The sequence below is a fragment of the Nicotiana attenuata genome, unplaced genomic scaffold (genome assembly GCF_001879085.1).
Source record: "Nicotiana attenuata strain UT unplaced genomic scaffold, NIATTr2, whole genome shotgun sequence".
Taxonomy (NCBI): domain Eukaryota; kingdom Viridiplantae; phylum Streptophyta; class Magnoliopsida; order Solanales; family Solanaceae; genus Nicotiana; species Nicotiana attenuata.
In genome coordinates this window covers 74,811-140,569 of record NW_017673130.1, presented here as the reverse complement: position 1 = coordinate 140,569, position 65,759 = coordinate 74,811, and the positions used below count along the sequence as shown (strand labels likewise).

Here is a 65,759-nt window from a genome sequence, read left to right as displayed (position 1 = left end):
ATAGCTTCATCGGTATACTCCGCCGATGGATCCAGAACTACATACGGCCTGATTCCTGTGAAACCAGGGATATGTAGGCAACTCAGAAGCCAGGGTGTGGCCTAAATCTTCCTAAATGTTTCACTCGCTCAAAATTGGCCATCATTTCTTTACCCGAAAACTCTTTCATCCTTCCCGGGTAAAGGGGCAAGTATTGATACCTAATTTTTCCTCAAACTATTTTTAAATTTGCATATATGCCTTCAAAATCACTTTTATAATAATTGGTATTTTTCCTTAATTTTCCATATTATTATCAATTTATTTTCTAATTTATTCAATATTTTATATCGAATAATTATTCATAAATTGCATTACAAGTAATTTCAAAGTATTTCTTAGCTCAATATATCATTTTTAATCCTATTAGGATTTAATTATTTTACAAATTAGCCAATTCGGCAGTGTTTGGCTATAATTACAACAATTTTGCAATTATAGCCTAATTGTACACTGTACGCTATTTTAATTCAATAATCAATTATTTTATATTTTAAATATGAGTTAATTACCTTAATTTCACCTATTTAGATTTAATTTTATTTTATCTAATTATTAGCTATTTTTATTAATTATTTATCTAATTTAGTTGGGTATTTAACAAGTAGCCACTCTTATTTAAATTATAACCTAAATCAAACCAACCCCAAACCCAATTAAATAACCCATCAGGACCAAGCCCAAACCCAAACCATACCCGACCCAATCCCTGTTCCAATCTTGATCATTGATCAATTCTAATCAACGGTCCAGATCCCCCTTACCATATTAAACCCTAACGACTACCCCCCCCCATCTCTCATTTCCCCCTCTTATTTCTCTCTCAACCAACCTCTGTAACTCCCTCTCTCTATCTCTGGTTCTCTCTAGAACCTTCTCTACTCTCCTCCTCTCCGATGGACCCTGTCCACCTTCTCCGGTCACCTCCCTCGCCGGAAACCATGGCCTCTCATCATCTCCTGGCCTCTGCTTCACCCCATGCCGGTTTAACACTACCCTGAGGTCCTCAGGTGATCCTGGAGCGGTTCAACTCCTATCCATGGTCTTTCACGCTATTCTCCGGCCATCCATGGCTGTTTGAGTAAGATCTATGGCTTTTTCGGCTAAAACCGGTAACCCTTTAAGGTTTTCTCATCTTCTTTGAGTTCTCTGAAAACCCTAACCCTTAAGATTTTCCGATTTCTTTTAGATCTGTGTATATTATGAGCTTTTGTTGTTTTCCTCAAAGGTTTTTTTTCTAAAATATCTCCTCACCTTCGAATTAGGGTTCTTAAACACCTTTTCGAAAACGCTTCTTTCTTTTGATTTTGTATTAATCGGCAAATGTTTTTTTAAGCTTTCTCCTCTATTTGAGTTATTCTGATAAAACCCTAATTTTTTCTCTTAAACTTCTTAGATCTGTACAGATTTGAGAAGGATCAAACTTATTTTACTTGTTTTATGAAAAATCTCCTGATTTTCGAGTGGTTTGTCATCTTCCTAAACTAGGGTTTTTGAAAATCCTTTTCTTCGAAACACTTTCTGGTTTTAAGTTTATCTATGTGTTTTGACTAATTTTGTTGAGTTCTTCCTTGACCCTAACTAGCCTACGTCAAAAGCCCTAATTTTTAGGGTTCTTCGTTTGGTTGTATTAGCGTGACTTACTGATTCTCATATTTCTTTTGAGTGCTTGTGATTTCTTGTGAATACCTTGCCTTGATATGCTTCTACTGAGTTTCTCAGCCTAGACTTACACCAATTCTATGTGATTGTGTTCATCTTGACTGTTCGCATCAAGACTTGCATCTTTCTCATTGATTCAGTATCGTTTTATCTTCATGTTTTGCTAGAGTTGTGTGTCAATTCTTGACTACCCATGTCTTACTCTATTTATATGTTAAACATGCTGACTCTTTTCCATGATTTTCTCTTTGATTGATTCTGAATTCCTTATTACTTGGTGTGATTTGAACATTTCCCTTTAGACCCCCCGACCACTACCTTTCCACTTAATTTGATTAGTTGCTTACCTTAATTATTTTCCTTGCCTTGTCTGCATTGCTACTGGTTGTCTCCTTAGTTTGAAAATTTTTTGAACCTAGCCTTAATTACATGTTCTATACTGGTACTATTTTGAAATCTTTCCTTATTTGTCATACTCCAGTCGTGTATGATTTCTTTCCTTACTTGCCACCTGCTCTTTACCATTCACACTTACTCCCTTAATCAATGGGAGATTCGAACCAATTTTTTTATACTGAGTTCTATAATTACTGAAGAATTGATTCTTGTCTTATTTTAACCAGTTTCCAAACTACTATATAAATGACTCTCTTCTACAGTCTTAGGACACGAACACAGTTCAGAATATACACACACACACTTAAACTCTCTCTTCTTTCTCTACCACTTGTGCTAACTGCTTGTCTAGCCGGCTGAAAGCCAAGGCTAGACTGAGAAACTCTACTTGCTTTACTTTCTGCACTTTACTTCTTCAACTGGTATGTCTCAAGTTTAAATTTGAAACTCAACTTTATGTGTTCCATGCCTATACATCCATGCTTGATACTGTACTAGTTATTCAATTTGTTTCTATTATTGATGTTGTTAAGCATGTCTAAATTCTTGCCTTGTGTGTAATCATCATATCAGACTTTACTTAGTTCTTTGACACTTGTTCAGCATGTTCACTTAGTTCCCTTACCCCTCCATAACTGGTATAACCATCTAGTGTCAAACCTTGTTCAACAAAACCCTTGTCTTCAACATGATCCTGTTGCGCTCTTCCCTATGTTTTAAATGTCTGTTACCATGATTAACTTGTTCAATGGATTCATAGCTGTTCTATATATTTGTTGCATCAAATGTTTCCCCATTTATGTGGTTTCAAACCTGTATGTTCCCAATGCCTCCTTTCCCTGTTTGTGTTTGAACTATGTATGATGATTTGTTTTTTAGTTGTTGATTGTCCTGTTTCTTTTCTTTTCACTAAGGCAAACTCTTCTACTGCCTTCCAAAACTTATTTCAAACTAAGCATTTCTAAAACTGTTTCCAACTCAACTCTTTTAAATCTATGTCAAGCACTCTCACACATACTCTTAGGCCACTACGTTCTGCCCCTTTTGTGTGAGCCTTGCCTTGGGACCCTAGAGTTCCCTCTGAACTTGGACATATAAAAGCTGGCCTTTCCACACTTCACTTACTCTGTCTTGGTTATGCAATCTGGGTGTGAGCACTTCCCTGGATCCCTAGAGGTCCTTAGGGAACTCTGACACGCACAGATTTGGGAAAGACTATGGAACAATCTTGGCACTTGAGGTGGTTTATTACATAACTCAGGGAGGAAGTCCTAATCAGGTGCTGAAAGTTTGGGCCCGTTTCAGGCTCTCTATAGTGTAATTTTTGCTCTTCTTATGTAAATCATTTCAGAATTGCTCTGTAATAATTATTTGTAAATAACTCTGGGGTTGGATAGTGAAAAGGGATGGGTAATATGCATGCTGTAGTATAATCCAGGGTAGATACCATGCCTATAGGACTTTACATTTTTGCCTCACCATGTTAGAAATCATGTCTGTAGGGTTTTTACTATGTTTGCCTCACCACGTTAGAAATCATGCCATTTAGGATTCATATTTATTGTTTTCAGCATCTCATCCACAGTTAGAAATCCTGTCTATAGGGTAGATAATAACAATAAAATAAGCTGCTATAATGTGATTCTGCCCATGTAAACATGTTCTGAAATTTCATTTAGAAACCATGCCTATAGGGAATAACTCCAGAAATTCTGCCTGTAGATCTCAACTAGTTTAGTTAAATAAATCAACCCAGACCACGTTTTAGTTCGTTTCGAAACTGGTTTGATTAATGGTTTATTTTCTCTAAAACGAGTTCTTTCAAAAACTGCATTGATTTGTCATTAGATACCATGCCTATAAGGATTCAAGAGTCCGCTTTAAAACTTGTCATCTGTATTCCGCACCTAGGCAAGCCTTAGGCAATCAACTTTAAATAAAAACCAGAACCATCTCTGTGATTATTGTTTAACTGTCAACGTGTTAAAACCCTTAGGCAAGCCTGATTCGGACTTCTTTTCTGAGTCATGTAATAAATCTGGTTCTACTATTATCACTTAAGTACCTTGTTAGGATCTGAATTTAGACCTTTATTTTGTATGAGTCATGTTGTCTATGTGCATTACTTATGGAGGTATATCTGAGCTTTCTATCTGATTTATGTGTTTTACCCCCTAAATGCAGTCCTATGTGTTCTTATTTGTGGCCTAGTATTTTACCTTTAAACCTGAGGGTCTGCCTAGAACCCCCCCCCCCCCTCTTTATAGGATCGGAGTCCTAAATTCCTCCGGGACTGATAGGAAAGGGTCGGGTAACAGCATGCAATAGGGGTCGAGACCAACCTTCGCTTTAATCACCTTCACGGGGCGAGAAAGGGTAGATATGGATATAATGACCGGTGCCCTAATGCCACGCGTAGCCCCTTTCTAAGGAGTGATTACCGAGCATTGTACTGATGTGATCCTATATGCTAACCAACCTAGGACACCCCTTTATATTCACAAGCACGCTTAGATTGTACTTCTTTTCAAAAATCTTTTTTTTATTAACTTTTTTTTTCAAACATCTGTGCGTTTAAACTTAAATCCCCTACTATTTGAGCCATACTTGTTTATTTGCTAATTGTACAAATTCACACAAAAAATGTCTGGCCGGGAACCACACTAGTGGATCCTGAGGGGTGCCTAACACCTTCCCCTTAGGATAATTTCAAGCCCTTACCCTATCTCTGGTTACCAAGCATAGTTATAAATGAACCCTATAGGTGCCCTAACGCACCTTAAATCATTAGGTGACGACTCTTCAAAATGCAAAACCCCTTCCCAAAAGGAAAGAGTTGTCCCATACCAAAATGTCATAAACCCGATTTCCGCGAGGAAAAAAGGGGGCGCGACAGCATGGCGACTCTGCTGGGGACTTTAGGCTTTTACCATTTCATACCGTTTTTGTGAATTTGTATCCCCTTATGTGCAATTATTTGTTTAATTCCTTTAGGCGTTTAATTTCTTTTTCAAAAGCAAAACTGACATATCTTTCTTGTTTCCTTCCTTTATAACTGCTTTAAATTATAAAACTGTTGTATTTATCGCTTTCTTAACGTGCAAATACATGTCAACATGCTTTTAATTATTGCACAATCATGCTCAACATCATACTCCACTCGTGCCAAACAAATACTATAGCAACGCTTGATGAGTGGTTGCGCCCTTCCTATATCATTACCCCCTAAATTCGGAAAGGTTTATTTACGGTAAAACTAGTCGATCAGCGGTGCAGTCGACAGTTCCGTGCCTTCCCCCTTGAGTTGTCCGCTCAAGGGTATCGGTCGGCTCGGTTTGGTTTTGAATATTATCGGTTTTGCCTATCGGTTATCGATTTACAAATATCATAACCCGATAACCAAACCAATAAGAAATTGGTTATCGGTTATCGGTTAATCGGTTATCGAACATTATGGTTCGGTTATCGGTTTACCCGATAAGATAAAACAACTAAAACAATTTCGCAATATACAAAACTGTCGAGTTCTTAATTATCTTGAGCCAGAAGTCAAGAAATAGATCAGATTTCCGTTGTCTTTGACAACTTTCTGATGCATAAATATAGGATTACAAAGGTGGAATGGAATATGATTGTATTGTTAATAAAACGTGGTCTTGTATCCTTAAGAACAGTTAAACAGAAGTTTACTGCTTAGGATTCTTAATATTCCAAAAAGAGAAACACTTGTTAAAATTATAAGCGGATAATGCAACAACACCAAATTTATACATTTCTTGTCAAAGCCCATTTCATTTTTCATAAAATAGAATCTCTAAAAACGTTTAAAGACTAGACAAATGATTAGAATAAGATCTCAAACAATAGCAGCGCGCACACACACAGCACAACCCACCAAAAAAATCCAGAGCCAGAATGCTTTCAAATAAACTAAGAAAAAGATGAAGATAAAGCAACTAAAAACTTACACGTCGGCCTGAGTCTTGACGGGCTGACTGGTGAGGGCGTGATGCAACTCACGAGTGACGCCGGCCTGAGTCCTAACGGGATGACTGGTAACTGGTGAGGGCGTGAGCTGTGAGGCGGAGAACTGGTGAGGGCGTGAGCCGTGGTGTGGCGGACAACTGGTGAGGTTGGGCCGTAGGGGTGCGGCGGAAAAATTGAGAAACTGAAAAAGAGAAACTGACTTACTGAGAATTGAGAAAGAATAGGAAAAACCAGTTATGAAACCCTAGTATAGTATGTATATACTTAAGGGTAAACTAGTAAATTAGTTAATTCTTATTGGGTTATCGGTTTTTACCCAATAACAGAATTGCAAATCGATCCCGAACCGATAACCCAATAAAAAAAATTTTAAACCCATTACCGAACTGTTAACCCAATAACCCAATACCGAGAACCCAATAAATAATTAACGGTTCGGGTTATCGGTTTTACCCGATATATGCCCACCCCTAAAGGGTACCAGTCTAAAACCCCATAGAAACCTTACTCTGTTTAAATTGCACATGCATCATGGTCAAACCTAGCTGGGTCAGTTATGTTGTCCACATAATGATCCTTTAAGATAGCCTTGTCCAAAAGTCCAGTGGGTTTCCCTAAACCCAAGCGGACGTCATCACGTTCCGTGCATTAATTTGGAGAACTAAATGCCGATATGCTGATCATAAATGTATAAGTAGTCGAGTCTGGTGGGGGTAAGGTCTAACCCTTTTGTTTTGCAGAAAATGAGGCACGAGGTCCCCAGCTTCGGAATGGTTAACATAACCCCACTCTCGCTAGACTGGTGGTGGAATCTTCCATAGGATGACCAAATCAATGAATGGAAAGAAAGGGCCGTCAAGACTAGCGAAAAGCTAGATTATCTAGAATACAACCTGTTAGAATAGGAAGGAAAAGTGAGGAAAAGAGTCAACGACTGCCAGAGCGCTGAGAGAAACGAAGAAGGACATCTATCGAAGGCGTTCTTACTAATGAGCATACGCGAGCTGGAGGATTTGATCAACAAGAACATTCAACCTGAGGAAGGTCCTTCTGGGACCAAATAGGCTAGATTTATTCTTGCTTTTCCTTAAGATGTAATAAGGCCAAATGCCAATAATAACTCGTTTTTATCATTATTTCAGTATCGTTTTGGGACTCGTCTGTTCTTACATTAAGAAATGAAGCATTTATTTAGAATTCTAAGTTCTCCAAATCAAGTTGTCGCTAGGCCTACCTCGGGCACAAAGAGGTTCCCAAATTAGGACACGTTTTACATTCCTGCACTATGTGTTTGAATATTGCAATACTTTTTATAATCCTCACTGACTTGATTACCTTTTGTTTATTTTTTGTTTTATTATTCCCCTCCCCAAAGGTTAGTTCGTGCACTCTGGCATCATCATCTTATTTCACCAGATCCAGGGGCCCTCCACCCACTCCTCCTCTTAGTCCCATAAAAGGCAAGGACAAAGTCAAGAATAAAATGGAAGATTTAAGCAACATCAGGAAGGAAAACACAGTTGAACGGGTAGAGGCCACTGATGGCCATGGTATTTGGGTTCCTAACGAGAATGTGTCACAACTTGAACAGAAACTGTTGAAATTCCACGAAGAGCTCGATCAGGTTCGAAATCTGGCAAACCTGTCATTTTCCCTCAGCACCCCAGATACCAACTTCCCCGACGCTCAAAACCCTACACCTCCTAAAAGTATCCCAAAACAACAGAGTCATCCCGCTCATCACCATCACGCTGCTCCACCAAAGAACCAATGTAACACCTGCCATACCCCAAACAACACTCCACTACTCATCCTAGAACCTTAGAACTCCGCAAACGACCATTTCCACACCCATACACCAAGCCACCATAACAATCCTATCTACGTGGAGACCATGCCACACTCCACCCAACCTATCTCATGCACACCTAGGTCTGATGAAAAGGACCTGCTTATCAGGAACTTGGCCGAGGAACTTAAGAAACTAACCAGCCGGATTCAAGGCGTTGAGGGAAGCAAAAGAATCGAGGGGCTAAACTATGAGGACCTTTGCATACAGCCTGATGTCGAACTACCTGAGGGGTACAAACCTTCTAAGTTCGAAATGTTTGATGGTACGGATGATCTAAGGGTCCATCTGAGAACATATTGCGACAAGCTGGTTGGAGTAGGAAAGGATGAAAGGATCCGCATAAAGCTGTTCATGAGGAGTTTGAAAGGAGATGCATTATCTTGGTACATCAGCCAAGATCCCAAGAAGTGGTCAAGCTGGATGGGCATGGCATCTGACTTTATGGACAGGTTCAGGTTTAATACAGAGAACGTACCAGACGTGTTCTATATCCAGAATTTGAAGAAGAAGACCATGGAGACATTTTGTGAGTACGCTACTCGCTGGAGGTCCGAAGCTGCTAAGGTCAGACCCACCTTAGAAGAGGAGCAAATGAACAAGTTCTTTATCCGGGCTCAGGACCCACAGTACTATGAACGGCTGATGATGATTGAGAACCATCAGAAGTTGGGTAAAGGGCTGCATGAGATAAAGGATGGAGCAATCAATGTGAAAGACTTCGATGGTTCTCAGAGGTCCACCATTGGTGAGATTAGTCTATGCCTGCAGATGGGACCAACCTGGTTCGAGGTTGATTTCCAGGTGATAGATGTATCAGCGTCTTACAATTTGCTGTTGGGACGGCCATGGATTCATGATGCTAGGGCGGTAGCATCATTGCTGCATCAGGCAGTAAAGTTCGAATGGAATCACCAAGAAGTGATCATTCACGGCGACGGTAGCAACCCTATATACAGTCGCTAGACCATTCCGGCGATCGGGGGAAGAAGGAAGCTGGGGGGAGAAACTTACCACCACATTGAGCGAGTCAATGCTATCGACAAAGACAAGTGGTGGGATAGCAAAATCGAGAGTATACTGAGTTGGAGTGGGTACGAACCTGGCAAAGGGCTCGGCAAGAACCTCCAAGGAATCTCTAAACCCATAAAACTCAAGAAACAGGGCACTACCTTTGGTTTAGGATATGAATACACCTGGGAAGAATTCAATAGCTGGTCGCCTCCATGGCGCGGTCCTTATTACCCACTAGAGCAGCCAATACCGCATCTGGAGTAGACCTTCTAACATGCCGACATCATTTATGGGTCAGATGAAGAAGAAGCACTTGCAGCAGTGAAGAACTTGTTTCTAGAGGACAGTGATATGGACTGTTGTATATTCTTGAGGAGGAAGGGGAGGAAAGCCCTTCCATACAGGCTGTGAGCAGAGGGACACATCTCAAGAATTGGACCATCAGGACCACCAAAGCCCGACGAGCCTCGGGGTAGCAAGGCTAAAACAAGCATTATTCACTGCTTTATTCACTAAATGATTTTCTTTTCGCATTTTTCAATTTCCACAATAAGATCTTCGATGTCCAAAACAGTTATTCAATTTATCAAAAGCATGTTTGATTTTTATTATGAATTAATATTTATTGCTATCTTTTTCCTCCTTACTTTACCAATACAGCATTACTATTACTTTTCTTGATGAACCAATGACAGTGACATGCAATGAGACACAACAAACGGACATTGATTCAGAGAAAGATGACATACCTGACGAGATTGTTAAAGAAGTTGAGAATTTTGAGAACAGACCTAAGTCCAACCTGGACGAGACCGAAATTGTCAACCTGGGAGATGCAGAAAACATCAAGGAAACACGAATCAGCATTCACCTATTGCCATCTGAGAGGAAAGAATACACAGAATTTCTAAAGGGGTATGAGGATATATTCGCCTGGTCGTATGATGACATGACCCGTCTGAGTACGTCTATTGTGGCTCACAAACTGCCAACCGATCCAATGTGTCCACCGGTAAAGCAAAAGCTTAGAAAGCTCAAGCCTGATATGAGTTTGAAAATCAAGGAAGAAGTCACCAAGCAGATCAAAGCCAAGGTTCTTAGAGTGGATGAGTACCCAACATGGTTAGCCAAAATTGTGCCAGTGCCGAAGAAGGATGGGAAGGTTAGAGTCTGTGTTGACTACCGGGATATCAACTGGGCCAGTCTGAAAGATGACTTCCCTTTGCCAAATATACACATCCTGATCGATAATTGTGCCAAGAATGAGCTACAGTCATTCGTAGATTGCTTCGCTGGTTATCACCAGATCTGGATGGATGAGGAAGATGCTGAGAAAATGGCTTTCATTACGCAATGGGGAGTTTACTGTTACAAGATGATGCCATTCGGCCTGAAGAATGCAGGGGCCACCTACATAAATGCCATGACTACCATCTTCCATAATATGATACGCAAGGAGATCGAGGTATATGTGGATGATGTTATTATCAAGTCCAAGAAGGCCACTGACCACATAGAAGATCTGAGGAAGTTCTCAATAGACTACGGAAATACAACCTGAAACTAAACCCGGCAAAGTGTGCATTTGGGGTTCCTGCTGGGAAGTTGCTTGGGTTTATTGTGAGCCGCCGAGGAATAGAACTGGATCCATCGAAAGTCAAAGCCATCCAAGAACTACCACCTCTAAAGAAAAAAAAGGATGTGATGAGTTTCTTGGGAAGGCTTAACTACATCGGCCGATTCATAGCACAGTCTACGGTTATCTGTGAGCCAATCTTTAAGATGTTAAAGAAGGACGCTGCCACCAAATGGACCGATGACTGCCAGAAGGCCTTCGACAGAATCAAGGAGTACATGTCAACACCACCAGCCTTAGTCCCGCCCGAGCCAAGTAGACCTTTATTACTCTACTTTGCAGTGTTAGATGGAGCTTTTGGCTGCGTTCTGGGGCAGCATGATGAAACAGAAAGGTAGGAACAAGCCATTTATTATCTCAGTAAGAAGTTCACCCCGTACGAGGCCCGGTATTCTCTATTGGAACACACCTGTTGTGCTTTGACTTGGGTAGTTCAGAAGCTGAGACATTACTTCTGTGCCTATACTACATATCTCATATCGAGAATGGATCCCTTGAAGTACATCTTTCAGAAGCCCATGCCCACTAGCAAGCTAGCCAAGTGGCAAATCCTGTTAAGTGAGTTCGACATTGTTTACGTGACTCAGAATGCGGTCAAGGGACAAGCACCGGCAGACCACCTTGTTGAAAACTCCGTGGATGGAGGATACGGACCCCTAAAAATGTATTTTCCCGATGAATAGGTATCATTCATAGGAGAAGACATTGCAGAATCCTATGACGGTTGGAGAATGTTCTTCGATGGAGCAGCAAACTTCAACAAAGTTGGCATAGGAGCAGTCCTAATATTAGAAACCGGTCAGCATTATCCGGTATCTGCCAAACTCAGGTTCCCCTGCACCAACAATATGGCCAAGTATGAAGGCTGCATCTTAGGGCTCAAAATGGCCATTGACATGAACGTTCAAGAGCTACTAGTGATTGGAGATTCAGACTTACTTATACATCAGGTACGAGAAGAATGGGCAGCTAAGAACTCCAAGATACTCCTGTATCTGCATCACGTACAGGAATTGAGAAAGAGGTTCACAAAGACGGAATTCCAGCATGTTCCTAGAATCCAGAATGAGTTCGTCGATGCATTGGTTACCCTATCATCTATGATACAGCATCCAGACGAGAATTCCATTGATCCCATTCCAGTGAAAATCCATAATCAGCCAGCTTACTGTGCCCATGTAGAAGAGGAAGCAGACGGAAAGCCTTGGTTTCATGATATCAAGGAATATTTGGCAAAAAGAGAGTGCCCGGAGCTTGCTAATCCTACTCAGAAATGCACACTTCGGAGATTGTCCAACAACTTCTTTCACAGTGGAGGACTCCCAATTTAGGATTATTAAGATGTGTCGACGTAAAGGACGCATCCAGGCTACTAGAAGAAATTCATGCTGGGACCTGCAGTCCACATATGAACGGTTTTGTCTTAGCAAAGAAGATACTCCAGGCCGGTTACTTTTGGATGACTATGGAAAAAGACTGCATCCAGTATGTCCAGAAATGCCACCGCTGTCAGATACATGCAGACATGATAAAGGTACCTCCAAGCGAGCTTAACACAACAAGCTCACCATGGCCGTTCGCCGCTTGGGGAATGGACGTTATTGGACCAATCGAGCCTGCTGCGTCCAATGGACACAGGTTTATCCTAGTAACCATCGACTATTTCACCAAATGGGTTAAAGCAGCATCTTACAAAGCAATGACTAAGAAAGTCGTGGCAAACTTTGTCCGCGACCGCATTATTTGTCGATTCAGAATTCCAGAGTCAATTATTACTGATAATGGCTCCAATCTCAACTGCGACTTGATGAAAGCTATGTGCGAAACTTTCAAGATCAAACACAAGAATTCCACAGCCTGCAGGCCTCAGATGAATGGAGCTGTAGAAGCCGCCAACAAGAATATCAAGAAGATACTGAGGAAAATGATAAAGAATCACAGATAGTGGCACGAGAAGTTATCATTTACTCTACTGGGATATCGCACCACGGTCCGCACATCAACTGGGGCAACCCCCTATATGCTGGTTTACGGTACAGAGGCTGTCATTCCCACTGAGGTGGAAATCCCTTCCCTAAGGATCATACAAAAAGCTGAGCTCGACGACGTAGAGTGGGTAAAAAGTCGTTATGAGCAGCTAGCCCTTATAGACGGAAAGAGAATGAACGCAGTTTGCCATGGTCAACTCTACTAGAACAAAATGTCCAGAGCCTTCAACAAAAGAGTCAGGCCAAGACAATTCACACCGGGGCAACTGGTGTTGAAGAAAAAAAAAATTCCGCATCAAGATGAAGCTAAAGAAAAGTTCTCTCCCAACTGGCATGGTCCATACATGGTTCACTGGGTTTTGACAAGAGGAGCCCTCTTACTTGCAGAAATGGACGGAGAAGTCTGGCCAAAGCCGATCAATTCAGATGCAGTCAAGTGTTACTATGTGTAATCTTTATGCTCTCCTTATATGATGTAAATTGAACTACGCTTGACCTGATTCCCGTTTAAGAGGGGATACGTAGGCAGCCCTATGGGTTCGGTCACGATTTAATAAAAATTTCATTTCCCCCCGCAATTGGAAATGGGGCAGAATTTTGAGGAGGACCCTCAAAATTCCGAAGTAATTTCAGCCGATCGCCGCACGAGCAACAGTCAGAAACGTCAACCTATCAAACTGGGGTAGAATTTTAAGGAGGACCCTCAAAATTCCGTAGCGGGAGAGGTTGCAATGTCCTGAACTACGTCACAGTCGTCGGTTCACCCAAAAGCTATTTTTAACTATACATTTATGTTATACTTTACAAAATCATGCATGTTTACTATTGAAACCGCTTTGTTTAGCAACACTACCCCAATAATATAGGCAGTATCACCAGATCAAAGCAAAACGAGTCAAGCAAAGCCAAAGGGGATACGAACTAACCTTCCCCCCTTTACAAAACTCACGATTTTTCTTTGGATGCAGGCACTAGGATTGCGAAATCGTTAAAACATATTGTACGCCCATGGGACAAACATTGTTCAAGAATACGACTCTCCGAACCGTTGCACTTGCCAACCTTTTCTATCAGCACGCACCAGTAATGCTCCGTAGTCACAATTCTCCCAGTAATCACAATGCTGCAATCTGCTCTAAGCTAAGAAAACTCCACTGTCATTTTTCATTTTATGCATTGCATAAGGCTACTACTCTGCCTTCTAATTTGCATAAGGCTACTATTCTGCCTTCCGAGGTTAAACGCTACCTCCATCTGCATCTGCATTGCATAAGGCTACTATTCAGCCTTCCAATTTGCACAAGGCTACCATTCTGCCTTCCGAGGTTAAGCACTACCTCCATCTGCATCTGCATTGCATAAGGCTACTATTCTGCCTTCCAATTTGCATAAGGCTACTATTCTGCCTTCCGAGGTTAAACGCTACCTGCATCTACATCTGCATTGTATAAGGCTACTATTCTGCCTTCCAATTTGCATAAGGCTACTATTCTGCCTTCCGAGGTTAAATGCTACCTCGATCTACATTGCATAAGGCTACCATTCTACCTTCCGAGACTAAACGCTGTCTCCATCTTCATCTGCATGGCTGAAAGATCGCCTCATACTGCATTGTATGGCTGAAAGACCGCCCCATACTGCACTGCATAGCTGAAAGATCGCCCCATACTGCATTTCATGGCTAAAAGATTGCCATACTGCATTTCATGGCTGAAAGATCGCCATACTACATTTCATGGCTGAAAGATCTCCACATACTGCATTTCATGGCTGAAAGATCGCCATACTGCATTTCATGGCTGAAAGATAGCCACATCTGCATCTGCAAGGCTGAAAGATCGCCACATACTGCATCCTTCATGGGCTGAAATATCGCCAACTCATCCAAAGGCGTCATCGTTTGGAGGCACCATCTTCATAGTCCGAGAACACCATGTCATGGCCTGAGGACCTCTTTCAATATTTTGCGTGTCATTATTCAAAGGCTTCATGGTTTGGAGGCACGATCTTTATAGCCCGAGAACATCATTTCATGGCATCCGAATCCCTTATCATACAACCCATGGCCCAGGACATCACGGTCTAAGGACATCATCCTCATCGTCCGAAGACAGCATTCATGGTCCAACGGGAATTTGCATCATGTTTAAATTTATGCACAATATACGCTTGTATTGCTTATGTGCAGGTAAACCGGCGAGCAATGTTTATCCCAGCAGGAGCGATCCCGCTCCAGTTCCCTCAGCCATATCGAACCTAACCATTCCCGCAAACCGTTCACTCCCCGGCCCTAGATGTTGTATCCGTTCTTGAAACGACTTCATCGGTATACTTCGCCAATGAATCCTGAACTACATACGGCATGATTCCTGTAAAACCAGGGATATGTAGGCAACTCAAAAGCCAGGGTGCGGCCTAGTCTCTCGAACTATTTTGCTCGGTCAAAATTGGCCATCATATATTTACCCGACAACTCTTTCATCCTTCCCGGTTAAAGAGGGGCAGCTGTTGATACCCAATTATTTCTCAAACTTTTTTTAAATTCGCATATATGCCTTCAAAATCACATTTACAATAATTGATATTTTTTCATGATTTTCCATATTATTATCAATTTATTTTCTAATTTGTTCAGTGTTCTATATCCAATAATTATTCATAAATTACATTACAAGGAATTTCAAAGTATTTCTTAGCTCAATATATCATTTTTAATCCTATTAGGATTTAATTATTTCGCAAATTAGCCAATTTGGCATTGTTTGGCTATAATTACAACAATTTTTGCAATTATAGCCTAATTGTACACTGTACGCTGTTTTAATTCAATAATTAGTCATTTTATATTTTAGATATTAGTAAATTACCTTAAATTTCACCTATTTAGCTTTAATTTCATTTTATCTAATTATTAGCTATTTTTATTAATTATTTATCTAATTTAGTTGGGTATTTAACAAGTAGCCACTCTTATTTAAATTATAACCTAAATTAAACCAACCCCAAACCCAATTAAACAACCCACCAGACCCAAGACCAAACCCAAACCATACCCGGCCAAGACCTGATTTAATCTTGGCCATTGATCGAGTTTGATCAACGGCCCGAATTCACTCTTACCATATTAAACCCTAACGACTACCCCCCCCCCCAAATCTCTCATTTCCCGCTCTCATTTCTCTCTCAACTGACCTCTCTAACTCCTTCTCTCTATATCTGGTTCTCTCTAGAACCTTCTCTACTCTCCTCCTCTCCGATGGACCTGTCCACCTTTTCCGATCACCTCCCTCACCGAAAACCATGGCCTCTCATCTTCTCCTGGCCTCTGCTTCACCCCACGCCGGTTTAACACTACCATGAGGTCCTCAGGTGATCCTGGAGCGGTTCAAATCCTATCCATGGTCTTTCATGCCATTCTCCAGCCATCCATGGCTGTTTGAGTAAGATCTATGGCTTTTCCGGCTAAAACCGGTAATACTTTAAGGTTTTCTCATCTTCTCTGAGTTCTCTGAAACCCTAACCCTTAAGATTTTCCGATTTCTTTTAAATCCGTGTATATTATGAGCTTTTGTTGTTTTCCTCAAAGGTTTTTTTCTAAAATAACTCCTTACCTCCGAATTAGGGTTCTTAAACACCTTTTCGAAAACGCTTCTTTCTTCTGATTTTGTATTAATCTGCAAACGTTTGTTTAAGCTTTCTCCTCTATTCGAGTTATTCTAATAAAACCCTAATTTCGTCTCTTAAACTTCTTAGATCTGTACAGATCTAAGAAGGATCGAACTTATTTACTTGTTTTATGGAAAATCTCCCGATTTTCGAGTGGTTTGTCATCTTCCTAAACTAGGGTTTCTGAAAATCCTTTTCTTCGAAACACTTTCTGGTTTTAAGTGTATCTATGTGTTTTGAATGATTTTGTTGAGTTCTTCCTTGACCCTAACTAGCCTACGTCAAAAACCCTAATTTTTAGGGTTCTTCGTTTGGTTGTATTAGCATGACTTACTGATTCTCATATTTCTTTTGAGTGCTTGTGATTTCTTGTGACTGCCTTGCATTGATATGCTTCTACTGAATTTCTCAGCCTAGACTTGCACCAATTCTATGTGTTTGTATTCATCTTGACTGTTCGCATCAAGACTTGCATCTTTCTCACTGATTCAGTATCGTTTTATCTTCATGTTTTGCTAGAGTTGTGTGTCAATTCTTGACTACCAATGTCTTACTCTATTTATATGTTAAACATGCTGACTCTTTTCCATGATTTTCTCTTCGATTGATTCTGAATTCCTTATTACTTGGTGTGATTTGAACATTTCCCTTTAGACCCCCCGACCCCTACCTTTCCACTTAATTTGATTAGTTGTTTGCCTTAATTATTTCCTTGCCTAGTCTGCATTGCTACTGGTTGTCTCCTTAGTTTGAAAATTTTCTGAACCTAGCCTTAATTACTTGTTCTATACTGGTACTATTTTGAAATCTTTCCTTATTTGTCATACTCCAGCCGTGTATGATTTCTTTCCTTACTTGCCACCTGCTCTTTACCATTCACACTAACTCCCTTAATCAAAGGGAGATTCGAACCAATTTTTTATACTGAGTTATATAATTACTGAAGAATTGATTCTTGTCTTATTTTAACCAGTTTCCAAACTACTATATAAATGACTCTCTTCTACAGTCTTAGGACACGAACACATTTTATAATACACACACACACTCAAACTCCCTCTTCTTTCTCTGCCACTTGTGCTAACTACTTCTCTAGCCGGCTGAAAGCCAAGGCTAGACTGAGGAACTCTACTTGCTTTACTTTCTGCACTTTACTTCTTCAACTGGTATGTCTCTAGTTTAAATTTGAAACTCAACTTTATGTGTTCCATGCCTATACATCCATGCTTGATACTGTACTAGTTATTCAATTTGTTTCTATGATTGATATTGTTAAGCATGTCTAAATTCTTGCCTTGTGTGTAATCAACATATCAGACTTTACTTAGTTCTTTGACACTTGTTCAGCATGTTCACTTAGTTCCCTTACCCCTCCCTAACTGGTATAACCATCTAGTGTCAAACCTTGTTCAACAAAACCCTTGTCTTCAACATGATCCTGTTGCGCTCTTCCCTATGTTTTAAATGTCTGTTACCATGACTGATTTGTTCAATGGATTCATAGTTGTTCTGTATATTTGTTGCATCAAATGTTTCCCCATTTATGGGGTTTCAAACCTGTATGTTCCCAACGCCTCCTTTCCCTGTTTGTGTTTGAACTATGTATGATGATTTGTTTTTGAGTTGCTGATTGTCCTGTTTCTTTTCTTTTCACTAAGGCAAACTCTTGTACTACCTTCCAAAACTTATTTCAAACTAAGCATTTTTAAATTGTTTCCAACTCAACTCTTTTAAATCTATGTCAAGCACTCTCACACATACTCTTAGGCCACTAGGTTCTGCCCCTTTTATGTGAGCCTTGCCTTAGGACCCTGGAGTTCCCTCTGAACTTGGACACATAAAAGCTGGCCTTTCCACACTGCACTTACTCTTTTTTGGTTATGCAATCTGGGTGTAAGCACTGCCCTGGATCCCTAGAGGTCCTTAGGGAACTCTGACATGCCCAGATTTGGGAAAGACTATGGAACAATCTTGGCACTTGAGGTGGTTTATTACATAACTCAGGGAGGAAGTCCTAATCAGGTGCTGAAAGTTTGGGCCTGTTTCAGGCTCTCTATAGTGTAATTTTTGCTCTTCTTATGTAAATCATTTCAGTATTGGTCTGTAATAATTATTTGTAAATAAGTCCGGGATTGGATAGTGAAAAGGGATGGGTAATATGCATGTTGTAGTATAATCCAGGATAGATACCATGCCTATAGGACTTTACATTTTTGCCTCACCATGTTAGAAATCATGCCTACAGGGTTTTTACTATGTTTTCCTCACCACGTTAGAAATCATGCCATTTAGGATTCATATGTACTGTTTTCAGCATCTCATCCACACTTAGAAATCTTGTCTATAGGGTAGATAATAACAATAAAATAAGCTGCTATTATGTGATTCTGCCAATGTAAACATGTTCTGAAATTTTATTTAGAAACCATGCCTATAGGGAATAACTTCAGAAATTCTGCTTGTAGATCTCAACTAGTTTAGTTAAATAAATCAACCTAGTCCACGTTTTAGTTCGTTTCGAAACTGGTTTGATTAATGGTTTATTTTCTCTAAAACGAGTTCTTTCAAAAACTGCATTGATTTGTCATTAGATACCATGCCTAAGGATTCAAGAGTCCGCTTTAAAACTTGCCATCTGTATTCTGCGCCTAGGCAAGCCTTAGGCAATCAACTTTAAATAAAAACCAGAACCATCTCTGTGATTATTGTTTAACTGTCAACGTGTTAAAACCACTAGGCAAGCCTGATTCGGACTTCTTTTCTGAGTCATGTAATAAATCTGGTTCTACTATTATCACTTAAGTACCTTGTTAGGATCTGAATTTAGACCTTTATTTTGTATGAGTCATGTTGTCTATGTGCATTACTTGTGGAGGTATATCTGAGCCTTCTATCTGATTTATGTGTTTTACCCCCTAAATGCAGTCCTATGTGTTCTTATTTGTGGCCTAGTATTTTACCTTTAAACCTGAGGGTCTGCCTAGAACCCCTCTCTTTATAGGATAGGAGTCCTAAATTCCTCCGGGACTAAAAGGAAAGGGTCGGGTAACAGCATGCAATAGGGGTCGAGACCAACCTTCGCTTTAATCACCTTCACGGGGCGGGAAAGGGTAGTTATGGATATGATGACCGGTGCCCTAATGCCATGTGTAGCCCCTTTCTAAGGAGTGATTACTGGGCATTGTACTGATGCGATCGTATAGGCTAACCAACCTAGGACACCCCTTTATATTCACAAACACGCTTAGATTGTACTTCTTTTCAAAAATCATTTTTTTATTAACTTTTTTTTTCAAACATCTGTGCGTTTAAACTTAAATCCCCTACTATTTGAGCCATACTTGTTTATTTGCTAATTGTACAAATTCACACAAAAGCTGTCTGGCCGGGAACCACACTAGTGGATCCTGAGGGGTGCCTAACACCTTCCCCTTAGGATAATTTCAAGCCCTTACCCTATCTCTGATTACCAAGCATAGTTATAAATGAACCCTATAAGTGCCCTAACGCACCTTAAATCGTTAGGTGGCGACTCTTCGAAATTCAAAACCCCTTCCCGAAAGGAAAGAGTTGTCCCATACCAAAATGTCATAAACCCAATTTTCGCGAGGAAAAATGGGGGCGCGACAGCAGTGTTAGGGTCTTGGCGTGACAGTCAAGAATAGCATAATGGGGCGACAACCAGTCCATGCCCAAGATAACATCTAAGTCTACCATGCTGAGCAATAATAAATTGGCTCTGGCATCAAAACCACTAAGAGCAATCAAACACGACCGATACATGCGTTCCACTACAAGAGAATCTCTCACAGGAGTAGACACATAAACAGGGGAACTCAAAGAATCCCGAGAAACACCCAAATGTGGGTAAAAATAAGATGACACATAGGAATAAGTGGATCGTGGATCAAATAGAACTGACGCATCTCTATGACAGATCGGAACAATACCTGTAATGATAGAGTCGGAAGCAACTGCCTCTGTGCGAGCAGGAAGGGCATAATATCTGGCATGGACTCCCCTATAGGGCGACCTCTACCTCCCCGCCTCCACCTCGAGCTGGATGAGTAGGTGGAGTGGTAGCTGGTGCTCCAATTATAGCCTGAGGACTATGTGGAGCACGCTGTGGCTGAGAATTATGTGGAGGTGCACCCCTCCTAAGTCTAAGGCAATCCCTCATCATATGGCGAGTGTCGCCACACTCAAAACAAGCTCTGGTAGGGTGTGACTGCTATGGCTCGCTCAGGCCAGGTCTGCTAGACTGATCATTGAAAGCACCCGTGCTGGAGGCATACTAGATACTGGCGGTGCATAATAAGGCTCCTGGGTTCTAGAAGTAGCTGGAATACAACTGGCGGCTGGAAGAGCTGAATGAATGCGGCGACTCACATAGCCCCTACCATGTCAAACTACAGCTGGGGCACGATCATCAGAATAAGAACCAGTCTCTCGAGACCTCTTGACCTCTCTCTCCGCTCTCTCCCGAGAAAGCATGCCCTCTACTCTCCTAGCAATACTCATAACCTGCTGATACGAGATATCCATCTCTAACTCTCGGGCCATGCTAGTCCTGATGCTGGGATGGAGTCCCTCAATAAATTGTCGGACCTTCTCTCGAACTTTAGAAACCAAGGCCGGTGCATGTCTAGCCAAGTCACAGAAACGCAGTGAAAGAAACCCCACTCGACTATGATATGCCCATAGTACGGAGGATATGAAGGCACTGCTCCAGAAATACCTGAACATCCTATGACGCTAGGCCATTGAATGTAGAAGGGTGTTACATTTTGTACCTCTCGAGTCTACACTGCTCCTCCTCTATAACTGTTGCCCTACCCTCGGGTAGATCTGGGCTACAAGTGGTACCGGTATAAATTTTGGAATTTGATCAATCTGAACCCACTGCTCTGGGGTACGGACGGCGGGAGTTTGTGCTCCTCCCCCGGATTCAGATATGGCAGGAGAAAGAGGGATATACCCTACATGATCTAGAGTACTGAACATGCTCATGAACTGTGCAAGGGTCTCCTGAAGAGTTGGTGCAATAGTAGTAGGCATCTCGGGTGCCTGCGCTCCGACTGGAGCTACTGGTGGCTCCTCTGTAGCAGCTCGTACGGGTGCTCTAGCTACACCACGTGGACATCCTCGGCCTCTACCCCAGCCCTAGCCTCTCGCAGCTCTAGCAGGGGGCGCAGGTGCCTGGTCATCTTCGGTTGTACGTGTCCTCGCCATCTGTGAGAGAATAGAATACAGAAGTTTAGGACTTTGAAGTAAACAAATCTTCGCACGACAAGGAATCAAAGAAGTGTAACTTTCCTAATAGTTTCATATCCTCCTGAAGATAGGTACAGACATCTCCATACCGATCCGCGACACTCTAAATAACCATCTTGTGACTCACGATACCTATGAACCTAGAGCTTTGATACCAACTTGTCACGACCTAATTTGCCCTTCGTAAGATGTCGTGACGGCACCTAGTCTCTACGACTAGGTAAGCCTAATATTGCGGAAAAACAACAAAAATGAAAACATAAAAATCTAAATCACTAACATCAACAGTAATGAAGTAATTGATGGAAATGCCGCTCGGCATATACCATAACAACTCCCAAACAGAATACATACAAAATCTTCCCAAGACCCGAAACATCATAAGTCACAAGCTTCTAATAATTCACTAATTGTTCTATATACCGGTATTTAGAAGTAGTAGAAGAAGAACTACACAAAAGATAGATGGGGACTCCTAGTCTGCGGACGCGACACATGTACCTTGAAGTCTCCGTAACAGCAGCAGGTGCACAACTAATGGCGAGGCTGGAATTATGTACCTGGATCTACACACGAAAACATGTGCGGAAGAGTAGCATGAGTACACCACGATGGTACCCAGTAAGTTCCAAGCCTAACCCCGATCGAGTAGTGATGACGTCAGGTCAGGCCCACTGGTTTATAATAAATAATGCAGGAAAATGTACAGTATAATATAAGACTAGAAGGAAACAAAGAAAAGCACAGCAATGATAGCAATATAGTACCAGGGATAAACAGCAGGGGATCTCCCGATAAACAGCAGGGGATCTCCCGAGATACCATCTCGTAGTCCCAAAATAAATGTGCAAAGAGATCTCCCGAGGTACCGCCGCGTAGTCTCAAAAGTAAATATGTAGGGAGAACTCCCGAGGAACCACCTCGTAGTCTCAATGTGCAGGGAGAACTCCCGAGGAACTGCCTCGTAGTCTCAAAAGTAAATGTACAGGGGGATCTCCCGGGAAACCGTCCCGTAGTCCCAAAATAAAGTAGCTCAAACATAAATGAATATAACAGTTACAACAAGAAAAACCTACAATTTTGGACAAAGTACAAGTCGAGAAGGAAGAGGATCCGCTAAACATGCTGCAGAGAGTACAGATAAACAATTAAGACACGTAGGCATGCTATTCTAGGCTGATAGGATAACTACACATGCTAGTATACTCAAATAGGATGAAAAACAGGTTATTACTCAGTGAAATCAGGTTTTTCAACAAATAGCCTGTGTACGCACTTGTCACCTCGCGTACCCGGCGCTCACATATCGTAACAACACCAAATCCTAAGGGGATTTCCCCCACAAAAGGTTAGGTAAGCCACTTACCTTGAATCAAGCTCAATCAATTAGTAACAATACCTTTTCCACGAGTATTCGACTCCCAACGGCCCAAATCTAGCCAAAATCAATTACATATCATAAATATAACTATAAGAAACTAATCTAGTTATTGAAGTCAAAGCTAAAGCAAGAAATTAGAAAATCGTCCTAAAATGTCTCTCTGGGCCCACGTCTCAGAATTGGGTAAAAGTTACAAAATGTGAACACCCACTCACTCACAAGCTCTCTCATACAAAAATTATCCAAATCCGATGTCAACATCTCAATCAAAACCGAAAATCTTAGTTGAAGAACTTCTTCTCATTTTTTCCAAATTTTTACCCCTAATCCGAAATTAAATGATAAAATTAATGATAGATTAGTGGATGTAACCAAAATCAAGTGTAGAATCATTATCCAATTGATATCTTTAAAAATTCATCAAAATATCATCCAGATCCGAGCTCCAAAACTCAAGTTTTGATATAAAAAAATGGTCAAACCCTCATTTTTGAAACTTTATATTCTGTCTAGATAATTCTTTTTTCGCGAACGCAGAAGGACCCTTGCGTTCGTGAAGCACAAATTTACTTTAGCCAAGAATCCCTTCACCGCGAACGAGATACACTTGCGCGAATGCAAAGACCGCTTAGCTTAACCCTACGTGAACTCGGGACCAACATCGCGAACGCGTAGGCAAAAAGGCCTGGGGTCCCAGCCGCTCAACTTTCTCTACGCCAACGCGATGCCCTTCTCGCGTTCGTGATGCAATACTAACAACCCCTTCGCGAATGCGTGAACGACAAGAACAACTTTAGCTGGCATCCCAAATACCTTATACGGACACGAGTCCTCTCTCGCGAACGCGATGAAGAAACGTCTGCAACAAAAATACCAGAGAATCTGCTATCTTCCAAAGTCCAAAAATGATCCGTTGAGCATCCAAAACACACCCGAGGGCCCCGGGACATCAACCAAACATACCAACAAGTCCTAAAATACCATACGAACTTAGTTGATCCCTCAAATCACATCAAACAACGCTAAAATCACAAATTATCCTCCAATTCAAACTTAATGAACTTGAAACTCCAAATTTCCACAACCGATGCCGGAACCTATCAAACCACGTCCTATTGATCTCAAGTTTTGCACAGAAGTCATATTTATCATTTTGGACCTACTCCAACTTCCGGAATTGGAATTCGACCCCGATATCAAAAAATCCACTACCGGTCAAAATCTCCAAAAATTCGACTTTCGCCATTTCAAGTCTAAATAAGCTACAGACCTCCAAAATACAATCCGTACATGCCCCTAAGTCCAAAATCACCCAACTAAGCTAACGGAACCGACGAAACTCCATTCTGGAGTTGCCTTTACATAGTTCCGACTATGATCCAAATCCTAAGACTTAAGCTTCTGTTTAGGACTAAGTGTCCCAAAATACTCCAAAAACCAAAACAAAACCTCCTGGAAAGTCACATAAGCTAAAACAAATACGAGGAAAGCAGTTAATAGGGCATCAGAGCTATTACTCTAAAAACGACCGGTCGTGTCGTTACAGATGGCTGGGATGATGAACTTGCTTGACTTAGATTAGAATGGGATGCAGCAGTTTTGGAATGGATGCAACAATTCTTTCAAGTTGTCTTCTAGTAATGGCTGGTCTACCATTCTATTTTACTCCACTTGTTAGCTTGTAGGCACATTCATGAATATCTGTCGGGGACCTCTTTTCACCACCATGAGAAACCACTCTTGGTTTACCTCCACCAGACTACCAAAACAGCAAAGTATTTAGTAAAGTACCTAAACCAAACAAGATATAAACTTAAGTTTAAAGTACTTACAGAAAAACTTTTAAACCCACTGCTTGATTGAAACAGTCCAAACCCAGAACTTGGTTTCTTGGGGACACTCCTTTTGTTGTGTCCATAACCACCACAGTTTGAGCATGTCATCTCCATACCCCTTCTTGAAAGCTTTCCAGACTTAGAATGTTCAGCTTCATCTCTTCTTCTTTTGTCCGCCAAGCATCTTTTTAATTGGTGGAGGTTCAATTGGTGTATTGGTAGATGTTGGCCACATCTGCATGTTTGGCACAGGCTGAATAAATGTTGAATATGCCTTCAGATAAGTGGATTTGTGATACCAGTGGGATATGTAGTTAATTGGCTCAATATTCTTGAAGTGCATAGCAGCAATTGCATGAGCACAAGGGATACCCTTCAGCATCCATGACCTGCAAGTACAAGTCTAGGTTTGCATATTCACACAGTGCTTCAATACCAATTTTAATGAGGTATCCTCAACCTTCATAGCCATATTCGCCATTCCATTTGATTCTGCACCTTATAGATTGGACATGTTATCCTGGTACATTTTCATAGGAATTGGGGATATATCACATATCCATGTATCTGCAAACTCCCTCAACTTTCCTCTTCTCTTCGTCATCTTCACTCTGATTTCCTCCAATATTGTTATGATTGTCTTGTGTCAAGCAACAAGTATCCAAGCATTAAAGATCTCACACATATTGTTGTCAATTATATCATATTTCCTGTTACAGTTGAAGTATGCTCTGCACCAGGTTTCCTTGTTATACCTCAAGAGTCTCTCACATATCTCATTCCCAAGCATATTCAAGTTGTCCATGTGAAAATTCAATTCTACCACATATGATACTCTAGCACACCTCCAGAAGTTGTTTCTCCTCTCTAATCCCCCTCTCTAATCCTCTCCAATCTTTGAACCAGTTTGATAATATATGTATGGCACTCCACCTATGTTCACTTTCAGGCAACACTTTTGATACAACTTTAAGCAATTCTTGTAACAAAAGAAGAATATATTAGTTTCCAACAGAAATAGAAATAAGAAAAATCAAAATATGTACATCAGTGGAATCACCTTTTGCATATCAAACATGATAGTGATATTCCTTCCATCTTGAAGTTCTAAGTCATGTGTCACACATTTTATAAACCGTGTCCAAGTGAAACTGTTCTCACACTCGACAATTTCCCAAGCAATAGGAACATCTAATTGTTGCCATCCTTTGATACTGCTACAAGCAGTTGACCCTTACAAATGCCTTTCAAAAAGCATCCATCAAGGCCAATTATCTTTCTGCAACCTTCAGACCATCCTTTATTCATAGCATAGAAGCACACATAAAATGAATTGAAGATAGGTTGCTTTCACCTTGATCATCTACCTTCACAACACAAATTGTATATGGATTTGTCTGTAACAGAATATCGCTATAATCATAGAGTCTCTTGAACTCAGCATGCACATCATCTATAATCTCCTTCAAAAATTTTGCTCTAGCTCTATGGATAGTAGACCTACCAACATACATGTCCAGTTCATCCTTAATGAGTTTCTTCAGCTCCCAAACTTTCTTATTTGGTTAAGACACAATCTTATCCCTATAATGCTTTGCAAGGTATATGGAGTTGCAAAGCTTGTTTTTATTTGTTCTATAACACTTGTGGACACGAAAATATTTTTTACTTTAAAATTATTGGATCTGCCATCTTTGCTTGCAGCCAACAGTCATGGGTATTTTGGGTGCATGCATTTTTCCCCCACCCTACCAGGTTCATTAATATACTTTTCCATTTGAACTCCTTTTTGAATTGCATACTTAGTAACAGCCAACCTAAAATCATCAACACTCTAAAAAATTAGCCCCAACTCCCAGGTTATTTTCTTGACAGTTGGATAAAATATCAAGGCTTTTTTCCTCCTCTTTGCAGCCATTCTCTCTTTATATTCTTTATCAAATTCATCTTCAGCATCTGAAAAAAAGCTTTCAGCATCAGAAGACCCAAAATAAGGCTTATCTGTCCCTACTAGCCCATGTACCTATTTTGCTTGTTACCATTTCTTAATTCATCAAAACCAATATCAACTCCTGCATCACCTAGGTTAATATCATAGCTATCTTTTGGCCTTTTACTCCTTTTCCTCCTATATTTTCTCTGTTCATCCCTGCACTCTACAAATTCTTTATGAACATCATATCCATAATCGTTATCATTAGGAACATGTAAGTCTGCTCCATCACTCTCATCACTATCAAGATTATCAAAGTCTGAATCATTCTCATGGTCATCCTCACCCTCATCACCATCTCATTCACTATCTACTTCACTCTCTTGCTCTCCTAAAGGTGCAGGAACAGGAACAGGTGCAGGAGCAGGGAAGGGGCAGGGGCACGTTCACTATCTTCTTTTTCTAAAATTAGTGTGTTCTTAAAAGCTCCACTATTATCCCCACCAACCCCTTTACTAGCCTCATTTAAGTCAACAATATTTAAAGGAACAGCATGAGTCACATAAATATCTAAGGTATCCCCATCTTCCAATCCTTTACAAATGTCTAATATATCCTTGTCTATGAGAATATTTACCAATTTATCTGTCCTATCCATTGGACAAATATACAGCTCAACCACATTTTAAAATTCCATTAACATAGTGTAGTTCATCAGTTCAATGAAAGACAGTAAATACACATCTACATCTAAAGTCAATGTTTGAGTACCCCCCATAAAGAGCAAAGTTACCAGGAACTAAGACCCCATCATAGTACCACTTGAGTGTAATCAATTTAAAAGATATTATTCTGCAAACAAACAAGGGGACAACAAATAATCGACTGCCACATGCAATAACTGAAAATAAAGAAACATTGAAATACAAAAGTGGAGACAAAGACAAGAGCTTATCACATTGTTCAAAGCAATGGTATTACAATGATCATTTTAAACCGTAACTTTACACACGGTTTACAAGCACAAAGTAAATCTTTTTATAATAACCTCTCTGTAAAGGCAACGACACGACGACTTCATAGTAATATCGACAATAACAAAAGATTCCCCTTTTAAAAAGTCCGAAAACCCTAAAGCAAATTGAAGAAATTTCAAAAAAAAAAAAAAAACATAGGTTCAACCCACCTACTGCTAAAACAAACGGGTAATGCAAGGAGAAGAAAATTACTAACCTAAAATCGCATAAATCCACCTCCCATAAAAGTTGAAGGCCTCGCTTGAGGTAGTCGCCGGAATCGCCTTCACCAAAGCTCCTTCGAGATGTATCGAGAAATAAGAGTTAATTTGGGGCAAATTGTTATGAATATAATTAATTAAAGTGACTGTCCATTTAATTCTTATAAAACTCTCATGTGATTTCATATGTATCGATTTAATAATATAATTTTATCTTTTATTTTCAGAATGTACCATTGTAAGTTTGTAACTATAATTTTGGCTCATGGATTATATACACTTGAATAAGAGAAAGATCTCTATATTTTCCTCTCTGTGTCTCTAGTCTATTTTTTTGTTATATTTAATTTTTATTTCACAATATTTATATTATATTAATAGCAAATTGACATTAAAGTTTATAAGTTTAAAAGTACATTTTTCCCAAGTAAATTGAAAAAGGAGTAGCAATTTTAAATTTTTATTTCTCTTAGGAAAAAAAAGAGTTTTGTTTCTTCTGGATTTTAAACAGAGTTTTTGGCCAATATTGTCCCGTATCTTTGAGGGTAGGTCTATTTGATTCATCAAATATAACCCTGAGTATATTTAGTCCCTTAAGTATGCTAAAGTGAAGCACCTTTAGTCTCACTGTCACAATATGATCAAAAACTAACGGTGTTACCCAACTCTGATTCATGAAGCAAATCTTCTTCTCTGAAGCAAAACGTTTCCTCTCCTTTTATTGGATAACAAAAATTATCACTTTAATTCCTCATTTTTAGATAATGTCTTCTAAAATTTTGACCTTGAAAATATCCCTTTCTCTACCAGTTTTCAATGAGAAAATGACACTGTATAGCCTGTTGTAAAAATAATAGCCGAAAAAATGTATAAAAATTTATACAAATTTTATATACTTTTTCTGCTACCGGATGTAAATAGTTTCTGACACGGGCTAAAAGTGATAATACAACCTTGTTATTCATTTGCTTCAATAATATGCCTAGAAGTGGTCCTGACAGCTCTATTTTTTCAAATTTTAACTTTTTGGTTTGGAAAAATCAACCGAAATTCTTAAATGTATATATATACAAAAAAAAAATATACAAATTTTATACATTTTTTGGTTATTATTTTTACAACGTTATTTTCTCATTGAAAACTGGCACAGAAGGGAATATTTTTAGGGTTAAAATTTTAGAAGACATTATCTAAAAATGAGGATTTAAAGTGATAATTTACGTTATCCAATAAAATCAGTGTAAATGTTTTGCTTCAGAGCATAAGATTTGCTTCATAAATCAGAGTTGGGTAACACCGTTACCTTTTGACCATATTAGTAAGACTAAGAGTGCTCCACTTTAATACCCTTAAAATAAGGAACTTTAAGATAAGGAGGGACAATATTAGTAAACTCATTTTAAACACATTCTTCTCTTTTAAAATTTAGAAAGCAAATTATGTTTGGTGTGAACTGTGTCGTCGGACGTTTTGAAATGGGCAAAGACCCATCGGCTCTCCGTAGTTAAGGTCAATGGATAAAGCGTCGTTGTCGGAGAAGGGGTCAGAGAGATTTCCTTCCCCACCCCCCACCCCCTTCCAATAAAAAGGGTTTAACATTCCTGGAAATTTCCGTCCCTCTTATTATTGTTTATCTTTCTTTTTGCTAACTCCGTGCTCTTTTATATAATGTGGATTAGCTACTTCTTCCTTGTTAGTAATTTCTTGCTGATTGTTGGAACTATTAAATTCATTTTCCATGGCTTACCCATACGAATCCATTAAAAAATGGAAATATGATACCTTCTTGAGTTTTAGAGGGGAAGATACCCGCGATAACTTTGTTGAACCTCTCCGCAAACGCCTAGAAGAGACAGGAATAAGTGCATTTAAAGATGATGTGAAGGTTGAAAAAGGAAAACCCATTTCAACACAACTCTTTAAAGGCATTGAGAGCTCAAGATATGCCGTTATCGTCTTCTCCGAGAACTATGCTTCATCCACCTGGTGCTTAGAGGAACTCACCAAAATCATAGAATGCGTCGAAACGAAGGGACAGAAAGTCTTGTTGGTCTTCTATAACGTTGAGCCATCTGATGTACGCATGCAAAGTAATAGCTTCGCTAGAGCGCTGGTCCAGCTTGAGGCAGATTTGCAGGAACATGATACTGATTATTGGGTAAAAATACAGAGGTGGAAGGATGCTCTACGCAAAGCACCCAATTTCGCAGGACCAGATGCTCGTAAAACTGTCAAAGGGTAAATAGCAGCTCAATATATTGCTGTGAACTGGGGTATTTTATCTCCATTGTGGTTGAATTAAATATTCAATGGGAGTAATTAATTGATAGTTCCAGCAAATATGAAATTGGTTCTTCTTCTTAGATCCATGAGCTTGTGTTTTCCTCTTCATAATTGGTTGAATCAAATCCCTGAAAATTCAATTAAGAATCTATCTCATTTTTGGTTTAGCAACAGATAAAGTAAAGGTCCCTTTTGGATATGGAATTTGCCGTTATTAGTTTGGTGGGGAAATGGGGAACTGGTGTCATAGAGAAGCCAGCAATTGCAATAAACCTTTTTTTTTTCCTGAAAAGTTCTGAATGTCGATTTGATGTTGTTTTCTTGCAAATGTCAGATATGTTTCGATGTTGCATATGCTGGAATGTCGGTATTGCTTTACGCTTGCTCATTAATGTATTACATGTCAAATGTTTTATTCTTCTTACTTTATACATTTCTACAAACACAGGGATGAGGAAAAATGTATTGAACTAATTGTGAAGGAGATTTATCGCTGTGAGGAAGGGGGAGTTTCAACCATTGTAAAATATCGATTGGGAATTGAATCCCGTGTAAATAAAGTCGAGTCATTGTTGAAGGTTGGATTAGATGTTGCTCATTTTCTTGGGATATTTGGAAGGGCTGGTGTAGGGAAGACAACGGTTGCTAGAGCAATTTTTGACAAGATTTCTAGTCAGTTTGAAGGGTCTTGTTTCCTTGCAAATATTAGGGCGGTTTCAAAAACCGAAGGCCTAAAGTATTTGCAAGAGAGTCTTCTTTTACAAATCTTAGAGTGCCAACATTCAGACCTGCATCTAACAAGTGTTGATGAAGGAGTGGAAATGATAAGAACAATGCTCCGTTCCAAGAAGGTTTTAATTGTTCTCGATGATGTGGACGACGATAAGCAATTGGAATGTTTAGTTGGAAAGCATGATTGGTTTGGTGATGGCAGTAGAATCATTACAACAACTAGAAATGCAGATTTACTTTGTAGCCACAATGAGTTATATTCTGTCCCTGAATTGGCTAGACATGAGGCTCTTGAACTTTTTAGTTGGTATGCCTTTCAGCAAGGGTCTCCTAATAAAGAGTATGAAAAGCTCTCTTGTTGTATAGTAAATTATGCCTGTGGTCTACCCTTAGCTCTTGAGATCCTGGGTTCTTTCCTCTACAAACGAGGCATGAAAGAGTGGACAAGTGCAATAGAAAGACTCGAAGATACTGGAGGAGACGAGAACATTGTTAAGCAACTCAGCTTATGTCTAGATGGATTGGACAACGAAGACAAGAATATATTTCTTTATATTGCATGCTCCTACAAAGGAAAGAAGAAAGATGATGTGATAAAGATACTGAATAAGTTTGGCTTCAAATCAGAAATTGGAATAAACTTCCTTGCAAAAAAATTACTTTTATATATTTCTGAAGGAAGGATTGAGATGCATGATTTAATAGAACAGATGGGTCAGCAAGTGGCGCATGATGTTGATCAGGACAAGCTATGGGATCTGTGGCTTGATAGTTACATAAATGCTGTTTTTCTAGCACATCAGGTATGCATGTATATCCTCTATTGGTTTAGCTTGCTAGAGATTTCCCATTATGACATACTCTAGGACTAGAACATTTTTTCTATATCTGAAAATTACAAGTTGTGCAGTATTTTCCTAGATTGACATCATTAAATTACATTTCTTATTTTTTCAGTTATTTGGTCAGTAAAAAATATTCATCTTCTTGTCCAATATCTAGAAATAGCCATATAAGGAGGAAAAAAAAAAATTCCCGCCCCACTTCTCCCCTCCATCTAGCCATCCCCACCGTCGCTCCTTCGCACATGCATTGGGCCACTAGTTACCAAGGTTGAGAGAGTACTTACATCAAGAGTGGGCTCATTTTGTTTGCACTTAGTGGAGGCTTGTCAGCCTATTAAGTGCGTTTGTATTCTTTCTCTCAGAACTGCCTACTAGCTCTTAATATGTTTAAATCATTCAGATTTTGTTCGGAGTCTTAAGCCTCATTTGTTTTTTTAAAGACTAAAATGTCTGAATCTGAATGCATATTTGGATATTAAGATGTGTATTAAGATTAAAACGTTTGAATCTGAATACGCATCAGAATATTTAAGATATGTATTAATATCTAAATACTAAATGATTAAGATTATTTATTTTTCAACATCTAAATGTATAAAATCTATCCTTATTTAAAAATTAATAAATAAAAAATTCAAATAAAATACAAATTAATTTAATATTTTATTAATAAATATTTTATAAAGATAATATAGTAGTTAGTGGCGGTGATGCTGACGGTGGCGCTTATGGATGACGACCAGAGGCGGTGGTTGGTGGCGGTTGGTGGTGGTTATGATTGATGCTGGTGGTTCTAGGTAGTAGCTAGTGGTGATTCGTAGTGGTAATTATGGTTGAGGAAGGTGGTGGTGGGTGGTGGTAGTTTATAATGATGGACAATGGCAGCTATAGTTGATAATGGTGGTGAGGTGGTGGTGGTGGTTGTTGAGGTGGGTGGGTGGGTGGGTGGGTGGTTGTGGTTGAGGATGGTGGTGGCGGCATTAGTTGATAATGACTGTGATGGTAGTCGATAATAATAGCTGTAGCAGTTATGGTTGAGGATAGTAGTGGCCAGGGGTGGTATTTGAGTTCGGTGGTAGTGATTGAGGATGGTGGTGGTTGGATGATGCATGGTGGCAGGTGATAATAGTGGGCGGTGGTGGCAGTTAGTAGTGAATGTGGATGATAGCATCTTAATGAATTAAGTGTTTGTTATAGATCATAATCGATAATAACTATTCAGACTCATTAAGTGGTTGAAAAATTTAAAAAAAAACACGCTTAATGATTAAGATCTAATAATTAAAATTCAGACTTAAAAATAAACGCACTTAATATAGATCCGGACCTCCATTAGGTGCAAACAAATGAGGCCTTAATATTATTAAGACGTTCAATAAAAAATAGGGGTATCATCACTTTTAGCCCCCGCCAAAAACTATTTACATATGGTAGCCGAAAAAGTGTATAACATATGTATAATTTTTGTATATAACATACAAAGAATGTATATATACAAAAAATATACATTTTTTCGACTTTATTTTGAGAGCTGCTATACGGTGTCATTTTCCCTAAAAAAAAAAAAAGGGGTAATTCTCAATTTCGCTTCCTAGTTAACCTTTTACGGGAACACCAATTAATATCTATCAAGCTAAAGAATTCTTGCAAATTTAACATTTTACCACTAATATAGAGTAGTGGTAAGAGGTAACATTCAAAAGAATAAGATGTATTAAGAGCCAAAACTTAAGACGTTCACTAAAAATTCTTCATGTAAAAGTTACATTTTCCCCCAAGGCATATTAGATCGAGTACTATATAAGATCATTCAGAAATTAAAATAACAAGAAGAACAAGCCTTTTCCATTATTAATCCAAATCAGGTACGTCTTCTTTCTCCTATTCGCAGATCTCGAGAACTATATTCCCCATAGCTTCCCAAAACAAATTGGCCCAAATATGGAAATATGATGTCTTCTTGAGTTTTAGAGGGGAAGATACCCGCAGAACTTTTACTGCCCAGCTCTACGCACGTTTGGAAGACAATGGAATTTACACATTTAAAGATGATATGGAACTTGTAAGAGGAAGAGACATTGCAACAGAATTGTTGAGAAGTATTCAGGAGTCAAGAATTGCCATTATCATATTCTCAAAGAACTATGTTGCATCCAAATGGTGCTTGGAAGAACTCATTCAGATCATGGAGTGCGTTGACAACAAAGGAACAACAGTCTTCCCTGTCTTCCTTGATGTTGAGCCATCGGACGTACGCAAGCAAAAAAATGGAGTTGCTGAAGCATTTGCCAGATGGAAAACTAGTTCTGGTTTTGAGAAAGTGCTGCGGTGGAAGGAGGCTTTGCAAAATGCAGCCAATATAGCAGGATGGCATGTTCCTAAGACTGCCAATGGGTAAGTAGTAGAACAAAAGGAAGCCTTTTTAATTTGATTCAAGTTTTGTGAGATCTGTTCGTCATTTTCTGGGGTATGCTCAGCAAATTCTCAATGTTTTCCATGGTTTCTTGATTAATAACAAGTGTTTTGAGTCATGGAAAGCATGACAGGTCAGTTTATTCATTAAATTTTTATACTAGACTTAAAAAGGTTTTCTGATCACTAAAACCATAAAAGATCAAATATAATTCCAGACTTTGACTCTGTAGAAAAAATTTCAATATCCCCTTCTACTTTAAAAGGTCCAACTGTCTCCCGTTAAAAACATTATGCTGGAAGTGCTATTAAAGTTTTTGGAGGGAAACAACGTTTGGATGAACTTTCTGACAGTTGGCCTGGGATGGGTAGAATTCAAGATAGAGAAATGTGAAGCTGATAGTATGATCTTCTGGATCATCCAATGTTGTGTGATTGGCATCTTATTTAGGGCTCCAGAAATGTCTTTACATTTTTGTGTAGGTGGAGTGAACTGCCTATGTATATAAATGCTTCAAAGTAGCATAAGAAAAAATGTAGAGGAAAAAAACGAGTTCATGATGAGCTTATCATCCATCAGTAAATAAGCTGACAATTGAGTTCAAGCTCGAGCTTTGAAAATTTTGTTTGAGCGAAGGTCAAGCTATGTAAGACTTGTATGAGCTCGATTGTACATTATAATATAACCAGTATTATATGGGAATGGGTGGCATAAAGAAGACAGCTAGCTATTACAGTATTAACTTTTGTGCAAGACCTGTTGTCAGTTTAAAGGGTATTGAATATGTTGCAAATGTTAGTTAAGTTTCAATATTTCACTGGATAGAACGTGATATTGCTTTTCGGTTCCTCAGTTATGATGTTTCAATTGTTTGTAATTCTTAATTACAGGGACTTGGCAGAATGTATTAAGCTGATAGTCAACCAGGTTGCTTGGAATCTGAATGCAACAAGGAAATTCACAGTTGAAAGTTGAATTGGGTAGCATGCAGAAGACAACTGTTGCAACAGAGATATTTGACATGCTCTCTTGTCAAACTTGAAGGTCCTCGATAATCTGTATTGTACTTGATCTCCTTCACAAATTTTAGTAGAACAGTGACGTTGATGCAATGAAAAGTTTAAGTGATAATTTTTCTCAATTGATCTTGTTATATTCATTAATGTCTCTCATGAGCTGCAGCCTGCAGGCACACATGAACACAAACTGATCGATGAGCATTGGCGATATAACTTTCTTGTCTAGAGATTGTTATATTGAAGGAACAGTGGTGGCTTGCCTAGAGATTAATTGTTAGTTTGTTACAGTGATTAGTTCCTTGCTTTGGGTGATTAATCATGCTTAACGATTTCAATATGTGGGTTGAAAAATACATTTGGTGACCATACTTTTTCTCCTTGAGGATTTCATACTAAAATTAATGCATAAGGTTAGTTTGTAGTGATCGTTCTCAGTTAGCAGATATTTTGACTTATAATACAGTTAGTAAGAGTTTAGGACCAAAATTATCATATTTTTTTGTGTGTATACATTAAGAACTATTTCCATCAAGGGGTATTTATGTCACATCTAAAACTTAGAAACACATCATGTTTCCGTTTATGGGTCGATTTCTGTGAGGAGGAAGCCATGAGAAACTTTGGGAGCTCAGTAATCAGAGAACTTTCCAAATGGCGGGTCTAAACTCAGAATTGTCAAATGAAAAAATTATTGGTATCTCAAAAGGGAATGACCATTATAGGCGTGGAATTGAAATATTATTTTCTTATATGTACTTATTATTATTTTATTTTATAAAACATACGAATACATATAAGAATTCCAGCTAGTGAAGTTGCTTATCATCAGTTATTAGGAAAATCAATTAGCATACGCTTTAAATAATGTTGATCAATTCGTTATTTCGAGAAAACTAGTGGAAACGATCCATGCCAAGTTTTGTCATTTTATGATTGTTCGAACTTCTATGAAAAGTTTGAGTTATTTGCGCTTTGGCTTTTTATTTATTTATTAAACTTGCGATAAATCCATCTACAATTAGTTTCTCAATTGTCTTGGCTGTGAGACAATCATAAAGAACAAAGGTAATTTGGACGAATGCCGAAATGATAATTTAGATTGCAACTGTTCGGCTTAGCTTGTGTTGTCGTATCAATGATATGAAATACATCATCAGATGTGCAATATTGGTATGTTTCCGCCTGCTCATTTATAGTTGCCGATGAAATAGTATTCATTCTTTTTGTTCCCTTTTAACTATTTGAGATTCAATTTCATATTATTAATCACTCACCTATTTAAAATTATATATAATTTGCATATTAACTGAAATTTTGGTTGGGTAGTATATGCTGTAATGTGGTTGCATTTTATCTGTTTATGAGATAAAGGGTAAATATACTAACAGATTCTCTTAATTTGATGGAAAAGCTCATATTCTACTTTTAGTTTCCATCAAGTTTTAAATTGGTGAAGATATTTATGTTAAGTTAATCTAGTAAAAAAGATGTTAAATTGTCTTATAGTAGACAAATAAAAAGGAAAACTAATCACTTGCTTTACTTATGTTTCTCATTTTACAAGCATCATATCAACTAAACATATTCTACTCTTTTTAGGAAATCTGTGTGAGATTTATTCAATTCTTACCCAACTTTTGATAAAAATATTATTTTCTTAAAATATTTGATGACAGCATTGTACATAATATTGTGGGATCTTAATATTCTGGTCTTCTATTAATTCAAATATGGCATAACTAGTTGTATCTGAACTATAGGAGTATTATTTTGGTCATCTAAATAAAGTCATTTAGAAAAATCTATACTGAAGCATTAGCTACTCTAAGGTGCTATAAGGTCTTGATTCTATTTGTATGAAAATTAATTAATATAAATAAATTACAACATTGATGTGATGTGGTAAAATAATACATGATATAAGACTTTTATATTCTTCTGAATCTAATGGTGTAGTTGAAAAGAAGAATATGACTTTTACACTAAATAATGAATTTATGCTTGTTGGTCCATATGATAATCTTCGGGGTGAGCTATACTATTAGCTTTTTATTTATAACATGAAACTCCTTATGAGTTCACGAAAGGTTGTCCCCTTAAATATGAATTTGAAAGTGTGTGTGTGTGTGTGTGGGGGGGGGAGGAGTGTCCCGAGTTTTGTATCTTGACCCTCTGGGAAAAAAGTGAGACTTTTTTATTAAATTTATTACATTGAAGACTTACAAAATTGAGATTTTGTGGGAAATATTGTATTGGAAGAAAATAACATGTTGCATTTCTTGCTTTGAAAAAGTCATTTTGCTTCGGATCTATTGGTCTTTTGGTGAAAAAATGATTGAATTATTGCCTGATTCCTATAAATTTGAGATATTTTTGTGGAAGTTTGTCACGGTCCAATTTAGGATCATGATCGGCACTTAGGAGCAAATGCTTTAAGTAAGCCTCGTCAGCATTTTACAAAAAATCGGACAAATTTTTCCTTGTTTTAGGACTATCCAAAAAAAAAATGTTGTCCTCATAAATATATAACAACCAACCAATGTTGACCTAAATCTGTCATAATCATCACCAACTATCCAAAAACGAACCTCCACTAATATTACCAATATTTTTAACATAATAATACTAAATTCATCTAAAAAATACGGAAAAAGTGTAATACTTGTTACTAGTCCATAATAATGAATGAATACTCATAACACTAGTAAAAATGACTATGAAGCGACTCTAAGAGTTCGAAAGAAAGACTATAGCAAATAAATAAACTCTTCGCCCACAAGAACAAGTGCGGGGCTCACCAGAAACAGTCAACTTGTATATTCTAATTAACGAAATCCTCGCTCGCATGTTGTTGTCTTTGTAAAAAGAAATAGTGAGGAGTGAGTTACTAGCTCAATAATTAATAACACTAAACCACAATTATTTTAATTAGGACAAGTTAGAAAATATGCTAGTCTAATAATCAGAAATACCCTTTTAAAAATAATAACAATAATAAGTTTCTTGTAAATGAAAAATAATTAACAACTCAAAATAAACTCTGTAACATTTTGCCATATCAAATATTCATGTTCGGGAGATTTTTAAAATAATTCAATTTATTTTATCACTTGCTAATACAATATTTTAATTAGTTTTACATCTTTGTTAGGAATCTTTTGATCGGAACGTAACTTCTCTTTATTTTCTATTGTCTCCATTTCTCTAAGTTCCTATTTAAATTGGTGTCATGGTCGATGTCATGACGACACCTAGTCTCTAAGACTAGGTGAGCCTAACACTTACTAAATAAATAGAAGAATCCAACAATTAAATGATAAATACGAGATAAGAATCTTTTGCACAATTATAATTTCGAAAACCGGTACTACAAGTCATTGTCACACCTCCTTTTTCTACTTACCACATCCCGTGAAGGGATATAATAAAGGAGTTTTTCCAATTAAAGGACAATCGAAACGGGATTCGTTTATTAAGAAGTTCAGAGTCGCCACTTGGGAGATTTATGGTGTCCCAAGTCACCGGTTTGAATCCCGAATCGAGGAAAGGGTTTGACTCTGTATTAACAGTCGCGAACCAGAAATCCGGGTAAGGAATTCTGTTAACCCGGGAGAAGGGGTTAGGCACTCCCGAGTTCCGTGGTTCTAGCACGGTCGCTCAACTGCTATATTTGGCTAAAGTCTGATTTTAATACATGTTATCCTATTGCAATTTTAGAATTGTTTAACCGCTTTTAATTAGTTTTTATGGAAGTGAACGTCGTTCAAGAGCGTGTTTTTGGATCACGTCACATGAAATGCACCCGGATCCTCGACACCTCTTATTCAACGTTTTGGGATTTGGATTTGGGTCGCATGAAATGCACACCCGTAGTTAAGAGGGTAAAATTATTAAATGCGCGCCTAAAGTGGCTAGCGTCTTGTTGACTTTGCGGGAGGCCGTGAAAATTCACTAAACGGCACGTCCCGAATTCTAAGTGCTTTAATATAAATTTAAAAAGAGGGTCCACGCAATTTATGAGTTTTGTTTGGCGTGGCGTACCTCGNGGTTGCATGAAATGCACACCCGTATTTAGGAAAGTAAGATTATTAAAAAGCGCGCCTAAAGCGACTAACGTGTTATTATCTTTGCGGGAGGCCGTAAAAATTCGGCTAAACGGCACGTCCCGAATTCTAAGTATTTTAATATAAATGTTTAAAGAGGGCCACGCAATTTATGAGTTTTATTTGGCGTGGCGCACCTCGTTTTATTTAAAGGCCACCCTAAAGAGACTATTGTTTTCTAGTATGGAATGTCTCTAAAAGGCCCTAATTGATTAACAATATGGATTGTTATTAGTTAAAGTAATTAAGGACTTTGGGCCTCAAGTTCAAGTCCACACTTGAACAAGAGGCAAACCTCTTAACTCAAGCATGCTACTTAACTAGAAGGTCCAAACCCTACCATTTAATTCATAGCTTCAATAATGAAATGGAATTTTCAGCATGTTGGACTTCGAAGCCAGCCCAAGAAGAAGAGGAAAAGACTTCAAGCTTAACACAAGAAGCTGGCAGAGAGTCTTCTAATTCGAATAAGCTACAAGAGAGACCGATAGAGAATACTAAGCATTCATTCAATTACTTTTCTCATAAATCACCTTGTTAAAATCCGTACCAATGTTTTCAAACTCTGTTTTACGCCTTTCAAATCTGGAACCAGAGGTCAAGTGAATCATGAGGATGAAATTCTAAAGAGCCTCAAGCAGGTGAACAGAGCTCAAGCTGTGACTGTTGGGGTGAGGAACATACAGGAATGTGAAGACTAACAGCTCAAGGTTGTTCAGCAAATGGCTGAAGGAAAACTTAACTTGCACAACTAACAGTCAAAGCTAAACCTCATTCAGATATTAAACTTTCTAGCAACCAAACCTATGAGAGCCAACAGTGCAGAATTTGCATTTTAAAAAAAAATAAACTGTGCAGATCTGCTGCTTAAACAGTGCCAGACATGGCAGATTTTCAGCAGGCTCACAGTCCAAAAAAATGTCCCAAAATACTGCACGTTTGAGCACGATTCATTGCTCGAATCAACTGTTTTTAGCAGCGCGAAAGAACAAGATTCTTACAGCTGTAACAATGCAGATAACTTTCGAACCGGAGAAGGAAAATAGAGCAAATCTACACATATATAAGCAGCGAAGCAGTTGAGTTTCAACACCAGTTTAAACCAAGATCTGACAAGAATGAATCGTCAAGCGACGTACCAGATTCACAAATTCTTGTAGCTTATAAATATATACTGTGTCAAAAAAATTTACACTATAGCGGTTTTTAATAATATAGCGGTAGATAACCTGTTTTTTCTTATTTTTTAACTAATTTAATTTTTTATTGACTACCACCTATAATTATTTTTTCAGTGATTCGATAGTGCAAAATTTTAGATTATCCATACTGTATACTTCCTTCGTTCTAAAAAGATTAGTGACACTATTTCCTAATTAGATCGTTCGAAAAAGATTGACACCTTTTTAAATTTAAAAGCAATTTACTTGAACTTCTCATTTTACTCTTAGTGACAAACTTTTATAGATTTGGCATATTTCAGTCCATAAGTTTCAAAATCCTAAACCACACAAATGGTATGAAATTTTTAAGACCATAAGTTTCAAAAATCTTCATTTCTTTCTTAAATTTAGTGAATCATCAAACTATGCTATATAAATTGAAATGAAGGGATCGTAGATGCTAAACACAAATAGAGTTTTTACTTGAAAAAGATGTAGTAATAATTAGGATAGATAATTCAACAAAAAAAATAGGATAAACGTAAAACGATGAAGCTTTGGCATGCAGTGTTATGAAACTCCTGAAGTATAAGTTCTTAAAACTTAAAATGGAGAAGGGGATAAAAAGAAAGAAAAGCAATTTACGTACATTACCGATATGTTTCACACTTGCTTAAATCATTTTATTGGAAAAAGCTAAATTAACATGTTCCATCTATTAAAGGAACACAACATCAACGGAGTGAAGACACAAAAAGGTTAACTTATTCCAAAATGGCCGGCCTGCCGACTTTCTTTTTTCTCCTTTTCAAGGTATTTTTCTAGTTTTTACTCAGCCTGCACTATTATTTTTTCCTCTGTGTTACAATGGTGGTAGTTAATTCAGTTGGTAGTAGTTTTACATTTTAGTCTCATAGTTTTAATTGTGTCATGCACTGCCAGTTGGCATATTTTCGGATCCCTAGGTAACAAAAATTGGCAGAGTAGTCGTTATTTATATTCCTTGTACTCCAATGATTGGCAATCAATGAAAATCTATCTAAATTTCCTTCCCTAAATCTCTCTTCTTCTCTCTCTCTTTCTTCTTCTTCTGTTAGTGAGTTGTGTGTGAGTGTAACATTTGGTATCAGAGCTGCGGTCTTCCGACCACCATGGCTGATCAGAAATTAAAAGGCATTGAAGATAGCATCAAAAAATTGGATGCTCAGATCCAACAACTAACCACTTGTATCAAATCTGTGTCGACTAGAGTTGACAAAATGGATGAGACTCAAGCTCAGAATGTTAAAACTCAGAGGAAGCTTGAGTTGATTCTTTAGCAGTTGATGAAGGATCGAGCACCAAAAACACCTTCACCTATGAATGGATCTTCATATGCTCAAAGAGTTTGTTTGTCCATAGGAGGATCAACTAGTGGAGGGAGTGTTCGACAACCAGCACACTCTACAGCTCCACTCACACCTCCTTCAGCTGCTGATGCTCGAGGTATAGCTTTTCCACCTGCTCCTGTGTAGAGAAACCCCCAATTTTACCTACTCCAGTTGGACTCATGAAAGTAGGGAATCAACCTCTGCAACTAGCCACAACTGAGGCTCCAAAAGGTAAGCTTATGTTCCCAGAATTTGATGGAACCAACCCCAGGGCTTGGATAAGGAGATGTGACAGGTATTTCGAAATCTATAAGGTACCTGACCATCAGAAAATGACTTACATTGCTATGCATCTCAAAGATAAGGTGGATAACTGGTTTGATGCTTATGTGATTGATGGGGAGGGGGGGGGGGTAGTGGATTGGCCCTTATTCTGTATGGACATTTGTAAGAGGTTTGGTCATATCAGACCTCTAGATATCATTGATGAGTTTAGCAAGTTGAGGCAGGAAGGTAGCATAGAAGCATACCAAGAGAAGCTTGAGGAGTTAAGAATTCACATGATGATGATCAACCCTCACCTGAATAAGCTGCATTTTGTAACTAGTTTTGTGAGTGGATTGAGACCTGAAATCAAGTATTTGGTTAAAATCTATAACCACAACTCTTTTAGACACATATGAAGTAGCCAAACTGCAAGAGGATGCCCTAAAGCCTTGCAAAAGCACTTATATTGACCCCCTCAAACTGCCACCAGAAATTATCATCCCATTACTCCAAGAATCACCTTCCCTTAGAACCCTCTTCCACTCACCTATAATGAACCACTCAGACTTACCTACCCCACTAGAAACACTCCTCCAACAGCAACCTATCCAAACAACCAGGCAGGCCCTTCTGGTACTGCAGGCACCAACCAACCAACCAAAAAACTTAACCCATGATTAGATGAGGGAAGGAAACATATGTTTCAGGTGTCATGAGAGGTATTACCCTGGACATCAATGTAAACCAAAGACCCTAAACCTAATGACTGGCACTAGTGGAGCAGAACAGGAGGAAGTTTATCATGATGCTAGTGAAGCACCTGAACCTGTGGAAGAAACTGTGGCTGTGGTAGAAGAGGAGCATGCAGAATTATATATGAATGTAGCCTTGGGAATGACTACTTCACCTTCTACTATTAAGATACAGGGGAGGGTGAAGAAGTTATCTATGTTGATCTTAGTAGATAGTGGATCTACTCACAACTTCATTAGCCCAAGAGTAGATAAAAGCATGACAAGAGTGGTATATCCCTCTGCTCAACCTCTGAGGGTAGTTGTGGCAAATGGGCAGTAGATATTTAGTGAAGAATGGTGTCTCAAGTTTAAGTGGACTATGCAGGGAGAAGAATTCCAATTCCCTATGAGAGTATTACACCTTGGGGGCTATGACATGGTACTTGGGATGAACTGGCTGGATCAGTTCACCCCTGTCATCCTCAACACAATACCTCTTAGTGTGACTTTCCTTAAAGAAGGCAAAATCATCACACTTAAAGGCAATGCTGATAATGCTGAGGTATGGTCTGATGTTGAGGAAAACACAGCAAAATTGTTGCAGCAAGGGAGTAGCTGCTGTCTAGTGCAACTGTATGATTTATCCAAGCAAACTCCAGAAGAGAAGGTACCCGCACCAGTTCTAGAGTTGCTGCAAAAGTATGCTGTTATCTTTGAAGAACCAATGGCCTTGCCTCCCAAAAGAAGCTGTGAACACACCATCACTTTAATGCCAGATGCTCATCCTTTCAGTCTAAGACCTTATAGATACTCTCATGATCAAAAGAATGCAATTGAGCAAATGATCACAGAAATGCTCAAGGTTAGGACTCTGGTACCTAGCCAATCTTGATTTGCCTCACCAGCTCTCTTAGACAAAAAGAAGGACTCCACATGGAGATTGTGTATTGACTACAGAAAGCTAAATGCAATGATTGTCAAGAACAAGTATCCCATCCCAGTAGTAGAAGACTTATTGGATGAACTTAAAGGGACAGTCCGGTTCTCTAAGATTGACCTTAGAGCTGGTTTCCATCAAGTGAGGATGGAGGAATCTGATGAGTTCAAGACTGCATTTAGAACACATCATGGACTATGGCAATTCAAAGTCATGCCCTTTGGGTTGACTAATGCACCTGCTATATTTCAGGCACTAACGCACCATGTGTTTGGGGAGTATCTCAGGAAATTCATCTTGGTATTTTTTGATGACATCTTAGTCCACAGTCCAGACTTAAGTAGTCACTTGAGGCATTTGGAAAAGGTGCTTCAACTACTGAGACGACACCAATTATATGCCAAGAAATCTAAATGCTCTTTTGCCCAATCACAAGTGGACTATCTTGGCCACATCATTTCAGGAAATGGGGTGCAAACAGACCCTGCTAAGATCCAAACATTGCTTCTATGGCCTACACCAACAAGCATTAAGGATTTAAGAGGTTTCCTTGGACTCACTGGCTACTACAGGAGATTTCTATTGGGGTATGGAGTCATTAGCAAGCCATTGACTTCACTGCTAAAGAAAGGGAATTTTGCATGGAATGAAGAAGCTACAGCTGCATTTGAAAAACTCAAAGAGGCAATGGTTAAGGCTCCAGTATTGACCTTACCAGATTTTTCTAAGCCCTTTACTGTAGAAGTTGATGCTAGTGGTTCAGGTACTGGATCCATCCTCATGTAATAGCATCATCTAATAGCCTATCTGAGTCAAACTCTTGGTCCTAAACATCAGGGACTATCAACTTATGAGGAAGAATTACTGGCCTTAATATTAGTAGTGGAGGAACTACTTACAGCAAAACTTCTTCACAGTCAAGACTGACCACTTCAGTCTCAAATTCCTCAAGGATCAGATGATTTCTACTGTACTGTAACATAAAGGTTTAACCAAGTTATTGAGGCTAAACTTTGATATGCAATATAGGAAGGGAAGTGAGAACTCAACAACTGATGCCTTGTCTAGGAAAATCTCAGGACATTGTAATGCTATCACCAGCATTAAGCCAACTTGGGATCAAGAAGTATTAGAGAGCTATTAGGGAGACGAGGAAGTGAATCAACTCATCTCTGAAATTACACACAATCCAAATGGGAATGCTACCACTCGAGTGGTGAATGGACTGTTAAGACATTTGAGCAAGTTATGGATAGGGAGTCAGGCTAACATGAGGCAGCAGCTAATCGAGGCCATGCACTCCTCAGCACTAGCTGGTCATTCTGGAGTGCTAGCAACTTATAAAAGGTTGAGGTCACTATTCTATTGGCCATCTATGCAATCAGACATTCAAAAGGTCATCCAAGAATGTGATATTTGTCAAAGAAACAAAACTGAGAACATATCACCTCCAGGATTGCTCCAACCCTTGCCCATTCCAGACCATCATTGGAAGCATATTTCTATGGATTTTATTGAAACGCTCCTAAGATCAGAAGAGAAAGGCACTATCCTAGTGGTGATTGACAGGTTCAGCAAGTATGCACACTTCATTCCACTCATTCACCCCTTCAATGCAGCCCAAGTTGCTAAAGCCTTTCTAGACCAGGTGTATAAGCTACATGGCCTTCCCCAAAGCATAGTGTCTGACAGAAATAAGGTGTTCACCAACCTTTTCTTGAGGGAACTCTTCAAGATACTGAAGACTGAATTACACATGAGCTCAGCCTACCACCCTCAGATAGATGGTCAATCAGAAAGGCTAAATAGATGCCTAGAAACATATCTGAGATGCATGACAAGTCACAAACCAAAGGCATAGAATCAGTGGCTCTCTCTAGCTGAGTTTTGGTATAGCACCTCCTTCCATTCTGCATTGCAAATGACCCATTTCAGGTTATCTATGGTTATGAACCTCCACAACTGACATTGAACTAGTTTCTCAAAGCAAAGTGGACTCTGTGGATCAATGGTTGAAGGAAAGGCAACTGATGGCTAAGGTACTACAGGAAAGTCTCAAAAAAGCTCAAAATAGGATAAAATAACATGCATATAAGCATAGGATTGATCGAGAATTTTTAGTAGGAGATTGGATCTATCTTAAGCTCCGGCCTTGTAGGCAGTCTTCTGTGGCCATCCGAAAAAGCCTCAAACTCTCATCTAAGTTCTATGGTCCTTATCAAGTGATTAAAAGGATTGGCAGTGCTGCTTATGAGTTACAACTTCCCCCAACAGGAAAAATCCATCCAGTTTTTCATGTTTCACAGCTCAAGAAGAAAATAGGCACTAATATAGCTGCCTGTGTTTATCCTCCTATATGCACCCCTGATGGAGCTCCTATGACTGAGCCAGCTGCTGTGTTAGGAAGAAGAATGATCAAGAGAGGGAATCAGGCAGTAACACAAGTCTTGGTACAATGGTCCAACATACTTCCGAAAGAGGCTACTTGGGAAGATTATAGCTTCATCAAATCCCAGTTTCCAAATTTCGAACCTTGAGGACGAGGTCCTATAACGGGCAGGGTTTGTTACAATCGTGGTAGTTAATTCAGTTGGTAGAAGTTTTACATTTTAGTCCCATAGTTTTAATTGTAGCAATTTAGTCCTATGTAATTTAAATTCTAGTCTTTTTAGTCCTATTAGCTGATAGTACGGAAATGGTGTCATGCACTGCCAGTTGGCATATTTTCGGATCCCTAGGTAACAGAAATTGGCAGAGTAGTCGTTATTTATATTCCTTGTACTCCAACGATTGGCAATCAATGAAAATCTATCTATATTTCCTTCCCTAAATCTCTCTTCTTCCCTCTCTCTTCTCCTTAGTTGATAAGCTTTCTTCTTCTTCTGTTAGTGAGCTATGTGGGAGTGTAACACTCTGCTCGCCGTATTGTAAATTTTGTTCGAACATCGATCTAATCTAAAATTTTAGAGCAATGGATGAAGTAGTCCAGAACCATTTAAATCCCTTTGGAAACCTTGCATAATCCATTAGGATAGGTGCACGACGTAACATAATCTGACATGTGTCTTCTTCTCTCTTACTGATTTTTTTTGCATTTAATTACTATATATATCGAACAGATGGGGTGTGCTCAAGCGAATCTTTCAGTGTACTCACTTCCATGTATGGTCGTGTTTGTAAAAGAATTGTGATACTAAGTAGCCACGCATTTGACCGTTTAAAATAAAATAGCCGGTGGATATAATATTTAAATAATATGTGTATTGTTTACCCTTAAAATTGGATAACAATTAAAGTTATAAGTGGTTTTAAGGATATGTGATTTCACTAGGTATAAACTGAGAAATATGAGAATTAATGTTAGAAATTAACTATAAAATAAAGCAAACCAATATAATGAGCGGTTATGGTCCTCGATCTAGATCGCCCTCGAACCAAGTAAGTATGCTATTGAAAAGTATGGACTGAACAACAGAGCTTAAGAGGGAAAATGTAATGTATTGCTTTGTTATGCGTGGATGTGATGTGTATTACAATTGACCAGACCCCCTTTATATAGTAGGGGAATCCTACCTTTGGTACAATTCTAAATACTGTAAGAAATCCCATGATTGGCTAATTAATCGTCCTCTTCTTGATACATGCCGAGATTTCCACCGCGGCCCTCGCCGGATTGCGGATGTTTCAGTTTTTCGTTATTTGGCGCGGTAAGCTTTCCTCGATCTTGTTCGATCTCTATCCTGCCCGGCTCCGATCTTAGCCAACCTCGATCTCGATCGGTCTCCGAGTCTCGAGCTCGGCAGTCTAACTTTGCGTCGTGATCCGATATGACATAGGGTCGAACCTTGGCCTGCCTCGTTCCAGGTCAGGCCCGATTTTGACCATATATAGATAGTTCCCTCGTTTCTCAGAGACAAGGTGACAAAAAACAATATGATCTTTTCCAATCCCATCTCAATGGGTCATGACGTAAGCGACGAGCGCGATCTTGACGTCTGCAAAAAGTGAGCACTGAAACGTCCTGTCGGTTCGGATGTCGAGGCATTGAATTCCTGTCAGTTGTTGTCGGCCACTACCGGTTTTGAACTTTCGTCTTCAACCTATAAATGTATCTTCCTTCTTTTGCCCAAACTTTACTTTCAAATCTTCTTCTCCAAAATCCTTTGCCTCCTTAAAAGCTCTAAACTTTCAGATCTTTAGTGTTTCTTTGCCTTTTACATCACAAAATACCAAACGTTTCTCCTCATTTTCCATTCTTCTTCACTCACAAAAGTAAAATGGCTAAGACTTCAAAAACTGTTCCGCAAAAGGGAGCTGCTTCCTCGTCCCGGCCGGCCAGCGAGCAACCAGGGGCGGAGCCATGCCCTGGAGAGTTCATTCCTGGAGGGTGCATCCTTGACTCCGACTTCAAGGTTAAAAAGACCCCCTCAGTTGCGGGTCGATGCGAGCCAATGTCGAGGTACATATGCACGATTACCAGTGATCTCCTCGACCAAGTTAAAGAGGAATGCGACTGGGTTGACAAGCACGTGGTGGTGCCCTCGCCTGAGGAGTCACTCACTACCCATGTGGAAGGGTTTCTAAGTGTTTACACTTACCCTTTCACATTGGGTCCTTTGGACCCGGTCATTGTAGACTTGTGCAAGAAGTACGAAGTGACCCTCGGTCAGATTCACCCCTCGTTTTGGAGGATAGTGATATTGCTCCGCTTCTTTGTGAGCCAAGTCGATGGGCTTCCCTTTACCCTCGATCACCTCGTACGCCTATATAGCCCCAGACTCTATTGATGGGGACTAATAAAGCTTCAACGTCGGGCCTCCAAGGCATCTTTCTTAAGCATATATGAGGACAAGGACCGGGGCTGGATGGGCCGATTTGTCCGAGTGAAGACCCCAGACTAGGTCCCGGTCGAGAGTATGCAATTTTTGTAGAAATGGAATGTGAGACATAAGTATAAATCCGTCTTTAATTTTTGCTTGTTTTCTTTATTTTTTCAGCCTTTCTTATCGGCGTTTTACTTGGTGCAGTCGTTGCCTGGATGCCGGGTGCGATTCCCCAACTCGAGAACTAGGTCAGGAGCCTAGTATCGAAGTAGACACATGCTAAGCGCACATGGCGTGATTTGGCGAAGGGTCGATGGGAGGCTTGAAACCATGGTAAATTTTTGTTTTCCCCTCTGACTCGACAATTTTGACCATTGTTCGATTTTTTTCTCGATCTTACTCGTCTTTCTTTTGTAGGTCTCGGGAAAGACGTGCCGATGAGGCCCCCATGTGGTGATGAAGATGTTACATCTCGCGATTTTGTACGTAAAAGTTTCGTCTTCAAATAATCGACGTAGACTCGGGGATGAGATTATCTTGAGGTTATAAGCATTTATTCCATTTATAACAAGCGATAAGTAAGTTCCGTAAAGGTTAAAGGGTAAACAAATCAAAGAAAATGATTTTTATTGAAGGTTGTCAATTTGGGATATAATAGGATCCGAGCCATAATACCCGGTATTTATGGACTAGTGCCATACAAAGTTCCCCATGACCATGATAGTAAGGTACATAAAGTGTGTTAAGTAAGTAGTATTTTAAGTAATTTGAGATAATTATCAATTATGTGAATAATTGGTTACTTGGTTAATGGGGGAATTAACAAATAAATTAAGAATTAGTGGGTGCTTAAAAGGCTTTGGATAAGCCTTAACGTGGCAGCCCCCATTCCAAAATTATGACTCTTATATTATAATTGAAAGTGGCACAATTGAGTAGATTATGTGACTTAGTTATTAGTATGAGGGTCCCACACCATTTAAGGCATAAAATTTCTCTAATTCAAAGAGAGGTCTCATATCAAAGTGATGGCTACGGTCTTCAACAAGAATTTAAACACAAATTTCCTTATCATCTAAGTAACGTGAGAATTTTAGTATCTTCAACAAATTCAACAAGATTTCATGGCAATCCAACATGATTTTATAGCATCTTAAGAAACGTGAGATTTTGCAATTATAAGGGAGTACGGTGCAATCTTTCTCAAGAATATCATACGGATATTTTCCTACTCCGATCTTGCCGTCACATGTTTTGTCGTAATTAACGTGTGTTAGAGGGATTGTTAAGAGAATCGACTCAGGTATGTTAAGGCTATCCCTTCTTTCTTTTTGGCATGATCTAAATGATACAAGCGAAACGAGCAAATGCACATCTTTCATAAGTGACTCTATTCATAGAAGTACTAGGGGTGTTTATGTTCTTGATTCCCCATGTGACATATTATTGTATCTTCTGTTCATGAGTCTCAAAATAATACGTAGTCGATAAAGTTTATTCGTAAGGTATATTTATCTTATTAACATATTTTTTATGCATTTCATTCATTTATACATGTACATTGACCCATGACCAGATGGCGTTATATACGCGTATATATGTAAATATATGTATATGGGATATGAGAAAAGGTTACGACATTATATACGCACCACCACCTGATCAGCTGGTATATGTTGATGATTTTGCCCACAGTGACCGAGATGATATGATGGGATGCCCTCAGAGACTTGATGATGTTATGAACACCTACACCTATGCATGACACGACATTTATACGCACGTGCATGACATTATAAATGTTTCAGGATTTACAAAGCTATTTAGACTTACATGCGGAATTCTTTATTCCATGTTTCATCTATGTCTTTTATGTACTGATTTTCATGCCTTACATACTCAGTACATTATTCATACTGATGTCCTATTTCCCGGGGCCTGCGTTTCATGCCCGCAGGTGCAGGTAGACAAGCTGACGGTCCCCCTTCTTAGGATCCTTGATCAGCGAGAGTTGGTGTGCTCCATTTGATCCGGAGCTGCTTTGGATTTTGGTACGATATATTTGTATACATACTCCTTCTGTTCCAGTTTATGTGAACCTATTTCCTTTTTGGTCCGTTCCAAAAAGTATGACCCCTTTCTAAATTTGGAAATAATTTAGCTTAAACTTACAATTCTACCCTTAATGAGAAGCTTTTATAACCACACAAATACTCTGGGCCCCTTTTTAACTTGTTTAGGACCACAAGTTCTAAAAGTCTTCATTTTTTCTTAAACTCCGTGCCTAGTCAAACAGGTTTACATAAATTGGAACGGAGGGAGTATACGGGTATGACGGGGCCCAGTCCTGTCCTTATACAGTTGTACATTCTGTTGGAGGTCTGTAGACAGTTATGTATAGTTGGATAGTATGTGGCCTTGTCGGCTTCTAGTTTTGGATATGTAGTTGTCTATGGCAGGCTTGTCGGCTCGCCCTACGTATTTTGCACGTGTATATACATATGTCTTTTGGACAAGTTTTCTCACGTATGCAAATCTCGTAGTTCAGCAGATGTTATTCATGTTTATATCTTAGATGCATGCTTAAGGGTGTTCGACAGGTAGGACTCGGGCATAAATCATGGCCCATCGGTTTGGGTCGTGACAGAAGAAAACCTTCCCCAAACACCTGCTCCGAAGCAGAAGAAAGAGCGGAAGAGGAGAGGGGCTTTGAGCTCCATGAAGTTCGACAAGGAGAAGCCCAAAAAGAGGTGAACTCGTAAGGGAAATGTCATCCCTCTAACAATGGACTCAATCCGTCGGCTACTAGATGAGCCCGAAGAGGATGAAGAAGAAACCGGGCTGGTGCCCCAATCGCGGGCCGACGCTGATGCCCCAAAAATCTCCGAGCCGGCAAGTGTTGAGACTGCTCCCCCTCGACTTGGTGAGCCCGAAGGGGAAGCCTCAGCCGAAGTCCCCAAGCCAGAAAGAGCCGAAATCACTTCCCCTCAAGTTGATAAGGCTATCGAGGAGGCGGCGCTGATGTAGAAACCATATCCGAGGTCCCCCAAGATGAAGGCGGTGCCTCAAAAGACATACTTGGGTCGATAAAGATTGGAGATTCCCTTGCATTGCCCTCATTCTCTGACTCGATGATCAGGGATGCTCAAGCGATGGAGACTTGCCACGGGGAAGGGGTCCATGGGGCCGAAGACCCTTTTTGTGGTTACTTTGGTAGAGTGGAAGACGTCACCGGTCTGGGTGACTTGGAAGTACCGAGGAAGGGCTCGAATGAAGCCTCCTCGAGTTTTAAACTGACTGACTAGTTCCCAGCCCCCAGCGTCGATCCCGGGCGTAAACGATCAATCTTCATCTCGGTCCCGGAGGATGCTTTCTCTGCCCCCGTAGGGGTGGGTAGCCACCTCCGATGCTTGGTCACTTAAGAAGACCAATCCATGATAGATGAGGTGGAAACACCTTGTCTTTTGAACAAGGCCCAACAAGCTCTGAACCGGGTAATCCCAAATCTCTACCGATGTCAATTTTCATATTTAGATTTTTCTCCTCTTATATAACTTCCTTTTCTATTTTTGTAGGCTTCCATGCTTCATCATGAGGCTTTCCTCCGATTCCGAGGGAGCTGAGCCAGTATGAGGCCGAGGTCCGAGGGCTTACTGAGGAAAACGATGCCTTCAAGCTTCTTAGCGAGCAAAGGGAAGGGGAAGCTAAAAGCCTCCGCGCTGAGATGGAAATGCCACAGAAAGACCATGATGAACTAGTCGAGCAGGTAAGAAGAATATTTGAAGTTAGTGACAGCGATTCAGGCGTGGTATCTAATGGTTTGAACCCGCGGGTCAAACAAAAATTTGACAGGATCAGGCAACTCTGTGAAGAGGCTGATGCACTAAAAACCGAGGCCGAAGGCTGGAGGGAGAAAATGGACCGCCTGGCCTTAGAGAAGGAGACTGTTCGGGTCCAACTGGCCTTGGCTGAAAACCAGCTCGGGTGTATGAAAGAGGAAATCTTGGCATAGGCCAAGAAAGTCGAGGAGCTCCAGTCCCAGTTGGGTTCAACAGTTTCTGCTCGGGAGAATCTGGTCGCGGAGCTCGAAGCGGCCAAATCTGAAGTCAAGGCAGCCAAAATCGATGCTGATGCAGTGGTGGATATTTACCGGGCCGACGCCAAAGACGCTCAAATTCGTGCAAAGAAGGTTGCCGAGGCCGCTCAAGTTCGAGTAGAGAAAGTCGCCGAGCATGCCAAATGTCAATCTCGAAGAGAGACCCTCGAGGAAATACATGATCGGGGCTTTGATCTCACAATCGAGATCGAGAGTGCTAAGGAGCTCGAAGATGAAGCCTGGAGATTAGCTTACCCTGACGATGATGACAAGTCTGGGAGTTTGAGCGAATCTGGAAGCGGAGAAGACCCCAAGGGCGAAGATGCCTCTCCCAGAGACGTCCAAGCTAGTTAGTCTTTTAGATAGTTTTTTGAATTTCTGTTGAGGTCGTTCCGGCCTTTGTAAGGAATTTCCATCGGGCCGTGTTGCCCTTGTAAAAAGGTTTTGATGAATATATAAAACTTTTTCCCTTCCATGTCTTCTGAGTCTGTCGTCTTTTTGATTTATTCAAAGGTCAAAATGCCTTAGTATAAATTTATAATGTTGACATAAAATGGTGTTCCATTCGAAGGTCCAAAGTCGAGATAATAAGGATCAATAGTATATACTTCCCTCGATTGTTTCTAATCAATGGACCCCGAATGATTATTCAAACTTGAGCTTATGTAGCCCTTAAGCTTATCGGTCGAGTGAGGAGCTGCTCGAACTCGAAACAAGGTAGCCCTTGGGCTTTCTAGTCGAGTGAGAATGATTTCTCGAACTCGAAGTGAAAGTAGCCCTTAGGCCTTTCTAAATTTTGTATTTGGCCGATCTGGCTTTTGTAAAACGATCGTTTAGATATATATATATATATATATATATATATATATATATATATATATATATATATTTAAGGCTTTCTACCCTTTTTGGCTTTTAAACTTTTTGCTTTGTTTTATCATTTGTGTTCACAAAGGTTGTAATGCCTTACCATGAGATAATGAGGTTGTGTTCGAGGGTTCGAACAAAACCTTGCCTTTCTACGTTAAGGCGTTATCGGGGTTCGATGTTTCTCTGAAGTTTTTTCCCGAAAATATCTCAAGTTTAAGATTCTACCGAGGATAGCCTTTAGGAACGGTTGTGAAAGAATTTTTTCTTTTTCTTAGGCCTATTTTGTTACGGATTTCAGACGTCTCCGAACCATGTTAATTTGGCCGTAGCCTCTTTAGTTCGGGATTTGCCCCTTGGGCTTATTTTTCCATTTTACTTCGAGCTTGCCCGAAGTGTCAGTCCCCGAGTGGGGTAGCCGTGGCCTATTAAAATTGAGAGTTTCCTAAAAGGTCTTATGATCTCACAGTTTTAATAATTTGATCTCGTTTATTTTTTGGACGGTAGTCTCCGAGCGTGGGGTAATTATCCGTACTCTAGTAATGATCGTCTCTTAAGCATGTTTACATAATAGATCGAGAGTATGAAATTGTAAAGTAGAAAAACAAATTCTAAGGCATGAGATATCGGCAAGGAAAATACTTCTCTTTATAATTGATTATACATGCGACATATTCTGTGCCAGGGCTCGAGCCAACTACACGGGCACGGTTCATTTGACCGTTTGTCCCTTACAAATTTTTCCTATCGAGACCCTGATGCCATGAAGTAATTCCTCGCAAAAAAGTTGACATTCGAGGGTAATGCCCCCCACTATTCGAGGTTGATTGTAAAGAAGCCTCAGATACTGTTGAATTGTTCTAAGTTAGCACGATCAATGGTTGCCTCATTAAAAACCTCGCCGGAAAACCCATTTGAGAAAAAACCGGTCTAAGGGAAAAAGAGTGCCACGCGTGCTTTCAGACCTAAAGACTTTGTGTCCAGGAGTCCATCGTTTTTTCTGATCGAACACCTGCAGAGTTAGATTAAAATATAAATGAAAATGGAAGGGGTCGTACCTTAGCAATAGTATCATTTTAGGTGCGATACATTCCAATTGCTCGGTAATTGTTTGTCGTTCATCGTGTCGAGCTTGTAGGATCCTTTTCCGATAATTTTGAGAACCTGGTACGTTCCTTCCAAGTTCGGACCCAGTTTCCCTTCATTCGGATTTCAAGTGTTGAGGGTGAGTTTTCTTAGCACCAAGTCCTCGATGTTAAAATGTCGAAGATTGGCTCTTCGATTGTAGTACCTTTCGATCCGCTATTTTTGGGCGGCCAATCGGACGAGGGAGGCTTTGCGTCTTTCGTCCAACAATTCTAGGCTCGTATTCATAGCCTCGTTATTTGACTCCTTTGTTGCATATCGAAATCTGATTCTAGGTTCTCCGACTTCATCCGGGATTAGGGTTTCGGCGCCATAAACTAACGAGAACGGTATTGCTCCGGTACTGGATTTTGATGTTTTACGGAATGCCTATAGAATTTCGGGCAGTATCTCTCTCTACTTCCCTTTGGCGTCGGTCAATCTCTTCATAAGGTTCTGAATGATGGTTTTGTTGGTCGATTCGGCTTGTCCGTTCCTGCTGGGATGATAAGGCATCGATAGGATTCTTTTGATCTTGTGATCCTCGAGAAATTTAGTCACTTTGCTGCTGATGAATTGCTTTCCATTATCACATACGATCTCGGAGGGCGTCCCGAATCGGCATATGATGTGGTCCCAAAGTGAAGTCTATGACTTGTTTTTCTCTAACTTTCTCGAAAGCTTGTGCTTCAACCCACTTAGAAAAATAATCAGTCATAAATAAAATAAACGGAGCTTTACCTGGGGCCGATGGAAGAGGGCCGACGAAGTCCATTCCCCATTTAATGAGCATCCATGGGGATAAGACCGAATGGAGCTGCTCTCCCGACTGGTGAATCATTGGCGCATACCTTTGGCATTTGTCGCATTTTCGAACGAACTCTTTTGCGTCCTTCTCCATATCTGTCCAGTAGTACCCTACTCTGATTACTTTGTGGACCAACGATTCGGCACCGAAATGATTTCCACAACTGCCTTCGTGAACTTCTCGTAGGACGTAGTCGGTATCTCCCGGTCCCAAACATATTGCCAACGGTCCATCAAACATCCTTCTAAACAGCGTTCCGTCTTCGGACAAAGTGAACCGTGCTGCCTTTGTGCGCAGAGCTCTCGACTCCTTTGGATCTAATTAAAGCTTCTCGTTCTTTAAGTACTCTATGTACTTGTTTGTCCAATCCCAGGTCAAACTCGTGGAGTTTATTTCGGTGTGACCTTCTTCGATCACCGATCTCACGGGTTGTACAATAGTCCCCGAGTTGAGTTCGTCGTCTTCGACTGATGAACCTAGATTGGCTAGAGCGTCGGCCTTGCTATTCTATTTTTGAGGTACATGTTGCAAGGTCCATTCCGTGAATCGGTGTAGAGTCATCTGTAGTTTATCTAAGTACCTCAGCATTCGGTCTTCCTATACTTCAAAAGTCCTGTTAACTTGGTTTACCACGAGAAGGGAACCACACTTGGCCTCTATGACCTCCGCTCCCAAACTTTTAGCTAGTCCGAGACCTGCAATCATGGCCTCATATTGGGCCTCATTATTAGTCAACTTTATAGTTCCAATAGACTGTCTAACTATATTACCCGTGGGTGATTTTAGCACGATGCCTAGTCCGTGCCCCTTCACGTTCGAAGCATCGTCCATAAAGAGGGTCCAAACTCCCAAAAAGGTACCCGATTTTATCAGCAATTCTTTTTCAACCTCGGGTATGAGGGCCGGCGCGAAGTCAGCCACGAAGTCTGCCAAGATTTGAGACTTGATGGCGGTTCGGGTTCGATACTCAATATCGTACCCACTGATTTTCACAGCCCATTTGGCCAATCGACCCGAAAGCTCGGGTTTGTGCAAAATATTTCGAAGAGGATAAGTTGTCACAACACATATTGGATGACATTTGAAATATGGTTTTAGTTTCCTAGAGGCGCTTATTAAAGCAAGCGCTAATTTTTCTAAGTGCGGATATCTAGTTTCGGCCTCCCCTAAGGTCCGACTAACATAATAGACAGGGAATTGCGTACCTTGTTCTTCTTGGACCAGGACTCCACTTACCGCTATCTTCGAGACTGCCAAGTACAAGTAAAGTTGTTCGTCCACTTTCGGGGTATGAATCAGCGGCGGGCTCGATAAATACCACTTTAGTTCCTCCAAGGACTGCTGGCATTTCGGAGTCCATGCAAAATTGCTCTTCTTCTTAAGCAGTGAGAAGAATTGGTGACTCCTGTCTGAGGATCTCGAAATGAATCGCCCTAGGGCGGCTATACGCCCCGTTAGCCTCTGCACGGCCTTGATATTTTCTACGATTGTGATATCCTTGATATCTTTGATTTTATCGGGGTTGATCTCGATCCCCCGATTAGACACCATGAAGCCAAGAAACTTTCCGAGCCAACCCCGAACGCGCACTTTTCTGGGTTGAACTTCATATTGTACTTCCTAGTATATCGAAAGTCTCATGCAAATGCTTTAAATGGTCCTTTGCTCGCAGGGACTTAACGAGCATGTCATCAATATAAAATTCCATAGATTTCCCTATTTGTTCTTCGAACATTCGATTTACTAGGCGTTGATAGATTGCACCAGCATTTTTCAGTCCGAATGGCATTACATTGTAGCAGTAGGTATCATACTTAGTGATGAACGAAGTCTTTTCCTGGTCTTCCGGGTTCATTTGTATTTGGTTGTACCCGGAATAGGCGTCGAGAAAACTGAGTATCTCGTGGTCGGCCTTGGCATCGATCATGCGATCAATGTTAGGCAAAGGAAAAGAATCCTTGGGGCATGCTTTATTTAGGTCTTTGTAGTCTACACACATCCTAAGCTTGTTTCCCTTTTTAGGGACTACTACTACATTTGCTAACTATTCGGGATACTTTACTTCCCGGATGGATCCTATATTGAGAATCTTGGTCACCCCGTCTTTGATGAAACTGTGTTTGATCTCTGGGGCCTCCTTTTTTGTTTCACCGGGCGGAACTTCGGGTCAAGCTTAGTTTATGAGTAGTGATCTCCGGTGGGATCCTCGTCATATCAAGATGGGACCAGGAAAAACAATTCATATTAGCTATAAGAAATTGAATAAGTTTTTTCCTACGCTCGGGAGTTAACCCCGTGCCTAGGTATACCTTTCGATCGGGCCGATGCTCGATCAGTATGATCTTTTCTAGCTCTTCGACCCTTGATTTTGTGACGTCAGAATCATCGGGGATTATGAAGGATCGAGGTACCATATAGTCATCATCCTCGTAAGTCCCCTGCTCCTTCGATTGGGTCGAGGCTGGTGTCTGTAGTTGCTATTAACCTCTTGCTTTCCCTTTGAACTTGACCCTTTTGTTGATGAGATCTCCGATATCGGTATCACTTCGTCGATGGCAAACATTTCCTTGCCGGCGGGTTGCTCCCCGTAGACTGTTTTTACTCCCTCTGGCGTTGGGAACTTTAGAACCTGGTGAAGGGTCCAAGGCACTGCTCTCATGTTATGGATCCACGCTCTCCCGAATAAGGCATTATACCTCATATCGCCCTCGATCACATGGAACTTCGTTTCTTGGATGGTCCCGGCCACATCTACCGGCAAAGTTATCTTGCCTTTGGTGGTTTTACATGCCATATTAAAGTTTTTTAGAACTCGGGCCGCAGGTACAACCGGATCCTGTAGGCCGAGCTGTTTTATGACCCTCGATCGAATTATGTTGGCCTAGCTATCTGGATCATTCAAAACACGTTTAATTGAGTCTTATTCATAAGTACAGATATTACCAGTGTGTCATTGTGGGGTTCTTCGATCCTTTCTGCATCCTCGTCCTTAAAAGACAAGGTCCCTTCTGGTAAGTAATCCCGAGTTCGCTTCTCCCTTGTGATCGACCTTGGCGCGTTTAAATACTGGTCCTTGAGGAATATCGACCCCTCCAACGATCATGTGGATCACGTGTTGTGGCTCTTCTTGCTCGTTCTGTCTGTTTAAATCTCTATTTTTGAAGTGGTTCTTGGTCCGATCACATAAGAATTCCCGAAGGTGCCCCTCGTTGAATAATCGGGCTACTTCCTCCCTTAGCTCTCTACAATCTTCTGTTTTATGGCCATTGGTACCATGATACTTGCATATATGGTTTGGATTCTCTGGGCCGGATCGGTCTGCAGAGGTCGAGGCCATCTGGTATCTTTGATACGTCTGATGGCGGATGCATCTACGTTGAAGTTATATTCTTACAATCGCGGTGCTTCTTTGGGCCCGTCATCCCTGTCGAAACCACTCTTGCTAATGAGTCCCCCTGAACTTTGACCTCGATATTTCTCTTCTCATTCCGTGCAAAATTTCGCCCAGATCCGGTGCCTCTACGGTCTTCATTATACGGTTGGTATCGATCCCTATTCGACCTTGGCTCTCGTTCGATATCCCTTTTAACTCTATCCACGGGCCTGTTAGGATAAACTGACCAAGAAGGAGACCCCAGTTGATCATCCTCGACCGTGACCTTTGACTGATACCGATTACGTACATCGTCCCAAGTGACAGCAGGATATTCGATCAAATTCTGCTTCAGCTGCTGTGAAGCTATGGAACTCCGAGCATTGAGGCCTTGAGTAAAAGCTTGAACAACCCAATCGTCGGTGACCGATGGCAAATCCATTCGTTCCATTTCGAATCGAGATACGAATTCCTTGAGCATCTCGTTGTCTTTCTGCTTACCTTGAAAAAGGTTCGACTTTCTTGTAGCGACCTTAATGGCTACAGCGTGTGCCTTTACAAAAGAATCTGCAAGCATAGCAAATGAATCAATAGAATTAGGTGGTAAACTATGATACCATCTCATAGCACCCTTCGAGTCTCACCGAATTTCTTCAGCAATACGGATTCAATCTCGTCATCTTCCAAGTCATTTCTCTTGATGGCGCACGTTTATGAGGTGACGTGTTCGTTTGGAACTGTCGTCCTGTTATACTTCAGAATCTCGGGCTTACGGAACTTCTTAGGGATTGGCTTCGGAGCCGCACTCGGGGGGAAAGGTTTTTGCACAAACTTTTTGGAATCTAGTCATTTCAATATCGGTGGTGCCCCCGGGATTTGGTCGACCCTGGAGTTATAAGTTTCCACCTTCTTATCGTTTTCCTTGACCTTCTTTTCCCCTGTCTCGATTCGCTTTGTCAGTTCTTCGAGCATCATTATGATAGTAGGATTGGTCTCCGATTCTCCTCCATTCGATCTTTTTGGCACTGATTCGGCCCTATGAACAATTTCCTATGATAGCTCGAGCTCGATCCGGCTTGGTGCATGGTTCTGATTTTGGAGTTGTGCTATTGCCACTTGTTGAGTCTGCAACATTTCGAATATCATTCGAAGGCTGATCCCACCTTTTTCACAGCCCTGTGCATTCTGATCGGCTGGTTGTACGTCTCTGAGGATGCTACTTTCAGGATCGACGGCCAAATTCCCATTAATGGCAATATGGGAACTAACGTCGATTGGGTCAACGGTCGAGGCTCCATCAAAGTTGACTGGAGGTACTCCATTTCCTGGGGCGGCTATGTTGTCGTTCTCGCCATGGAGACCAAGGCCATTGTTTGTGTGTGTGGGTGCTACTTGAGAGTTTGACATGTTGATCCTGGAATTAAAAGACACTTCAAATAACAAGCATAAAATAGTGTGTGTTACGAAAATTATACCAGGCAATCACTATTATCCTTAGCCCCACGGTGGGCGCCAAACTGTTTACCCTTAAAATTGGATAACAATTAAATTTATAAGTAGTTTTAAGGATATGTGATTTCACTAGGCACAAACTGAGAAATAAGAGAACTAATATTAGAAATTAAGTGTAAAATAAAGCAAACCAATATAATGAGCGGTTATGGCCGTCGACTAGACCGCCCTCGAACCAACTGAGTATGCTATTGAAAAGTATGAACTGAACAACAGAGCTTAAGAGAAAAAATGTAATGTATTGCTTTGTTATGCGTGGATGTGATGTGTATTACAAATGATCAGACCCCCTTTATATAGTAGGGGGATCCTACCTTTCGTACAATTCTAAATAAAGTAAGAAATCCCATATTGGCTAATTACTCGGCCTCTTCTTGATACGTGCCAAGATTTCCGTCGTGACCCTCGCCCGATTGCGGATATTTCGATTTTCCGTTATTTGGCTCGGTAAGCTTTCCCCGATCTTGTTCGTTCTCTATCCTGCCCGGCTCCGATCTTAGCCAACCTCGATCTCGATCGGTCTTCGAGTCTCGAGCTCGGCAGTCTAACTTTGCGCCGTGATCCGATATGACATAGGGTCGAACCTTGGCCTGCCTCGTTCCAGGTCAGGCCCAATTTTGACCATATACATGTATAACATATATAATTATAGTATAATCTATACATACCGAATAGAGAAAGTAAATAGTAAATTAAATTAGGTGGACTCTTTGTGTAAAGACAAAAGCACATGAGATCGAACTGGTTAGCGTGAAATATGAGTTTCAGTTCACTAATGGTTTTTGTACTTTAAAGGAATTGTTCTATTTTTATTTTATACCATTAAAACAACAATATTCTTAACACTATTGTGCTGTATCTTGTTCAAGACTTATGATCATAGAATGACATCGATATGGCTATTGAGAAATTCGCATAAATTTCTTTTGAGAAAAATAATAAAGTGCTAACCCATAGGCCTCAGCCCGTTTAGAGCTGAGATGGGTTGGACTAGCATTTTGAATAGGAATTTTTATATTCTTATATACTATTTGAAATTTTATTACCCTCCTACTCAAGTTTCAATTTAATTATATCATGTATATAAATTTACCAATTATATACACTTTAGGAATTAAATGAGTATCCCTTTATATTAGTAATCAATTATTTCCCATCCTTATTCTCTCCCCCTCCTGCGCTCTCTCTCTCTCTCTCTCTCCTGCGCTCTCTATCTCTCTCTACGTCTCTCTCTATCTCTCAATTCCTAATTTCAGTAATATAGAGCAAAGGAAAAGAGAGCACCAATTCCACCATTGATAGCCATCAAAAAGCTTTGAAGCTTAGAATTCGATTTTGGGTTTTCAAAAACCATTATTTGTTTGCATTGGATGTTGTGCAAACAATTTTGAATATTGTTTGGAGTTTATATCTCAATTTTGATGGTGTTTTGGTGAAGATTAGACTTGATTTTGGCTGAATTTCAGATTGAAACTCGAAGAAGAAGAAGAAGAAGAAGAAGAAGAAGAAGAAGAAGAAGAAGAAGAAGAAGAAGAAGACATGACATACATTATACTTACGAAATTGTAGTAAAGTTGTAGTAAAATTGTAGAAAAATTGTATTCTGTTGTTTATATATATTTTTTTATTTGAATATTGTATGAAAGTTGAACAATATTATATAAAAATTGTATTTAAGTTGTATGATATTGTAGTTGTATATAACTGGATAGAAATAATGTATGAAAGTTGTATAATATATAATTAGTTATATGAAATTTGGTTTTACTACGTATAAATCAGATATAAAATATACAAAAGACATATTGTATAAAAATTATATTTAAGTGGTATGATATTGTAGTTGTATATAACCGGGTAGAAATAATATATGAAAGTTGTATAATATATAATTAGGTGTATTTTTACTATGTAAAAATCAGATACAAAATACACAAAAGACATATTGTATAAAATTTGTGTTAGGTTATATGATATTGTAGTTGCATATAACTGGGTAGAAATAATGTATGTAAGTTGTAGATAAGTTGTAGACTGAATACATTTTTACTTGACCCACCTTCCTTTAATGATTGACACATATAATGTATGGGGATGCTCAATTTGATTATCCATAAATTTTTGTGATCCAACAAGGTAAAAGTATTTTGAGGAAAAAAATTGGTTTAAAAAATAAATAATAATACCGACTATGGAAATACTTTGGACAAGTGTGGAAGGGTTTTGCAAATGTTGTATCATGGATCCTGCAATTAGCAATAGAATAAAATTGGCAAAGCATTTACTTGAATATTTGCTTGGTGAGACAAAACGTTCTGTTGATTTTTGTTCTACTTGTCTTAACGGGGTGATTTTGATAAGGTTAAATTTTCTTTTTTCGTTCTGTTAGCCATTGCCTAAATTGAAAAGAAGAAACGAGCCTAAAGGGATCAAAAGAAGGAAAAGATAGCATCAACCATGAAAAGAACTTGTCTAAAAATTATTTTCCCAAAAACTTACTGATGTGATTTTTCTATCTTTTAAGGGGGTATTTGGGAGAACTGTACAAAAATGACAGGGTGGAGAAAAATAGCTTCCATGATTACCGTATATTGAGGCGGAAGAAAAATAAAGAAAGAGAAGAGGAGAAAATAAAAAAGGAAAAGGGTGTAACTAAATCCCTTGATTGAAGGCACAAATAATGGATTTGGGAGCCTTTTAAGGTGGATTGTATATATTTTGTACCTAATATGTGTTTAGGTTGGGTAAATACCAAAACATGAACGTTTTTCGTAATAAGGTTTCAAATAATGTATAGGAATGAAAAAATCTCTTTTGAAAAGCATTCAATTGAAGGCTGAGTTAGATTTGACTGTTGAATTCAATAGCCTGCTATAAGGCTGTTATGTGGTCTTGGCCCGGGCCTAAATGGGCTAAACGGGCGGGCCAAACGGTCCGAGCTCTGGCGGGCCGGGCCCAAGCGGTCCCGGGCCAAACGGTCCCGAGCTTAACGGTCCTGGAGGGTAGAACCGCCCACTATGGGCCTACGCCCACATGGGACCGGGCTAAGTGGGTCGGGCCCACGGGCCTAAGTGTTTCGGGCAATTTTTTTTTTAAAATTTTTTTATCTTAGGCAATTTCTTGTAAATTATATTATATATTTGTGACTTAAATCTTAATTCAAATTTAAACACAAAAAAATTATAAAGAAATATTCAAGGGAATGCCTTATAATTTTTATTATTACGACATTAAAAAAATGACAATATCTTTCTTAGTCTTCCTCCCCCCAATGGAATGAGCACAACAAGGTGCTAATACCACCATTAAAAGAAAAAAAAGCTAATGAAGATGTGCCAAAATACATGTTACATATTAGTCTACATATTATCTCTAACAAATTTCATAAATCCTTCAAGGTTCGGAGGAATTTCCGTTGGTGTTGGCGGAAAAGAAGCTTGTTCATCACCGCTTCCGGTCGAAGCAGCATCCTCCGCAAGTTCCGCTAGCATTTTTTCATAAGCTTCGTCTATCCCCGGTTGTGATTCAGCAAGTCCAAAATTTCTTCTTTCCGAACGGATCCAATCTCTGAAGATTACTGATTTTTCCAAGCTCTCCCTCATAGACGCTCTATGATCACCGATTTGAAGTCTCGCTTGACTGAAAGCGCTCTCCGATGCCACTGTTGAACCTTGAATACTTAAAATATCTCGATCCATCCTTGAAAGAACCGGATAGTGTTTTTCTTTGTCCTTCCACCATTCCAAACATCAAAGGAGCCGTCGGGATTCTCTGATTCAAGTCCCTGCGAAAAATAAACTTGAAGCTCATTTAGTTGTGAACTATCACCAATATTATCACCTTGAGAACCCCTGAACCCCGTCCAAGAACTAAGTGCTTTTAGGCCCGCAGTTCTTTTAGATGATTGCAAACTAGACGAAGCAGGAGTTGTAACATTTGGTCTAGCATGATCTAAGGCAAGTTGATAAGCATTATAAATTGTTTGAGCATTTATTTTAATTGAGGCTTTTGTATCTGCAAGTGTAGCAAATTCCTCATATGAAAGTGATAAAGCCTTATAAATATTTGTATACCAAAAGTGAGGACCTCCTAATTTCATGGTAGGATTTAACATGGAAGCAACACCATAAATCGGGGGGATAGGAAAAAACTATTTTTTAAACTTATCTTTCATTGAATCAATAGCAAGTTGATAAATTACCCCACCCTCTGAAAATTGAGTAAACAAATCTGCAAGTGCTGCAATATAAAATAAACAGTTAGAAATAGTAGGATAATATTGCCCAGATAATTCATTTGTAGCAACATGAAACTGTTCTAAAAATTCTACAAGAATTTTAACATTAGTCCAATCCTTATTTGTAAGGTGCTCATCATCATCATCATCATCACCACCAACACGAGCATTAAACGTTGCGTTTATTGGGTTTCTATATTCATATGCAATAACTAAACTTTCATACATGTAATTCCATCTAGTCGGACAAGGTTTAGGAACCTTTCTTTCTCTAAGGCCAAATTCATCACATTTTTAAAATATTCTCTAAGTCTACTTCTACAGTTTGAATAAAAAAGCCAATTAAGAGCCATTTTAACCTTTTCAATTTCAATATTTAAAATTTTCATACCATCACCGATGATTAAATGGTAAATATGACAAATACATCTAACATGGAAAATATTACTAAATGCAGGATTTAGTGTAGTTGTAAGCAACCCTATAGCATTAGTGTTACTAGAAGCATTATCCATTGAAACTGATATTTTTTCATCTCTAATGCAAAAATATCTATAAATATCTACAACTATGTTAGCAATAAACTTACCTGTGTGACGTGAATTAATTATTCTATAAGCAATAATGCGCTTTTGCATTTTCCATTCCTCATAAATCCAATGAGTGGTAACAGTAAGATTGTAACGACCCGACCGGTCGTTTTGAGCTCTAGCGCGACGTTAAGCAGTTTGAGGCCATGAGCAGCTTCACTTCAGGTATTATGACTTGTACGTATGTTCGGAATTGAATTTGGGGAAGTTCGGAGTTGATTTGGAAAGAGAATTCTCATTTCGGAAGCTTTAAGTTGAAAGAATTGACTAAGATTGGATTTTTGAGTAAACGACCTCGGAATCGGGATTCGAAGGCTCCAACAGGTTCGTATGATTATTTCGGACTTGGGCGTATGTCCGGATCGGGTTTTGGAAGACCCGGGAACGTTTCGGCACCTATTGTGGAAGTTAGCATTTTTGGAAGAATTTCATGAGTTTGGGTTGAAGTGCATTTCAGTGTTATCAATGTCCGTTTGGGATTCCGNTTATTGATGTGTTGTAGAGCAGATGAGATTTCAATGAAGCTACTGATGGGAGTTTTTGATCACTTCTCCAAAGTCTCAGG

At 39.6% G+C, this 65,759-nt stretch overlaps 1 protein-coding gene across 1 annotated transcript; it reads left to right on the top strand.

The window, feature by feature from the left end:
• Positions 1 to 29,300: 29,300 nt before the first annotated feature.
• On the top strand, positions 29,301 to 35,454 carry LOC109215525 (TMV resistance protein N-like). Its single transcript, XM_019379602.1, has 4 exons — positions 29,301 to 30,135; positions 30,629 to 31,715; positions 33,649 to 34,151; positions 35,061 to 35,454. The coding sequence occupies exons 1-4, from the start codon at positions 29,636 to 29,638 to the stop codon at positions 35,143 to 35,145; spliced, it is 2,175 nt and encodes a 724-aa protein (XP_019235147.1). The 5' UTR covers positions 29,301 to 29,635; the 3' UTR covers positions 35,146 to 35,454.
• Positions 35,455 to 65,759: the final 30,305 nt, after the last annotated feature.

Coding starts and splice junctions, on each gene's coding strand:
- LOC109215525 (XM_019379602.1), top strand. CDS start 29,636: ATGGCTTACCCATACGAATCCATTAAAAAATGGAAATATGATACCTTC. Junction 30,136..30,628: donor GCTCGTAAAACTGTCAAAGG/GTAAATAGCAGC, acceptor CTACAAACACAG/GGATGAGGAAAAATGTATTG. Junction 31,716..33,648: donor CTGTTTTTCTAGCACATCAG/GTATGCATGTAT, acceptor TCCTATTCGCAG/ATCTCGAGAACTATATTCCC.